The following is a 72,089-nucleotide window of genomic DNA, read 5'->3' as shown; positions in this document are numbered from 1 at the left end:
GGACAGAACGGTTTACTAGGACACTGTAGTGTTAGTTATGTAGGAAACAATAGGCATGAGATTGTTAAACTGACGACACAGTAGCAGCTTCTTTATCTCCAGCAAATGTCTACAACGGTATTTATTTTCATTCTCTCCTTTACAGATGAATACAGATGTTGCAGACAAAACTCCCTGTTTGGCAGAAGCAAGTGCAGAACAGGTATTGTGTAGTTTTGTAAGAGACATTAACATTTATTCTAGGTGTATTTTTTTGATTAATGTATGTTCATTATAGTCAAGTGTGCTTATTATACATCTACAAAGTGGAAAGTTGATATAGAGACTTGATGTAGAGCCAAGCACTGTGTGAACCTGAAAACACACTGCATTGTGAGGACGGAACGGTTTACTAGGACACTGTAGTGTGTTAGTTATGTAGGAAACAATAGGCATGAGATTGTGTTAAACTGAAAACACACTGCATTGTGAGGACGGTACGGTTTACTAGGACACTGTAGTGTTAGTTATGTAGGAAACAATAGGCATGAGATTGTGTTAAACTGAAAACACACTGCATTGTGAGGACAGAACGGTTTACTAGGACACTGTAGTGTTAGTTATGTAGGAAACAATAGGCATGAGATTGTGTTAAACTGAAAACACACTGCATTGTGAGGACAGAACGGTTTACTAGGACACTGTAGTGTGTTAGTTATGTAGGAAACAATAGGCATGAGATTGTGTTAAACTGAAAACACACTGCATTGTGAGGACGGAACGGTTTACTAGGACACTGTAGTGTGTTAGTTATGTAGGAAACAATAGGCATGAGATTGTGTTAAACTGAAAACACTGCATTGTGAGGACAGAACGGTTTACTAGGACACTGTAGTGTTAGTTATGTAGGAAACAATAGGCATGAGATTGTGTTAAACTGAAAACACACTGCATTGTGAGGACGGAACGGTTTACTAGGACACTGTAGTGTTAGTTATGTAGGAAACAATAGGCATGAGATTGTGTTAAACTGAAAACACTGCATTGTGAGGACAGAACGGTTTACTAGGACACTGTAGTGTTAGTTATGTAGGAAACAATAGGCATGAGATTGTGTTAAACTGAAAACACTGCATTGTGAGGACAGAACGGTTTACTAGGACACTGTAGTGTTAGTTATGTAGGAAACAATAGGCATGAGATTGTGTTAAACTGAAAACACTGCATTGTGAGGACGGAACGGTTTACTAGGACACTGTAGTGTTAGTTATGTAGGAAACAATAGGCATGAGATTGTGTTAAACTGAAAACACTGCATTGTGAGGACAGAACGGTTTACTAGGACACTGTAGTGTTAGTTATGTAGGAAACAATAGGCATGAGATTGTGTTAAACTGAAAACACTGCATTGTGAGGACAGAACGGTTTACTAGGACACTGTAGTGTTAGTTATGTAGGAAACAATAGGCATGAGATTGTGTTAAACTGAAAACACTGCATTGTGAGGACAGAACGGTTTACTAGGACACTGTAGTGTTAGTTATGTAGGAAACAATAGGCATGAGATTGTTAAACTGACGACACAGTAGCAGCTTCTTTATCTCCAGCAAATGTCTACAACGGTATTTATTTTCATTCTCCTTTACAGATGAATACAGATGTTGCAGACAAAACTCCCTGTTTGGCAGAAGCAAGTGCAGAACAGGTATTGTGTAGTTTTGTAAGAGAACTGTCAACACAGGAGCAGCTACAATTGCTGTCAATACCTCTGTGCCCCACAGTTTGGCAAGCACTATGCTTTTGGTTTGTGAAAATTCAAGTGTGTTAATTTTAAATCTGCAAAATAGAAAATAAATAATAGTAAATAAGTATATAAATTATTTGTATATACTTTTGTTTAAAAAAAAAGTAGAAGCTAAATTACGGTCTATCCCACTCCTCTTCCTTCCTACTAAATAGTGTCACAAACATGACTTGGTCCATGCAACTGTGTCATGCCTGGACAAATGCACAGTATGCCTGGGATCTGGGATGTCTGCTCTTAAGTGGATTGGTTTCAAATGTAAAGGTGAGTAAATACATGCATACTTGCATACACTATATTGCCAAACGTTTTGGGACGTTTGCCTATACATGTACATAAACTTAAATTACATCCCATTCCTGATCCGTAGGGTTTAATATGGAGTTAACCCTTTGCATCTATAATTTTTTATCCAGACATCAATAGCTGTATTAGTATCAGTGAAACTGACCTTTATTCATAAAAAGATGCCAATGAACCAAGTATTTAAAAATGTACAGTAAACTATACAACTTTGTCTCTACATTAATTCGGAGATTAGCTGTGTAATTATTACATTATAAAATATATAAACTAAAACCTATAAAAACGATGAGATATAAAGACATCACAGACTCCATAACGCAATGAATAAAAAGTATAAAATCATTGGTTACCCATAAGCCAATCACATATCGTTTGGTTATGACGCGCCAGCTCAGCCGCATCTAACTTCCTCTGTAAACCAGAGCATGTGAGCGAAGCAGAGCGGTGTAACGCTCAGCTCAATATTCCGCTCTATGCGCGTATGCTCCACTCAGTCGCTCGCGTCCCAAGCGAACGCTCCACTGATGAATCGCTCACACTCACCGGTAAAACAAATCCCGCTCAGACATAAATGTTTCTGTAGGTTACTTGCCTTCTGTTTGTACTTTGTAATGAATATCTGGAATAAATGTATAAATTACAGTAGCTAGGATTGTAAATAGAAGTTATTTACTGGTGATTCTGAATAAAAGTCTGTTCTTTTTATTCATTTAAATGCATTAAATTAACTTAATTAAAAAACATGTCTAGCCCTTTGGCAAACTTGCCTATTAAATGCAATAACTGAAAAGGTATATTTGATTTTCGTTATTTTATTTCCGTGAACATAACTGCAGTTGCAAAACAGGCATATTAAAACGCGCACGCACGCACACACACACACACACACACACACAAACAAGATGAAATGCATGTAGAACTTCACAAAACACATCTGGACTATCATGCTCATAAAAGCACACACAGGTGAAATGCACTTAACAACATCTTATCAAAGCACACCTGGATGATTTACTGGCATTAGTAAAAGAAACGCGCGTTCTAAAGTTTAAATAGACCAAAACTGCGGGTAATTGCGGTCTATTTAAAAACGTCTCAATCTTTACATCACTTTAGAATTTACTTTTAGAAACATTAGCTTGGACAAAGTATTAGGTTTCAGGCTCATGCGGTGTGCCCGGGACAGTAATCCAGCGGCGGAAAACACGCGCTCAGCACTGGAAGAACCACTGGATTGATCCAGCATTGGTTTTCCAAAATCCTAGGACATCTTCATGTGGACCTTTTCTCATTGAGCCCAGGTACTCCTCCATCTCACCTCTGGCACTGTCAGCTACACTCGAGTTGCTCTCATATGAGCCGAAAATGAGGGCCTTCTTGGGAGCGCTTCTAGCCTCAGTCACTGTCCACCGCAGTCTCCACACCACTGCATTCTGCCTCTTTTACCAACATTTCACGAATCTCTACGAGTTGATTGCTCACTGTACCATCTCTAATGATCCATTCAGTTTTAAAACGTGGATCCAATACAGCCGCCAACACAAGGTGCTTGTCAGAGTAAAATCTGTTAAAACGAGTAGAGACATTATCTGACAGTGTCTCCACAAATGCACGAATGTTGACGGAGCGGTTGTCAGGGACACTGGACAAAAGCTGTTTGATTTCCATTACAGCTGGAAGAATCATGCCAAGGTTTCCGAGCTCTTTTTGCATAGCAGTTGTAAGCTCTGCCAGAGGCAATAGCACCTCAGTCAGGGCTTGGAGATGAAGTACGTCATTCATGGTCAGCTTACTGTGCTCGGGAATTTTAAGTTTATCAGCCTCCTCAGTGTTTAAGGTGCTTTTTCTAATACTCTTTACAAGTTTTGCCGTTCGTGTGATCATTTTGTCTACATCAGCATGACCGTTTATTGCATCCTTTATGGCGAGTTGCAGTAAATGGATGGGGCATCGCATATGCAGATTAGATTCAGTGATGTATGTGGCGCTCATGTTTTCTATGATCTGCGCAAAATCTGTCTGGAATGGTGAAAGTGGACCTTCCTCTGTGCCACTGCTATCTTCCTCAAGGACCTCTTCCTCACCCTCCTCTTCAGTTGAGCTTTCATCAAACCCTGGGAGGTCGAAAGCCTTTACCATGTTACTTGCGCTGTCAGTCACCACCCTGACAACTCGTCGTTGTAAATTCCAGTGTTGCAAAATACTTTCATATTTATGAAAAATATTCTCAGCGGTGTGGTGTCCTTTAAGATGTTCACAGGACAGCAGCACAGTGTGACTGTTAAACATTTCATCAATGAAACTTGCCACAACACCCAGAAAGCTGTGTCCTCTTCTGTTTGTCCAAATGTCTAAAGTAAGCACAAAGCCATCTCCTAACTGCAACAGCTCTCTAAGTCTGCCTTCCATCTCGCTAAGAGCATTTGGCATCAGAGTGTCACGTACTGTACTGTAGCACGGTGTGGTATAGCCGGGCTGGGCAACGCTGACAAAATGGCGCATACCCTCACGTTCACCTTTTGTGAGAGGTTCATAATCCACGTAAACTATCTTAAAAAATGCGTCATCTAATTCTTTCTTCCGTGCATTAGACACAGAGAACTGGGGAGTCTGGGGACGCAGGAGAGGAAAAAAATTCTTTATCTCCCTTTGATTGGTAGCAGTTTTTTCTGTAAAAACTAATTTGTGTACATTATAATAGCATTCAGTACATTTTCTGTTGCCTACATCTAAATTATAGGCCTACCTAATTATTCGGGTCAGTTTTTTTTGTTTTATTTAAATTTAACAAGTGGTTCAATTAGGGCTGCACGATTATGGCCAAAATGATAATCACGATTATTTTTAACAATATTGAGATCACGATTAATTATCACGATTATTTGTTGATTTTAACCAAAACAAATGTTATTGTCACATAGGCTAATTATAACTGCTTTCACATCCATATTGTGCTACATTCCTGCTAATGTACAAGTATGTGCATCAAAATAAAACAGGTCCTCTTATTCACCAAAATTCAGTGCATCTCCTTAAAGAATAAATAAAAATAAATAAAACAATAAAGAAAATGTAGCAAAACTTCAACAAGGCACTATTTTACATTGTGTAAATATATTTTAGGAAGCAAAATATAAACTTGCATTGTACCTGCATAATGGGTGTGAATAAAACTCAAAATATACAATCAATAAAAAAACAAATATTCCATAACAGAATGTAACCAAATGAGAACATTTCAAGGCAGAACTATGGAAGTTCAATTAATGGATAAAATTCAGAGTCATTGTTGTTTGACGCTTAAGAATCTGAAAACCTGGTTGTGGTACAGTGTCAGTGATTGGTTGTGAAATCATACTGCATGAATTGAATCTTATTTAATCTTCCACATGAAAGTTTATGTGCTCGAATTATTTCTATGTATAAAACTATAGTTCAAAACAAGACGTTTGTAGTACTGATTATTGGAGTCCATTAATCGAACTTCCATGCCTCTTATATAGTAATTATATATTACTATGTAGTACCAATTTACTAATGCTCACACTCGGTCTCTCCCGCACGCAGATACTCGGTCTCTCCCGCGCGCAGACACACTCGGTATCTCTCGCGCGCTGTCGCACGCTCGCACACTGTCGAGTGCGCTCTTGGACACACGGGCTGTGTCCGAAATCTCCACTCAAACCACTACTCCCTAACCCCTATGTAGGGGGTAGGGAGTAGAGCACTATATAGTGAGCTCACCAAGCATAGTAGAAACACCACTTTCGGACACTACTCGATCGTCTCTCGGCGCCGTTTATTACGTCATTACTGTCGCACTATTTAAACGTGCTATCATCTGTCAGCTGGTGCAATGCATGATGGTATGTAGGGCTTGGGTTAGTGACCATCAGTTGTACACTACTTTTCAAAATGCATTCTGGGATACATTGAGTGGACTATATAGGGTATAATAATCATCACTTTACATTCGGACAGCACTACAAAATGGTGAGCTCACTATATAGTCCACTATATAGTGAGTAGTGGGAGATTTCAGACACAGCAACGGTCTCTCGTGCTCTGTCACTCGCGCGCAGACACACGTCTCTCTCGTGCACTGTGGCTCATGGAGGCACGTGATCAGACAGTGGTTTAGGGAGCGCTAGATTGGCTTTGCAAAAAAAAAAAAAAAAAAACTTTGATACGGAGCGTTCTGAGAACGGATTGACGCATTTTAAATATCGCTCGATCACGCGAATTTGATCGTGGGAAGCCAAAATCGTTATCGTGATTAAAATTAGATTAATCGTGCAGCCCTAGGTTCAATAACTGCTGTCTAATTTCAACTTAAAAATAGGCTACATCAACTACAATTATGTAGGCTAATTCATATTGTGTGTTGGCTATAGGTTATTTTTAGTTGCACTGATATGATGATTGCATAACAAATTAACAATTCGTTCCAACCTGACGTCAGCATGTTTTAATAATTAATTTCCTCATTTTATTTAAATCATACAAAATTAACAATATAATATTTCGATCCATGGTTTAGTAAATCGTGACCACGTTGTAATAATTTGTTTCCTTGTTTTAATAAAACGAGAGTAGCCTACGAATTAGTTCAACATGGCCACGATTTACTAAACCAGGGAACGATTTAAGAATTTGTGGAAACGAATTTAATTCGTGGCCACCCTAAATGAAAGAACGAATTCTTAATTCATGGGACATGGGTAATTTGTATATTACAATATATTTTTGTCTTCATGTCATGAGAGGGGCTCAGTACAACAGCCTACCTTACCCATTTATCTATTAATTTATTTTCGAATGGTATAGGCTATAGCTCACCTTTTGCTGCACTACCATGTTTGCGTAGCACATCCTCGTGCTTTCTGGCAATGTGACGCTTTAGATTCCAATATGAATCTTTGCTAACTCTCACAGTCTCTCCACACTCCCTTTCAATTTCTTCTCCCTGCTCGTTCTTAACTGTGATTTTTACTGGGCATTTATGCATAAGGCTCGCAACTTCCTTAAAACAATGTTTGAACTCCATAACCAACCCATTATTGCTTTAGCTAATTCACCGATTCTCGAACTAGCAAATCACAATAGGGCATTCTGGGTTGAGCGAGCGGCGCTGAGCGGACGGAGCGAGCGGAGCAGAATCTTCAGAAAGGCGCTCTCCGCTCAGGAGGAAGTATTACCGCTCCGCTCACATGCTCTGCTGTAAACATATATAATGCGAAAACGAAACCACCGAGCGAAACACCGGAGTGAACATGGCTGTGAACGACTTTTTCAGACTTTGTAAAGTAAATCTATGCATCCACGGTACAATTAGTGCCTCTAATATTTAACAGTAGAGAGAAATAAGAAAATATTTGCAGCCAACTGTCAAAGTTAGGATTAGTTCTGTTAAACACAGCTCTTTGTTCATCTTGAGTCTGTCGGAAATGCTGCAACTTAATTGCAAGATTACAGCATGACATGGAAATATTTAAGAACTGGAAAAGAAAGGAGACACTGAACTGTCAAAAGGGTGCCAGTTCGAGCTCGACAGGGCCACAACATCACCTCCATTCAAAATGTTTAACAAACACTCTTCTTGTTCGGGCTTCAGTTTGCAAATGCCAGGAATCATGGGCATAGGAACCGGGGGGGACGTGTCCCCCCCCCAAAATTGGAGACAGTCGCATTTGTCCCACCCAAAAATTATACCGCGGAGAAAAATATTTGATTTGAAATCTTTAACTCGCATGCTTGTCATGTGCCTGTTTGCAGTCAGTTGCCTACTGGAAATTATGTCACATAAAATTTGATGAAAGTGATGCTTTGAAAACATATTTCTGACAATAAATGAAAGCTATTTGAAATGGTGTCTATTTTGTCTCGGCTGAGCTGAGATGAGAACAATATTCTTGTTCAGAATATTGTTCAGAAAGCCGTATTCTTGTTCAGCTGCTTCATCTCGTTGTCAGTCGACCATGATCGCGCTTCCCTCGCGCACGCGCATCTAGGTGACACGGATAAATGTACACAGCAATATATAATGAATATAGATCATAGATCTGGGAGATCCGTAGTTGCGCGGGATGTGGAAGCGCGCAAAAGTTCCAGAAATGTACAAAAAGTGCCCTGGCCTTGAATGACAAGGTAAGGAAAATAAGACTAAATCAAAATTAAATAACCAAGACTAGTTTGACCATGTGATTTTTCTCAGGAGATGTTTTGAGCATTTTACTTCAGACACCGGATTATCAGCAAACTGCAAACTGCCAATAGAACTGCTAGCTGGCTACTCAAAATAAACTAGCAATCTATTCAGTCAGCATATTTGTATTTGATCTGTGTGAGTTACAGAAATATAAGACTTGCTAGACCTACCTTTTTTATATATATATATTTCTTTGCACAAAAGTCTCCAGAAAGTGCCATTTAATGGTTTATTTATTTTTTTAAATCCCAATTTAACCCCTGATTAGGCCTGCAATTAAAGAATTGATTTGATATTTATCAGTTAGCCTAATTACTGCCATTCAAAATGTGTTTTCCTTTATCTTTACAAATGTATCTTTTTAGTAGAATAAAGTATGTTGGTGAATGTTTTGCAGTGTAGTAAATTTATGACACATTTCTGTTCAAAACATTAACGGATCTGTCAGGTTTCCGTTATGTGTCCCCCCCCAATGTTAAACTCATTCCTACGCCCCTGCCAGGAATATTCTCCACAACAGAGCGAATTGCATCCCGTGTCTCCATATCCACGGTCGTTTTCAATTTCACTAACCTATCTTAAACTCGGCGCTTAGCGTCTACATCACGGCTCTCAGCCCGCCCTCTGTTCGTTGATTGGCCGACTGTATTCAGTCGGGAGGAAAACTGAGAGATAGGTCGCTATCTCAGACTGAGTACAGAAGCGAACTGAAATTGAGCGGAAGTACGAAGTCTGACGTAGTCAGGCTAGGAGACTGGAGCTTTTGCTTAGAATTTTGAATACCAATCATGCTCAATATTAATCAGGAACTTTACGTGCATTCCCTTTAAATTAATTTTGTCTCACTTTTTAAAATGAATGAAATTGTTTAATGAAGATTATTTAGTGAATAATGATTTATTTTAAAAATGCATTTTTATGATTCTAATACTGAAAAATAGCTAAATGTGTTTTAGTGTAGATATATTAATTTATATTAACTGACTGTTGTCTTTCAGTTTGTTCTGGTGTGTGGCACAAGGGTTGTCTCAAGCAAGCATTTCCTGAGGTATGTCAGATTTACTTTTGTAGGTACCATTACATTTGTTATTTAAAAAAAAATACTGTTAGTTTAACATGTATTCTATTTTTAGGATAAACATGATTTCAGCTCAGAGGATGATAGTGAATCAGATGAGGACATGCATGAAGATAAGGATTATTTACCAGACAGCAACTCTGATAGTTCCGAATCTGATTCGGATGCAAGGTCTCTGGAGGTCTCTACTCTGTCCCAGGGTCCCCTCTCAGGGAATATTGAAACATTTGATACTAGAAAAAAAAACCCAGATGAAACAACAGATGACAAAGCAGGTGTTAAAGGTATAAACTACTGTTACGTTTGTCAAAAGCCTCAGTCTAAACTTGCCAGACATCTAGAGACACACAAGACAGAAGCAGAAGTGATGGAGGCTCTCAGTTTTCCAAAACGTTCAGTAAAAAGACGACGACTTCTGGAGAAATTACGTAATCGTGGTAACTTTCAACACAATGTAGTTGTTCTCAAAACAGGAACCGGGCAAATCAAATTAAAAAGAACTTCTAAGCAGTCTAAATTTATTCACTGTGTCTATTGTAAAGGAATGTTTTCCCGCAAAGAATTGTGGCGGCACTCTCGCAGATGCCACTTCATGCCAGAACAGGCTTCCGGTGGGTTTGCAAAGCCCAAAGTCTTGGGCTTGGCCTCAACTGCTCAGTCTGTGTTCTCTGAAAGTATTTCTCAAGGGGTTTGGAAGCTTCTTGACCCAATGAGACTGGATGATATAACAACAGTTGTTCGTAATGACTTCAGCATTTTGCAGCTGGCACAATCTCTGTACAACAAGCATGGATCTGATACTACAAAATATGAGTATATTCGTCAGAAGTTAAGGGAACTTGCACGTGTGTTGTTGGTTTTGCGTGGTGATTCGTTATACACCATTGAAGATGCTGTTAAGCCTGGAAATTTTCACAAAGTTGTCAAAGCTGTGAAAAAAGTGTCTGGTTTTGATGAAGAAAACAACTCTTACACAGCACCAAGTCTTGCTCTAAAAATAGGGCATTCTCTACAGAAAATAGCTGACATAATTCACTGTAGGGCTTTGATGACAGAAAATGAGGGCTTGATCAAATCAACTGAAGCTTTCAAGTCACTGTACTCCACAAAATGGTGTGAGCTTGTATCACACTCTGCCCTGAACACACTTAGTGAGAATAAATTCAACAAACCATCGACCTTGCCTTTTACCCAGGATGTGCAACTTCTTCATACTCACCTCGAACAGTCTGCAAATGCTGCCTTTGACAAACTGAAGAAAGAAGCATCTCCCCAAAGTTACGCTGACCTTGCAAAAGCCACTCTTGTTCAGACTATAGTTTTTAATCGAAGGCGTGCAGGGGAGGTGTCAAAAATGCACTTGAAGAACTTCATTGCTAGAGACAAAAGCGTACTCCATGTTGATGTGTCCTTGGGATTAACTAAGTTTGAAAAGAAACTTTGTGAGCACTTCACTCGGGTAGAAATCCGGGGCAAACGTGGACGAAAGGTGGCTGTCCTCCTTACACCACAAATGGTGAAATCGCTGAATCTATTAGTCAGCAGAAGAATGGAATGTGGTGTACAGGATGCCAATATCTTTCTCTTTGCTAGACCAAAATGTTCAAGTTATTACAGAGGTCAAGACAGCTTGAGACTTCATGCAGAAAAGTGTGGAGCCAAAAAACCTGAATATCTACGCTCAACCCAGCTTAGGAAACATGTTGCAACCCTTTCGCAAATTTTAAACCTCAAAGACAACGAGTTGGATCAGGTGGCTGACTTTCTCGGGCATGATATACGTGTCCACCGTGATCACTACAGACTGCCTGAGGCAACAATTCAGCTTGCGAAAATCTCGAAGCTACTTTTAGCAATGGACAAAGGTTGTCTTGGAAACATCCAGGGAAAGTCACTCGATGAGATTCAAATTGAAGGTATTTTATATATCTATTGCATAGGTGTTATTCCAATACCAATCTCAACATTTCCATACAAGAGTATTACACTTAATTAACGTTATGATTTCAGATCAGATCCAGTTGACCGATACTGAAGATGATGCAGATGATGAACCTGATGGCACCAGTTCATTTGGCAGACAAAATGAAATGTCATCAATACAAGAAGCCTGCCAGAATGGAGGTAATTATTTTAATGGTATAAAGAAAAATGATACATTATAAGGTAGTGGTGTTTGGACTGAGAAGTACACTCACCTAAAGGATTATTAGGAACACCTGTTCAATTTCTCAATGCAATTATCTAATCAACCAATCACATGGCAGTTGCTTCAATGCATTTAGGAGTGTGGTCCTGGTCAAGACAATCTCCTGAACTCCAAACTGAATGTCAGAATGGGAAAGAAAGGTGATTTAAGCAATTTTGAGCGTGGCATGGTTGTTGGTGCCAGACGGGCCGGTCTGAGTATTTCACAATCTGCTCAGTTACTGGGATTTTCACGCACAACCATTTCTAGGGTTTACAAAGAATGGTATGAAAAGGGAAAAACATCCAGTATGCGGCAGTCCTGTGGGCGAAAATGCCTTGTTGATGCTAGAGGTCAGAGGAGAATGGGCCGACTGATTCAAGCTGATAGAAGAGCAACTTTGACTGAAATAACCACTCGTTACAACCGAGGTATGCAGCAAAGCATTTGTGAAGCCACAACACACACAACCTTGAGGTGGATGGGCTACAACAGCAGAAGACCCCACCGGGTACCACTCATCTCCACTACAAATAGGAAAAAGTGGCTACAATTAGCAAGAGCTCACCAAAGTTGGACAGTTGAAGACTGGAAAAATGTTGCCTGGTCTGATGAGTCTCGATTTCTGTAGAGACATTCAGATGGTAGTGTCAGAATTTGGCGTAAACAGAATGAGAACATGGATCCATCATGCCTTGTTACCACTGTGCAGGGTGGTGGTGGTGGTGTAATGGTGTGGGGAATGTTTTCTTGGCACACTTTAGGCCCCTTAGTGCCAATTGGGCATCGTTTAAATGCCACGGCCTACCTGAGCATTGTTTCTGACCATGTCCATCCCTTTATGGCCACCATGTACCCATCCTCTGATGGCTACTTCCAGCAGGATAATGCACCATGTCACAAAGCTCGAATCATTTCAAATTGGTTTCTTGAACATGACAATGAGTTCACTTTACTAAAATGGCCCCCACAGTCACCAGATCTCAACCCAATAGAGCATCTTTGGGATGTGGCGGAACGGGAGCTTCGTGCCCTGGATGTGCATCCCACAAATCTCCATCAACTGCAAGATGCTATCCTATCAATATGGGCCAACATTTCTAAAGAATGCTTTCAGCACCTTGTTGAATCAATGCCACGTAGAATTAAGGCGAAAGGGGGTCAAACACAGTATTAGTATGGTGTTCCTAATAATCCTTTAGGTGAGTGTATGCCAAGGTACTGTACCCAAGACTGCCTGTAGGAGCTGGCAGTATGATCACTATAGTTGTGTAGTACTATAGAATGTGAAAGCAACTTTGACTTGGGTCCGTATTCATTTAGGAAGTAAAGTAACTTGCATGTGTTGTGACTTGTTTCATTTTTTTATGATTTCTTACTGGGCTACCGTAAAATTGGGGTGTAACAGTTAAAATTACTCACGGTTTGGCTTTGTCAGTTTTAGGGGCATGGTTTCGGCATGGTTTGATATGTTCAGGGGGAAAAAGGACTACTGTCAAGTAAAAACAAAGAAAATAAGAAAAAATAATCAAACCACAAGCAACAGCATATTTCAATAAATTAAAATAAGCAAGGGATAATCCACGGCTAGCTGTGGATTTAACCATTTTAATGCACAACGTGGAGGCATTTTGGCTGTTACGCCAAACCCATGATTCGGTTCGAATCACGAAAGTTGCTGCTAGCTCATGGACACCTCCTACTAACGCTCTGCATCTCTGCAAGTTTCGGAGGGGAATGATTCAGATTTCTCTTGGCACAGCTACTAAAAGACCGAAAAGTTGCTCACGTCACATCTACATCGTCAAGCTCAGTTTGAGTCTGTGCAGTACACTCAGCGATCAGGAAAGGAGTACTTCTAATGGGCTTCACTTTTCTCTGTTGAATCCACTGTGTCCATTTCTTTTACTGTCTATGGCATCATGTCAATTAACAATCTTTAAACTTTCAGACTTGGCTCTGTTGAGGCAAAAACAATTCATGTTGATTCTAGTCTATTTTTGTTCATAAAATGTCATAGAAATGCATGTATTATCAAAATTACATGCATTTTGTAATATTTTGTGAACTAAATTGTAAATGTTTGTAGCTTGTAACTGATTTTTTAAAATTAAACATTTCACATTGCAATGTTTTCTTGTTTTTATCTTTCTTGTTTTTAGTGACTGAAAGTGTTGAACATCGGGGGAAGAAAAGAATATGGTCAAAAGCAGAAGTTGCTGCTGTGATGCGGCATTTTAAAATCCACATAGCCAAAGGTCATTTGGCGACAAAATCTGAGTGTCTTCAATGCAAATCTGCTGAAGAGCATGTGCTACAAAACCGGTCAGTACAAAACATTAGGGATTTTGTGAGAAACAGAGGTATAACAGCCAAAAGGAGAAGTCAGTATGAAAGTGCATGAGTGCTGTTCATGAAATGCAGCCATAAGCTTTTACATTTTGTAACACTGTTTTAGCTTATTTTATTATTTTTAAATGTTGTCTCCTTGCTGTCTTCTGGGTTATTTACCCTTCACTTCTTTGTTGATGTGACTGGTTTCCAATGAGATGTTCCAGTTTCTGTTATCAATGTAGCTGATTTCTCATTTGTTGTTGGTTTTACCACCAATTTGTTTTTGTTTTTTTGTCATTTTCCACCAATGCAATAACTGTGAACTGGACTTTGCATCGTTGCAGCACACACCATTACACAAATTGTTCCTGCTAACTAATGATTCTTTTCCTCTCATATACATTTTTTTTTCTTGTTTATTATTTATCGCTGTGCCGTTTACAAAATATGGTATTGTTGATCTCTTGCACTGTCGATCGATGCTGTGATGTAATCTCGTTGACAATCAATTGTTATTATTATTATTAGTTTCAAAGGGATAGTTCACCCAAAAATGAAAATTCTGTCATAATTTACTCACTCTCAAGGTGTTCCAAACCTGTATGAGTTTCTTTCTTCTGCTGAACACAAAAGAAGAGTGAAGAGTGTTGGTAGTCAAACAGTCGACGGTAGCCATTAACTTCCAGATTAATATTTGTTTTCCTACTATGGAAGTCAATGGCTATCGTCGACTGTCTAGTTTCCAACATTCTTCAATCTTCCTTTGTGTTCAGCAGAAGAAAGAAACTCATACAGGTTTGGAACAACTTGAGAGTGAGTAAATTATGACAGAATTTTCATTTTTGGGTGAACTATCCCTTTGAAACTCCTTGCTGTCTTCTGGGTTATTTACCCTTAACTTCTTTGTTGATGTGACTGGTTTCCAATGAGATGTTCCAGTTTCTGTTATCAATGTAGCTGATTTCTCATTTGTTGTTGTTGTTGTTGTTTTTACCACCAATTTGTTGTTTGTTGTCATTTTCCACCAATGCAATAACTGTGAACTGGACTTTGCATCGTTGCAGCACACACCTTTATACAAATTCTTCCTGGTAACTAATGATTCTTTTCCTCTCATATAGGTTTTTTTTTTCTTGTTTATTATTTATCGCTGTGCCCTGTTTACAAAATATGGTATTGTTGATCTCTTGCACTGTCGATTGATGCTGTGATGTAATCTCGTTGACAATCAATTGTTATTATTATTATTAGTTTCAAAGGGATAGTTCACCCAAAAATGAAAATTCTGTCATAATTTACTCACTCTCAAGGTGTTCCAAACCTGTATGAGTTTCTTTCTTCTGCTGAACACAAAAGAAGAGTGAAGAGTGTTGGTAGTCAAACAGCCGACGGTAGCCATTAACTTCCAGATTAATATTTGTTTTCCTACTATGGAAGTTAATGGCTATCGTCGACTGTCTAGTTTCCAACATTCTTCAATCTTCCTTTGTGTTCAGCAGAAGAAAGAAACTCATACAGGTTTGGAACAACTTGAGAGTGAGTAAATTATGACAGAATTTTCATTTTTGGGTGAACTATCCCTTCAATTGTAGTATCTGCATTGTTGGCAAGATAAGTGTATTGCTGTTCACATTGTTTTAATGCACTTCAGAATATTAAATACAAGATATTAACATGGTTACTTTTTTTTTTTTTTTTTTTGCTCAACTGCTTAGTTGCCACCCCTCAGAGGCCTCTTTAATGAAGGGCAGGTATTGTTTCTCTATTACCAGCGAAGATGTTTCATTGAAATCTTACGGTACTAAGTTATTGAAAACCTGCAAAGAAGATCTGAAGGCAGTCACATGCTTCTGACACCAGCCCTAATCCAATTAATACTGTAGCACTACAACAGGGATAGTTAAGGAATAGTTCAAAAATGTAAATTGTCATTTACTCTCCCTTATGTCATTCCAAACCCGTAAGACTTTCATTCATCTTCAGAACACAAATGAAGCTATTTTTATTTAAATCTGTGAGATTTCTGTCCCTCCAATGAAAGTCTGTTCAACCAAAACTCTTGATGCTTCAAAACATTTATGAAATGGTAAAACAAATCCATATGAATGGAGTACAAACATTGATCAGTGAACATAAATAAAGTTCAACTGTACCTGCTTGATGCACAGGAATGAACCTCTTTAAATTAAGGTGAAGGTCATGAGTAATGGATGTGCCGAAAGGTAAATTGCTAATACAGAAAATAAGCCTGTGATAATATTTGTGTTTGCAAAGTGTCAGAAAAAGAAGCTGTACCTGGTCATCTCCTCATTCTGACATTATATGGCTTCACTTTCAGTCAAACATGGAATGATCACTACATCAATTCCAGTGTAATCAACAAAGATTCCCACACAGCAAGTGCAGTGGCAGCTGATTAAAGGCATTCATTATGACACTACACTTGGTGATATTGATATGGGTGCATTATCTTACTTGTGTTTCTTCTGTTACTACTATCAGTGAAAGTAACCCAGATGCTAGCTGGCAGTGCGTGACCCAAAACCTAGTCAGCATAGTGAAAACAACCCAACAAAAAGGACTGAACCCAGAATATATATATATAAACCCAAACAATTTTAACATGTATCATATAAATAACCTTAAAGCTACAAACAAACCTTTCTGGCTTTGTGTTTGTGTAGTGATTGTTAACTTTCATGTCAAAGACACGTCATAGTCCCAGTAAACCCATCTGTCTTTGCAGTGCAGTGTGTAGTCATGTTTCTTTGTGTATGTTAATGAACTGTGATGTCATTGTGACATCACATAGTCCTTGTAATCCATTTGTCCTCATAATCCTGTTTTTTGTCCTCTAGGACACATGTCCTTGTAAGTCAGCCAAAAATCAGGGTGTCATGTAACTTGTTTTATAAGGTGTAAATTAATAATAGAGTTTGAGTTTAGAAGCCATGATTTTTAAAAGCATTTCCATTTTTATTTGAAAGCTCTAGCATAAAAGGAAGTCATAGACCCCCTAAACCACCTTTTTTTCTGGTTCAAAGAAACTGTCCTTATAAGTCATGCTAACCTGTATGTGTGTGTGTGTGTGTGTGTGTGTGTGTGGAATAAAAGCCTAAAATCAATCTGTCGATTCAACAATCCCTTCAATTTGAGTCTCTCAATGATGCGATCAATGCGGTTAGAGTTAAAAAGTTAATGAGTGAATAATGACTTAAATTTCTCAGTTCCTCACACATGTCTGCAGGAGACTTGAATATACCGTATAGTGCAGTCATTTGGTCACTTTTATGCTGTTTTTTGTTTTGTTTTTTACATTTTAGGATATAGCCATATGACTACAAAATGTACAATTATTGATAATCTTTATTGCATCTATAACTATACTGCTGTCACATCTGTTCTAGGTTTTGTTTATGTTCATCTATTCGGGTCTTGGTGTGCTCGCGGGAACGTTGTGAGATTTGGCACACAGATAGAGGACCGTCTAAACATTAACCACAGCCAATTTGGAGTCTCTAACTCAATCCCTGTAGCGCCACCACCTGTCCAAAGTTTCACTTACGCTTATGCTAATGACTTTTAAACTTCCTCCAATTCCTTTTTGAAAATTTAATTTCTGAAAAACACCGAACTCCTTCTAAGCCGTTGCTCCATTTTCATGAAAATTTAACCAGATCATCTTCAGGCCATGCCGACAAAATGTTATGAAATTCAAGTTGGTTTTTGAATAATGCGTGAATGAATTCAACAAAGTGCATGCCAAAACGGACATGAGGCTTTATCTCCACAATGCTTTAGCGTGTTCTGACCAAACTTGGTGTGTGTTATGACAACCATGACTTAAGGATACCTGCACAGGTTCAGCGCAGTGCCACCTAGTGGTCAGGAGATATGAAAAAAATACCTTTTTGCTTAAAACTTCTAAAAAGTTTGGCTAAAATCACAAAAAAATAAATCACTGGTCTCTTTAGATTCAGTGCAGCATGCGGAGTCAAACAATACACAATTTTCCCATATCGGCTATATAGAATTTGATTGTAAAATGCAATATTTTACGAACACATTGGTGTATCGTTATGAAACTTGGCAGAAACTGGGGGCAAATTATAACGAAATTTAAAAAAATGCTAACAGCTTTTGATTAGTTTTGCCTTCTGTAATGAAACTGTTCTTAATAGTTCTTCGGGTCATGCGGAGAACATAGATGCCAACTTTGCCATTTTTGGCCGAACTTCCCGTCCGCCATTTTGCTTCCCTTTACAAACCTACTTTTTCCAAACTCCTCCTAGACCATTGCTCAGATATTCACCAAAATCGAATCGTATCATCTTCAGACCATGGCGGCAAAAAGCTGTAGATTTCGTGTCAATAGACGAAACTGCTTTGTATATCGCATCAACAACATTGATGACATGATGCCTTGACATCTCGACACCAAACCTGGCATGTGTCATTGTCACCTCACTCTGACCACAACACATCAATTTGGTCACAGCGCAACCTATTGGTCGAAAGTGATAAACCATTAAGTCATATTACTACTGATTGTTTTTAAGATTTTTTCAGCCATTTTGCCTAAATCCTCTTAATATGCCTTTAATTGCTCATTGTTGCAGTTGATGCTCACAGCCATGGTGGCCTGACTTATTGTGCCTTCATTGTGCTTTAGCTTTTACAGTTACTGTACATATCAGCTAATGTACCGTGGATAATAACAGAAGACTTGTTTTTCCTCGTTACTCCTCCTCAATGCTGTGGGATGGTGGATGTCTTGTTGTAAACATCCACAAGACAGATTTGCTCCACAGTGAAATAGAAGTAAACGTTGAATGCACACACACCTGCGCTTCTCCATATGGAAATCACAGGTAAAACATCAGTCGCATCAATTATAAATGCTGCCACCTGCTAACCTGGACTCTCATCAGTTGCTGTGTGTGTGTGTGAGTGAGAGAGTGTGTGTGTGAGAGAGAGTGTGTGCAGTCAGGAGAAAGAGCGGCTTGCATAATCCAGCCTTTGGCACAGTGACACATCATATCTAATGAGAGAAAGAAAAGGGCTACATGAGATGCAACACTAGGGCTAAATTAAGAGAGACAAGACTGTTCCTGCCTACAGGCACACACACACACACACACACAGCACATGTGCATCACGGGCGTCAGCACCTCGCAGAACACAGACTGTGTGATAAACGCCTCTTCCACTCAAACTGTTACATGAAGCGATTTCATTGATAAAATAAATAAATAACCTGAAACACAAGCAGTTTGTGCCGTTCAGTGACAGCTCAGTAACTAGCCTACTGTATATTCAGTGCTCAAATGACGTCGCCCCTTGTCAGGGCCGGCCCTGACCAATTTGCTGCCCTAGGCAAGATTTTACCTGGTGCCCCATGCATTACAGCCCATTTCACCCCATCATTGTGTTGGTGATTATTTAGTCATATATATACACTCACCGGCCACTTTATTAGGTACACCTGTCCAACTGCTCGTTAACACTTAATTTCTAAGCAGCCAATCACATGGCGGCAACTCAGTGCATTTAGGCATGTAGACATGGTCAAGACAATCTCCTGCAGTTCAAACCGAGCATCAGTATGGGGAAGAAAGTTGATTTGAGTGACTTTGAACGTGGCATGATTGTTGGTGCCAGAAGGGCTGGTCTGAGTATTTCAGAAACTGCTAATCTACTGGGATTTTCACGCACAACCATCTCTAGGGTTTACAGAGAATGGTCCGAAAAAGAAAAAACATCCAGTGAGCGGCAGTTCTGTGGGCGGAAATGCCTTGTTGATGCCAGAGGTCAGAGGAGAATGGCCAGACTGGTTCGAGCTGATAGAAGGGCAACAGTGACTGAAATAACCACTCGTTACAACCGAGGTATGCAGCAAAGCATTTGTGAAGCCACAACACGCACAACCTTGAGGCGGATGGGCTACAACAGCAGAAGACTCCACCGGGTACCACTCATCTCCACTACAAATAGGAAAAAGAGGCTACAATTTGCAAGAGCTCACCAAAATTGAACAGTTGAAGACTGGAAAAATGTTGCCTGGTCTGATGAGTCTCGATTTCTGTTGAGACATTCAGATGTTAGAGTCAGAATTTGGCGTAAACAGAATGAGAACATGGATCCATCATGCCTTGTTACCACTGTGCAGGCTGGTGGTGGTGGTGTAATGGTGTGGGGGATGTTTTCCTGGCACACTTTAGGCCCCTTAGTGCCAATTGGGCATCGTTTAAATGCCACGGCCTACCTGAGCATTGTTTCTGACCATGTCCATCCCTTTATGGCCACCATGTACCCATCCTCTGATGGCTACTTCCACCATGTCACAAAGCTCTAATCATTTCAAATTGGTTTCTTGAACATGACAATGAGTTCACTGTACTAAAATGGCCTCCACAGTCACCAGATCTCAACCCAATAGAGCATCTTTGGGATGTGGTGGAACGGGAGATTCGCATCATGGATGTGCAGCCGACAAATCTGCGGCAACTGTGTGATGCCATCATGTCAATATGGACCAAACTCCCTGAGGAATGCTTCCAGCACCTTGTTGAATCTATGCCACGAAGAATTGAGGCAGTTCTGAAGGCAAAAGGGGATCCAACCCGTTACTAGCATGGGGTACCTAATAAAGTGGCCGGTGAGTGTATATATATATATATATATATATATACAGCAAGAGCATTACATCTAGCATTCAAGTCAAGTCCCCTTTATTTTTATATAGAGCTTTTTAGCCTACAATACAGATTATTTCAAGGCAGCTTTACAGTGATAACAGGAAAATAATGCAACAAAGTTTGCTTCTCCTGTACAGCAGATCTAGAAGAAAATAGTGTCATAATCCAGCTTAAGTATGTTCAGTGATGGTTTATTTTGTTTTAAAAAAAATATTAATTTATCTAATTTATATATAGCCGCTCTGGATAAAACAGTGATGTCATCATCCAAATGTCATTCATGCACAAACTATTCATTGAGCACTAGCAAAAGTGTTTGTTTGGGAGTTGATGGCAGCAATCTTCCACTAAATCATGGCACGGTCGGTTCATGTTTTCAACATTAATGAAACTGAAATGTCTTCTTTAATGTGAATTTTACATAAAACATAATAAACCTAGCCTATAAATATCGTTGATAATTTTGGCAAATAAATTTTTAAAAATGCCATATATCCCCCTCAAAACTGCACAACTGTATAGTAAAACATTAAATAATAAAAGTGATAGTAAATGCGTCTAAAAAAGACTGACATGATTGTTACAAATCGCATTGTCTGGGGGCTCTGAAGAACTCAGAACTACTGTTAGCATAAAGTTATAAGGTAAAAATAACTGCCTTTAAATTATAGTATCTTACTACTATGCAATTAGATAAACTGTTCATTCATTACATCACTTTACCTCTGTCTTTATCCCCTTGTAGCCTCTTCTCTTTGGCATTGTATCTATCGCAGGCTATAATGCTAATTTAAATGTGTCATGAAAATTCGGCCATCCGTCTGGTAACTTTCACCGTGTCTCGAGCTGGCGCGAGCTGCCAGGCCCGGGCAGTGCTTGAGTGTGTTAAGCACCCCTATTGAGTGGTGGCGCCCTTAGCATTTGCCTATACCGCCTATGCCACGGGCCGGCCCTGCCCCTTGTAACGCCCGCCTGGAGGGTGAAACTGGGCTTTCCTCCGTCGCCGCCAGTCATGTTGACCAGGTCTGTTCTCAGCACTATTCCAGAAGACGACGATGACGACGCGATATACAGATGAACGCAGAATATAAACGCAGCGCGCCGTTCCTCAAGTGTTTCTTCACAGAAAACCATTATAAAGAAAACAACATTTAGCGCGTTACATTCATATTCTGGACTCTGCTCGGCTGTATAATGCATCATTAATAAGGTGTTGAATTTGATTTATTAATATCACGGTTTCAGTGCATTAAGGCTCTTCTAGTGTTTTCACGTGATGTTTGTAGTGATTGAAATACTTGCATTGAAATGAACATTTGGCCGATACAGATAACCGATAATGCTTTATATTTGAAAGCGTACCGATATTAACCGATAACCGATTTTTGAGAGCCTGATCGATTACAAAAACAATAGTCTCATCATTAAAAGACCACAATTATATATAATGATAATTTGATGTAGCCAGTTCTGACAGATCTGCATGTTACACTTAACTGTATTTTCCTTTTATACGCAATTTAAACCCATCATGTTGATCAGTGCGCATCTGAAGAGTCTCAGCTGTAGCAAAGAAAACACTATTTATCGGCTTTAAAATATCGGCCAAATCTTCTTATTGGACCGATAGCGATAACATTAAAAATGAACATGTATTGGGCGATAGAGATATGGTGGCATCTCAAGAAATACTGCAGCAGGGGCTGTGTATGGATCACAAATGCTCAAAACTAGTATTAAATTGTTTAATTTAATTATTATTATATCAGCCATTGAGCACGCTGATATCGGTACTGGCCTTTGGAGAACATAGCACAAATCGACCACTACTACTAGTACACACACAGAGATGAGGTTTGTTTTATTCCAGTCTGTTCTGAAGTCAGCTAGAATGAACTCCTAAGTTTAAATCCTCATTAGCATTCGTAGCGATCCGATCAGAATTTGTGGCCTTGGATGAATGAAATATTTAGAAGTGCTTCAGTCGGTTGGATTGAGCGCTGGCTCTCCTTCAGCCGGGCCTCAAGAGGGAGGGTTTCAAGAGGTCTACAGCCCTGAATTATTCAAGTCTTTACCAAGGTGCAAGACACACACACACACACACACACACACACACACAACATGAATGATAAAACTAAAGCTAAAATCAAGTGAATCTTTTCTTTATACGTCACTGATTTTGTTAATCTGTTACTCTAAAAGTGTACTAAGTAACTGCTTCACCCACCGAGGACGACGGAGCGTTAAACACACTCTCTCAGAGCGTCACACGGCTGTTCTTCTTGCTCTGGGATCAGGAGAGAGTCATGAACGCTTGGGGCCGCGAGACAAAGGTCTCTCCCAGCAACAGTGAGCCTAGACAGCACACAGCACACACACCGCCGAAGCACAGAGCCGAGACAGCACACACACAGCACACACACAGCCGAAGCAAACTCTGGTGTGTGTGACCGGTGTTTGGCTGAAGAACGCTCCTGATGGAGGACAATGATACTGGAGGGACTAACATGGCAAACAATTAAACTAAACACCTTATGTATTCTTGGGGGAAAATTTATATACTGCATATTTTTTAAAAACTGCGTATTGATGTTTGAAAACTCAACTAATAAATAATACAGTAGTCAACATTTGAAGTGGATCAAAAAAGTTCATCGAAGTTGTATATTATATACACTCACCTAAAGGATTATTAGAAACACCATACTAATACTGTGTTTGACCCCCTTTCGCCTTCAGAACTGCCTTAATTCTACGTGGCATTGATTCAACAAGGTGCTGAAAGCATTCTTTAGAAATGTTGGCCCATATTGATAGGATAGCATCTTGCAGTTGATGGAGATTTGTGGGATGCACATCCAGGGCACGAAGCTCCCGTTCCACCACATCCCAAAGATGCTCTATTGGGTTGAGATCTGGTGACTGTGGGGGCCATTTTAGTACAGTGAACTCATTGTCGTGTTCAAGAAACCAATTTGAAATGATTCGAGCTTTGTGACATGGTGCATTATCCTGCTGGAAGTAGCCATCAGAGGATGGGTACATGGTGGCCATAAAGGGATGGACATGGTCAGAAACAATGCTCAGGTAGGCCGTGGCATTTAAACGATGCCCAATTGGCACTAAGGGGCCTAAAGTGTGCCAAGAAAACATCCCCCACACCATTACACCACCACCACCAGCCTGCACAGTGGTAACAAGGCATGATGGATCCATGTTCTCATTCTGTTTACGCCAAATTCTGACTCTAACATCTGAATGTCTCAACAGAAATCGAGACTCATCAGATCAGGCAACATTTTTCCAGTCTTCAACTGTCCAATTTTGGTGAGCTCTTGCAAATTGTAGCCTCTTTTTCCTATTTGTAGTGGAGATGAGTGGTACCCGGTGGAGTCTTCTGCTGTTGTAGCCCATTGTCTTGACCAGGACCAAACCCCAAATGCATTGAAGCAACTGTCATGTGATTGGTTGATTAGATAATTGTATTAATGAGAAATTGAACAGGTGTTCCTAATAATCCTTTAGGTGAGTGTATATAAATAAATATACAGAGGTGTAAAGTCCAGGTTCAGAAAGTAAAAGTCCTCCTCAGTATTTTGTTCCAATCACCTGGATTTGCTAATTAGCAGAGTTTCTCAGAACTATAGAACTAATGAGTGAAAGTCGGTTGAGTCCATGGGTGGAATACACATACGGCAGGACTTTTACTTTCTGACCCCTGGACAGTACACCTTCGTGTATATATATATATATATATATATATATATATATATATATATATATATATATAGGATTTATAGTGGTTTTTGGGTGCTGACAGTTCAACATTTATCGTTAGCATGATGAAGCACAACACATTCAAGTGTGCTAAAAAAGCTTAGACATTTACAGGGGATAAAGTCTCTAAATTCATCTTAACAGATCTAAGTACCTCATACTCAGCCTCAGTAATGGTCAGTTGCTCTTCGCTGACCGGACGGCCTGAAGAGGAGGCGGCTCGAGTGCAGTCGATGTGATGAAGCGGACTGATGACGAACAGAGGGACGTACACTACCAGGAGCGAGCGCTCACAGTCATGCGGAGACGTGCGTCGACATGCACTCGACACCAGTTACTTCCTCAGCATCACAGCTAGGAAACACTCGTTCAACGGCATGGGTTCGTGTGTTAATCCAGACGCGCGTCAGTGTGTGTGTGTAGCAGAGCAAACTGAGACCGACTTCAGATTCAACAGCAGTGTGTTTGAGCTTTAATATTGACAGACACTACATCACAATCTGATGTACAGCCATACTTCTGTTCATTCATCCAAACTTCGGTGACATTCCCATTTATACTGCAAGTTTCATCTGTGACTGGATTCTGTGATTCAATCTTTATTTTCAACATCGCGGAAATCAAAGGGTCCTAGTGAAGTACTGTAGGTGGGATGAGATGAGATTTATTTACCAAAGTAGATTTGCTGCTTCAGGAACAACATGTGAAACTAAACCTCACAGACCGTTCAGGTTTCTCTAAAAAGAAATGTGGGATTTAAAGTGCCCCTGTAGTCAATCATTTTATCCCTTAAAACTCATCTTTCATCACCAACATATTTCAAAGTTTTTTCCTTGAAAAAAATCATCATGCCTTAAAATATCTTGACTGTAACTCGACACCCTTGCCTAATTTAGTATGTGTGGTACTATGAATATGCAAATGAGCCCCGCCTCCACCCACTCACTCAGCTCAGCTCAACTTACTGAGTATATAACTTACTATATTGCTAAAAGTACCTGATTTTTCTTATTAACAGAAAAATATACTGGTATAACCTGGCTTTACTTGAGACTCCTGCTAGTTCGCTGTTGATGATATGCGAAAGCCCGCCCCCCGCGTGACCTGATTGGTTACAAGGTCGTTTGTGACGTCAGAAACACCAGCGATTTCAAACCGTGTTTTTGAGACTGTCTTTGGTTCACTGCAGTTTTAAGCAGAAAATACTCAGCAATGCTGTCGACTTATGAACTTACACATGGTGTGTCTTAAAGCGTATTAAAAACACCACATAGACACATAAACAACATTAAACGCTGGATTTTCACCACAGGGGGATTTTAAGGCCAGCAAAGTACTGTACACAAAAATATTTGTCTCACACACTGCAGGCGCGCTGTACAAACTGTGACAATGACAAACCGTAGTACTAAAAATGGATATAGTCATCTATAGATATCCACTGCACCAGACGCGTGGCTGCTATTAGCAGGAGTGTTTGCTATCGCCGGCCTTGCACAACCATAGCAGAAGACCTGAGAGATAAAACTGATGACAGACAAAACTCAGCGTCCCTCATTTCATCACGTTACAGACGGTCAGAAATCAAGACATGTTTAGAAACAAACTTCTCCCGTTGTTGGGTCTAGTCCACGGAAATATGAACACATTTCTGTTTAAATTTAAATTTGTGTGATACTTAGCTCAAAAAGTATATGAGGAATCAAAAAAAGAAGGAAAAACTAATCCAAAAACATACTTGCATCAATAAAATTGATAACTATCTTTTATCAGTTTGAAATATAATGTATAATGTGTATAGAAACACTGGTGGAAATAAGTTTTAGTAGACAAACCAGTAAACTAGGCTAATTCTGGCAAGAAGAAGCCAAATGTATCTAGTTACTCCAGCCGGTTTCTGACTCGAAAGACTGAATCGATGAAAAGCTGCTCAGATTCCTGGCTCATCTCTGGCTCATCTCTGGCTCATCTCCGCCCTCATCTCCCGCCTCATCTCCGCCCCATCTCCGCCCTCATCTCCGCCCTCATCTCCCCCCTCATCTCCGCCCTCATCTCCCGCCTCATCTCCGCCTCATCTCCGCCTCATCTCCGCCCTCATCTCCGCCTCATCTCCGCCCTCATCTCCGCCCTCATCTCCCGCCTCATCTCCGCCCCATCTCCGCCCCATCTCCGCCTCATCTCCCCCCTCATCTCCCCCCTCATCTCCGCCCTCATCTCCCGCCTCATCTCCCCCCTCATCTCCGCCCTCATCTCCCGCCTCATCTCCGCCCTCATCTCCCCCCTCATCTCCCGCCTCATCTCCGCCTCATCTCCGCCTCATCTCCGCCCTCATCTCCGCCTCATCTCCGCCTCATCTCCGCCCTCATCTCCGCCTCATCTCCCCCCTCATCTCCGCCCTCATCTCCCGCCTCATCTCCGCCCTCATCTCCCCCCTCATCTCCGCCCTCATCTCCGCCCTCATCTCCCCCTCATCTCCGCCTCATCTCCGCCCCATCTCCGCCCCATCTCCGCCCCATCTCCGCCCTCATCTCCCCCCTCATCTCCGCCCTCATCTCCCGCCTCATCTCCCCCCTCATCTCCCGCCTCATCTCCCGCCTCATCTCCCCCTCATCTCCGCCCTCATCTCCACCCTCATCTCCCCCTCATCTCCGCCCTCATCTCCGCCCTCATCTCCGCCCTCATCTCCGCCCTCATCTCCGCCATCACCTCCGCCCTCATCTCCGGCCTCATCTCCGCCCTCATCTCCCGCCTCATCTCCGCCCTCATCTCCGCCCTCATCTCCGCCCTCATCTCCGCCTCATCTCCGCCTCATCTCCGCCCTCATCTCCGTCCTCATCTCCGCCCTCATCTCCGCCATCATCTCCGCCCTCATCTCCGCCCTCATCTCCGCCCTCATCTCCGCCCTCATCTCCACCCTCATCTCCACCATCACCTCCGCCCTCATCTCCGGCCTCATCTCCGCCTCATCTCCGCCCCATCTCCGCCCTCATCTCCGGTATTGTGGGTAACCGGGGAGTATCGCTGAGAATCACACCAGCTCGAGCCAGAACCGGAGGCAAAGTGATCCGGCTGATCTTCACTTCTCCACTGAGCCACCAGGAGGAAGAAAAGACACTAAACCAGAAGTAAATGCCAAGCACCGAAAGGTCAAGCCAGATCTTTATCTCTTCCAGGATGCAGATAATGAGAGCTTTCTCTCCGTCGTTCATCTGGAGCGGACAGATCTCGCACTGTAAGCTCGAACCAACTCCAGCACTTCACAAACACTTCTCAAACTCATTTCTCAAACCTTTCTGTCCTCCACTCAACCAGTAAACAAAACCTGGTGTTGAGCAGAACGGTGCCCTTTTATAAAAAATAAAAAGTTTTTCATTTCTGGGTCAAATATCCTCTTTAGTAAAGCTAGTTAAAAGTTTCCAGTGTGAGCTCACGGGATTTCTGGCACTAAAGCGTGATTATAAAGTGTGTTATAAACAGCTCTGTGGACCGGATAGGTGGAGGTAGGTTTAGCCATAGGCTTAAATATGCAAATATTAAATATATTGTTATAAATATTAAATGATATGAATTTAAATATTCAAGTGGAAGGCGGTAGGAACGAACTCAACTCAATTGTGTGGAGTGTGTGTGCGCGCAGAAAGCCGTGTCTCAGACAGTGTGTGAATGCTGAAGCGAGCTCTTTACGTCTTCCTGCGCTTCAACAGACAAATTCACACAAATCTGTCACAAAATGCCGGTCTTGGCAAGTATCCCAGTAAACACTCAGTTATGTCTTAAGTGAACATAAACAGTTGAGAAATAAAACACATTTATCAGGATATTGGATCCGTGCGGCTCTTAAAGGGACAGCCGCCTAATATTCCTGCTACTGTTTCTGTTTTATTGTTACAAAGTACAAAGAGAAAAAAAAAAACTTTAATTAGGATTTATCCATATTTAATGTATACAGGGAAGACCGCAGTGCTATTTTACATCTGATTATTCATGTTCTCTACCTGGAAATTACTGTTAGACTCCCCTGAGTTTATTTTATTTGTCTGTATTGTATTTGTGCTATTGCTTGTAACCGGATTATTTCTTCTAATTTTATAACTAACAGTTTACTTGTCTTTAACAATATTTGAAAATTATATGAGTTTTTGGTGTCATAACCTTATTTGCTAAAGTCGTGGGTCAGAAACAACGAAGACAATAGTGTTTCCCACAGCGATCCGGCAAACTACAGTAAAGCCTGTGTGTGTGTGTGTGTGTGTGTGTGAAAGGGCTAGTACAGTAACTAGGCCTATTGTATTTATTGATTACGGTTTTGAGGGGGGCCAGAGAACATTTAGGCAGAGCAAGTTAATGTTGCGCGTGTGTTGTGGAGGTTATGGAGCCGGACATCAATCTGCAGTGATCAGCCCGCTAATGACGGCTGAATTATGTCTCTGTCATCAGTTCGTGTTCAGGCATGCCGTGTCGAGCTCTTCAACACACGACCGCGCCGAGATAACAAGCTCACAACTACTGACAAAATGCATTCAAAAATGTGCCCTACTGTACGTGCACCCATACTAAAAAAAACTATTATTTAAAGTATTTCATTCATATGCAACCTGGCAAACATTAACAGGGAGAATCCTATGATAACATGTCTGGGTTATTCCCCATTAAGATCACCATTTTATTGTAATTTTTGAAAGTAATCCTGTGAGGACATACTCATGTTTTGTTGATATACACTAAACACTTATTAAATCCAAAACAATAAGTTTTATGAATGTACAGTTTAATTGTATGAGCATTGCACTGCAGTAGAGTAGTGTTAGTTCACCCAATTATCCTGAGATTTACTCACTCGACCCGTCCTATAGGTGTGTTTGACTTTCTTCTTTTAGCCAAACACAGTCAGAGTTGTATTAAACACTAACCTGCTCTTCCAAGCTCTATAATGGCAGTGAATGGAGGATACTGATAACAGTAATCCGTCCGGCTCCGGGGTTTAATAAAGGCCTTCTGAAGCGAAGCCATGCGTCTGTGAAAGATCAATATATCCATATTTACAGCTTTATCAACTAACATAACTAGCTTCCGAAGGCGGCCATATGCGTTGATTTATGGTGAAAGAGGGACCTTTGACCGACCCATGGACAAACACAGAAGCACAGAGAAGAGAGCAAAACAAAACATGGTCATGAATTGTTATATGCAAAATATTGTAAAAAAAAAAAAAAATTCAAATATGAGGCAAATATGGCAGACACTCCTTGACAGCTGTTGTGAGATTCACCCAGAGAATGTCAGACAAGCTGAAATGTGTCTATTATACCTGAAACCTCAGAGCTCATGAGCCCATTCAGAGATACACACACACACACACACGGCTCTTTTATTTAGCAAGGCAAATAAAAAAATAAAAAGTCCAAATCATTGTAACTGGAAAAGAGGAGTGGACAAACTCACAAACCAGCACAAACTGTCCAATCAAACCATTTACTGTACAAAAGCATTTCCATAAGCACTTCATTATGTGTCAAGCTTTGTGTTTCCAGAGGAGCAACACTGTCAATACTGTATCAGATGACTCAAATACACTGGAATAATGTTAGGGAAGAGTGGAAGTGAACGTGACATGTGGAGGCCAAGTAAACCAATACTCTGCATTTAACACATTAACGCACATAAAGTTAACCCACACACATTAAGAAGTAGTGAGTAATGAACACACACACACACACACACACACACAGTGGGGCGCGATTTGGGGTTCATGATCTAAAGCACCAGATTGTTCTGCTGCTATTGAGGATCTTACTCTTCAGGTTACCAGTCAGACTCTAACCATTAGGCCACGATGTGGATGAGGAGGATAAGAGGTTTGGTGTCTATGGATGAGATGAGCAAAAGCAGATGTTCAGGAGCACAGGAAGTTACACACAAACAAACACTTTAATCCGCTGGAGCGAAAACACAAGTCAGGAGGATTCAGTTCCAGTGCATTCATCCCCGACTCATGATCCAGTGAGAACAGCACTGTCCAAACACTGGCCAACCTTCTGCTGTTCACACTGGATAAAGCAATTAACCGATTCGATTTGAGACCCGCTCAACAGACAGCAGAGAACGAGGCGGAGAGAGAAACTCAGGCATTAAAACACTTGAGCACACAGGTGTAAGCGTACAGCTTCTTTAATGAATACACACACACACACACTGCAGAGTAAGCAAGGAGAAAAAGGCCAACAGAGCAATTCTGGAAGCTTTATCGCTACACACACACACATCATGCCCACTTCTCATAGATCACAAACATCACGTATTCTCTGGAACTTCAGGAGATCTCTCACACAGATGATCCTATCCTGAGGGTTGTGACAAACACGCTCAGACTCAAATAAACCTCATGCATTTCAAAAACATGCGCCAAACAGAACACTGGAACACAGCCTCACATTAGCGTTTGCGCTACTGGTTTGGAGAGTGCAAACCCTCAAACCCCGACAGAAGCACGCGTCTCCGCAGAAAACGCGTCATGCTGGATGTGCGTCTACACTGAACTGTTATCATCGATAAGTCTTTGTGTTGGTGAAACAGCATCAGGCCTGTGATAGTTTGAGGAGCAGTGAAGGCAGAAGGTGCTCGTCGTGTGGAACAGCTGCAGCTCCGCATCTGAATGCATGACAGAACGCGGCGGAACATGACGCGTTCGAACAGAACGCAGTGGAACATGACGCGTTCGAACAGAACGCAGTGGAACATGACGCGTTCGAACAGAACGCAGTGGAACATGACGCGTTCGAACAGAACGCAGCGCGAGACAGAGAGTAAACACAGTCTTACCTTTGGAATTGCTGAATGCGGTGTACCAGGATAACGATATAAACCCACACAACCCGAAGAGTATGACTGTTAGGAAGGTGCCATTTCTGAGCCTCATCTCCGGGTCCGCGCCGGGATCATGTCCGAACCGAACCAAACCGTGCGTGCGTGCGTGCGTTAATGACAGCGCGCGCACATGAGGGATGAGAATGTGAGAGCCTGTGTACAGACAGATGCCGTTTATAGGCTACAGGAGGGTGTGTGTGTGTTTGTAAGAGAGAGAGAGAGAGAGAGAGAGAGAGAGAGAGAGAGAGAGAGTGTGTGTGTATGTTCGTGCTCGTGCACGCGGTGCAGCTGCTCCTCCTCGCGGTCGAAGTAGAAACACGCGCGCGCGGTTTATTTGTGCATCAGTGCATTTTTTTTTTTTTACTAGTGGGTGCAGGACAATATGGTTCATTTATGTAAGTGAGGAAAGCAAAATAAGTAAACTGTGAAACTCTTCATACAGTGACTACCAGTAAAATTGATTTAAAAAAAATTGGGACCAAAAATTGTGTTTTGCTGAAGTGTGTTTTCTGTAGTTGCTAATGCTCTTTTTACACACAGACTGAACAACATGAAGCATTGCTTGGTCACTGGTTGAGCTAAACTGGTATTCTCTAATTGTGTAGTTAAATTGAACAGCTGACAGATATTCAACATAATTCATGTGTGAGAGTCTAACAGAAGGACGGACAAAACCAGTCAAATATCCACTGATCTGAGAACTCGGAGTTCTGCTCATGTTTATCACTAAACTATAGCGAATAAACTGATACTGTGAGAAATGTTGAAGGTGTCTGAATAATTTTTTGGTTTGACTTTATATAAAAACCTGTCTCATAATGTAAATAATGCGCCTGTAAACGTGATTTTAGTGTGAGAAAAATGATTAACTTCTAATTATTAATAATTTTCTGTGTTAAGTTAGGCTATGCTTAACACTACAAGAAAGACATTGAACATCTCAAGTAATACACACATTTGAACAGAATTAATGTAAGTGAATTTATAAGATTATAAGCTTCACATTTCTGCATTTAAACTCCTCAAACACTGACCCTCATTCACTTTGATTAGAAGTGCCTCACTGAAAGCTCGATGCTTTAAGAAAACAGGGCTTTTGTTGTTATCAGCATTCTGGCACAAATACTGTAGATTGAGCTCCACTTGCACAAAACCCAGAATATTAGTCTATAAATGGACAAATCTATATTGCTTGGATAGGATTCCTATTTGTCCTCAATGCTTTTCAGTTTATAATCATTTTAATGGGCCTATATAAGAGATATTTTAATAGATTTCAAATTTGTATTATGTCAAATAACATTTTGCATTCACTGCAATATTCATTCATTGCATAAAATACATTTTGCATTCACCCAAATTTATTTTAAGATTGGACATTTATTTTCTTACCCCTTGATGTACTTTTTTAAAATATATTTTTCTGCTATATGTAGTGTCGGGTCGAAAGGATTAGTTTATAGTAAATATACAGTGATATATAATCATTCTGTTTAAGACAGATGGATGAATGGATAGAGGTATAGATAGAATGATGGATGTCCTGCCATTCCAAACCATTGGCCCTTTCCAGTCATGGCCTCCTAATAATCCACATCCTTTGAATTAGCTCTATCACTCTCTCTCCTCTCCACCTATAGCTGGTGTGTGTTGAGCGCACTGTCTCCACCTATAGCTGGTGTGTGTTGAGCGCACTGTCTCCACCTATAGCTGGTGTGTGTTGAGCGCACTGTCTCCACCTATAGCTGGTGTGTGTTGAGCGCACTGTCTCCACCTATAGCTGGTGTGTGTTGAGCGCACTGTCTCCACCTATAGCTGGTGTGTGTTGAGCGCACTGTCTCCACCTATAGCTGGTGTGTGTTGAGCACACTGTCTCCACCTATAGCTGGTGTGTGTTGAGCGCACTGTCTCCACCTATAGCTGGTGTGTGTTGAGCGCACTGTCTCCACCTATAGCTGGTGTGTGTTGAGCGCACTGTCTCCACCTATAGCTGGTGTGTGTTGAGCGCACTGTCTCCACCTATAGCTGGTGTGTGTTGAGCGCACTGTCTCCACCTATAGCTGGTGTGTGTTGAGCGCACTGTCTCCACCTATAGCTGGTGTGTGTTGAGCGCACTGTCTCCACCTATAGCTGGTGTGTGTTGAGCGCACTGTCTCCACCTATAGCTGGTGTGTGGCGAGCACACTGTCTCCACCTATAGCTGGTGTGTGTTGAGCACACTGTCTCCACCTATAGCTGGTGTGTGTTGAGCGCACTGTCTCCACCTATAGCTGGTGTGTGTTGAGCGCACTGTCTCCACCTATAGCTGGTGTGTGTTGAGCGCACTGTCTCCACCTATAGCTGGTGTGTGTTGAGCGCACTGTCTCCACCTATAGCTGGTGTGTGTTGAGCGCACTGTCTCCACCTATAGCTGGTGTGTGTTGAGTGCACTGTCTCCACCTATAGCTGGTGTGTGTTTAGCGCACTGTCTCCACCTATAGCTGGTGTGTGTTGAGCGCACTGTCTCCACCTATAGCTGGTGTGTGGCTAGCGCACTGTCTCCACCTATAGCTGGTGTGTGTTGAGCGCACTGTCTCCACCTATAGCTGGTGTGTGTTGAGTGCACTTTCTCCACCTATAGCTGGTGTGTGTTGAGCGCACTGTCTCCACCTATAGCTGGTGTGTGGCTAGCGCACTGTCTCCACCTATAGCTGGTGTGTGTTGAGCGCACTGTCTCCACCTATAGCTGGTGTGTGTTGAGCGCACTGTCTCTACCTATAGCTGGTGTGTGGCGAGCGCACTGTCTCTACCTATAGCTGGTGTGTGGCGAGCGCACTGTCTCCACCTATAGCTGGTGTGTGTTGAGCGCACTGTCTCCACCTATAGCTGGTGTGTGTTGAGCGCACTGTCTCCACCTATAGCTGGTGTGTGTTTAGCGCACTGTCTCCACCTATAGCTGGTGTGTGTTGAGCACACTGTCTCCACCTATAGCTGGTGTGTGTTGAGCACACTGTCTCCACCTATAGCTGGTGTGTGTTGAGCACACTGTCTCGACCTATAGCTGGTGTGTGTTGAGCGCACTGTCTCCACCTATAGCTGGTGTGTGTTGAGCGCACTGTCTCCACCTATAGCTGGTGTGTGTTGAGCGCACTGTCTCCACCTATAGCTGGTGTGTGGCTAGCGCACTGTCTCCACCTATAGCTGGTGTGTGTTGAGCGCACTGTCTCCACCTATAGCTGGTGTGTGGCTAGCGCACTGTCTCCACCTATTGCTGGTGTGTGTTGAGCGCACTGTCTCCACCTATAGCTGGTGTGTGGCGAGCGCACTGTCTCCACCTATAGCTGGTGTGTGTTGAGCGCACTGTCTCCACCTATAGCTGGTGTGTGTTGAGCGCACTGTCTCCACCTATAGCTGGTGTGTGGCGAGCACACTGTCTCCACCTATAGCTGGTGTGTGTTGAGCACACTGTCTCCACCTATAGCTGGTGTGTGTTGAGCGCACTGTCTCCACCTATAGCTGGTGTGTGTTGAGCGCACTGTCTCCACCTATAGCTGGTGTGTGTTGAGCGCACTGTCTCCACCTATAGCTGGTGTGTGTTGAGCGCACTGTCTCCACCTATAGCTGGTGTGTGTTGAGCGCACTGTCTCCACCTATAGCTGGTGTGTGGCTAGCGCACTGTCTCCACCTATAGCTGGTGTGTGTTGAGCGCACTGTCTCCACCTATAGCTGGTGTGTGGCTAGCGCACTGTCTCCACCTATAGCTGGTGTGTGTTGAGCGCACTGTCTCCACCTATAGCTGGTGTGTGGCTAGCGCACTGTCTCCACCTATAGCTGGTGTGTGTTGAGCGCACTGTCTCCACCTATAGCTGGTGTGTGGCGAGCGCACTGTCTCCACCTATAGCTGGTGTGTGTTGAGCGCACTGTCTCCACCTATAGCTGGTGTGTGTTGAGCACACTGTCTCCACCTATAGCTGGTGTGTGTTGAGCACACTGTCTCCACCTATAGCTGGTGTGTGTTGAGCACACTGTCTCCACCTATAGCTGGTGTGTGTTGAGCGCACTGTCTCCACCTATAGCTGGTGTGTGTTGAGCACACTGTCTCCACCTATAGCTGGTGTGTGTTGAGCACACTGTCTCCACCTATAGCTGGTGTGTGTTGAGCACACTGTCTCCACCTATAGCTGGTGTGTGTTGAGCGCACTGTCTCCACCTATAGCTGGTGTGTGTTGAGCGCACTGTCTCCACCTATAGCTGGTGTGTGTTGAGCACACTGTCTCCACCTATAGCTGGTGTGTGTTGAGCGCACTGTCTCCACCTATAGCTGGTGTGTGTTGAGCGCACTGTCTCCACCTATAGCTGGTGTGTGTTGAGCGCACTGTCTCCACCTATAGCTGGTGTGTGTTGAGCGCACTGTCTCCACCTATAGCTGGTGTGTGTTGAGCGCACTGTCTCCACCTATAGCTGGTGTGTGTTGAGCGCACTGTCTCCACCTATAGCTGGTGTGTGTTTAGCGCACTGTCTCCACCTATAGCTGGTGTGTGTTGAGCGCACTGTCTCCACCTATAGCTGGTGTGTGTTGAGCGCACTGTCTCCACCTATAGCTGGTGTGTGTTGAGAGCACTGTCTCCACCTATAGCTGGTGTGTGTTGAGCGCACTGTCTCCACCTATAGCTGGTGTGTGTTGAGCGCACTGTCTCCACCTATAGCTGGTGTGTGTTGAGCACACTGTCTCCACCTATAGCTGGTGTGTGTTGAGCGCACTGTCTCCACCTATAGCTGGTGTGTGTTGAGCGCACTGTCTCCACCTATAGCTGGTGTGTGTTGAGCACACTGTCTCCACCTATAGCTGGTGTGTGTTGAGCGCACTGTCTCCACCTATAGCTGGTGTGTGTTGAGCGCACTGTCTCCACCTATAGCTGGTGTGTGTTGAGCACACTGTCTCCGCCTATAGCTGGTGTGTGTTGAGCGCACTGTCTCCACCTATAGCTGGTGTGTGTTGAGCGCACTGTCTCCACCTATAGCTGGTGTGTGTTTAGCGCACTGTCTCCACCTATAGCTGGTGTGTGTTGAGCGCACTGTCTCCACCTATAGCTGGTGTGTGTTGAGCGCACTGTCTCCACCTATAGCTGGTGTGTGTTGAGCGCACTGTCTCCACCTATAGCTGGTGTGTGTTGAGCGCACTGTCTCCACCTATAGCTGGTGTGTGTTGAGAGCACTGTCTCCACCTATAGCTGGTGTGTGTTGAGCGCACTGTCTCCACCTATAGCTGGTGTGTGTTGAGCGCACTGTCTCCACCTATAGCTGGTGTGTGTTGAGCGCACTGTCTCCACCTATAGCTGGTGTGTGTTGAGCGCACTGTCTCCACCTATAGCTGGTGTGTGTTGAGCACACTGTCTCCACCTATAGCTGGTGTGTGTTGAGCGCACTGTCTCCACCTATAGCTGGTGTGTGTTGAGCGCACTGTCTCCACCTATAGCTGGTGTGTGTTGAGCACACTGTCTCCACCTATAGCTGGTGTGTGTTGAGCGCACTGTCTCCACCTATAGCTGGTGTGTGTTGAGCACACTGTCTCCACCTATAGCTGGTGTGTGTTGAGCGCACTGTCTCCACCTATAGCTGGTGTGTGTTGAGCGCACTGTCTCCACCTATAGCTGGTGTGTGTTGAGCACACTGTCTCCACCTATAGCTGGTGTGTGTTGAGCGCACTGTCTCCACCTATAGCTGGTGTGTGTTGAGCGCACTGTCTCCACCTATAGCTGGTGTGTGTTGAGCGCACTGTCTCCACCTATAGCTGGTGTGTGTTGAGCGCACTGTCTCCACCTATAGCTGGTGTGTGTTGAGCGCACTGTCTCCACCTATAGCTGGTGTGTGTTGAGCGCACTGTCTCCACCTATAGCTGGTGTGTGTTGAGCGCACTGTCTCCACCTATAGCTGGTGTGTGTTGAGCGCACTGTCTCCACCTATAGCTGGTGTGTGTTGAGAGCACTGTCTCCACCTATAGCTGGTGTGTGTTGAGCGCACTGTCTCCACCTATAGCTGGTGTGTGTTGAGCGCACTGTCTCCACCTATAGCTGGTGTGTGTTGAGCACACTGTCTCCACCTATAGCTGGTGTGTGTTGAGCACACTGTCTCCACCTATAGCTGGTGTGTGTTGAGCGCACTGTCTCCACCTATAGCTGGTGTGTGTTGAGCACACTGTCTCCACCTATAGCTGGTGTGTGTTGAGCGCACTGTCTCCACCTATAGCTGGTGTGTGTTGAGCACACTGTCTCCACCTATAGCTGGTGTGTGTTGAGCGCACTGTCTCCACCTATAGCTGGTGTGTGTTGAGCGCACTGTCTCCACCTATAGCTGGTGTGTGTTTAGCGCACTGTCTCCACCTATAGCTGGTGTGTGTTGAGCGCACTGTCTCCACCTATAGCTGGTGTGTGTTGAGCGCACTGTCTCCACCTATAGCTGGTGTGTGTTGAGAGCACTGTCTCCACCTATAGCTGGTGTGTGTTGAGCGCACTGTCTCCACCTATAGCTGGTGTGTGTTGAGCACACTGTCTCCACCTATAGCTGGTGTGTGTTGAGCGCACTGTCTCTCCACCTATAGCTGGTGTGTGTTTAGCGCACTGTCTCTCAACCTATAGCTGGTGTGTGTTTAGCGCACTGTCTCCACCTATAGCTGGTGTGTGTTGAGCGCACTGTCTCCACCTATAGCTGGTGTGTGTTGATCGCACTGTCTCTCCACCTATAGCTGGTGTGTGTTTAGCGCACTGTCTCTCAACCTATAGCTGGTGTGTGTTTAGCCCACTGTCTCCACCTATAGCTGGTGTGTGTTGAGCGCACTGTCTCCACCTATAGCTGGTGTGTGTTGAGAGCACTGTCTCCACCTATAGCTGGTGTGTGTTGAGCGCACTGTCTCCACCTATAGCTGGTGTGTGTTTAGCGCACTGTCTCCACCTATAGCTGGTGTGTGTTGAGCGCACTGTCTCCACCTATAGCTGGTGTGTGTTTAGCGCACTGTCTCCACCTATAGCTGGTGTGTGTTGAGTGCACTGGGGAGGAGAGATCACTTGATATGATTGTAAAGCGTTTTGGGTGTACCGTAGTACATGAAAGCGCTTTATAAATGCCTCATTCATTCATGTATGGACAGATAGATGGATGCACAGATGGATGGATGTACGGACAGATGGATGATGGATAGATAGATGGATGGATGGATGGATTGATGAATGGACAGATGGATAGATAGATGATTGATGAATGGATGGATGGATAGATAGATGGATTGATAAATGGATAGATGGATGGATGGATGTACGGACAGATGGATGATGGATTGATGGATTGATGAATGGATGGATGGATAGATGGATGGATGGATGGATGATGGATTGATGAATGGATGGATTGATGATTGATGAATGGATGGATGGATTGATGAATGGACAGATGGATAGATGGATGGATGGATGGATGGATGGATGGATAGATAGATGGATGTACGGACAGATAGATGGATGGATGGATGGATGGATGGATGGATGGATGGATGGATGGATGGACAGATGGACAGATGGATAGATAGATGGATGTACGGACAGATGGATGATGGATTGATGGATTGATGAATGGATGGATGGATGGATGGATTGATGAATGGACAGATGGATAGATAGATGGATGGATGGACAGATGGATGATGGATTGATGAATGGATGGATGAATGGATTGATGAATGGACAGATGGATAGATAGATGGATGGACAGATTGATGATGGACGAACGGATGAACGAACTCTTGATTTATGTGCTTCAGTTGATAAGTGCACAGATTTATCCACATAAATATATCATTCTTCTTAAAGAGAAGGGAGTTATTGACAGATATAGTTAATTATAGGATGAGTTAATATCGAGTTCTGCTGCACTGTAGATAATTAATCAGATATGTGATGTTTCAGCCAGTCAGTGTTTCATCTGAGACTCTGGAGAGAAAGCAGGCCTCGATCGCCCAGTTTCAGCACTTCTACTGTTGAAGATCTGCCAAACAGTGGAGGTTTGAGTGGACAGATTATTTCTGCAGAGTGCTGTGCCAACACACACACACACACACACACGCACACACACACACACACACACGCACACACACACGCGCACACACACACACACGCACGAACGCACACACACACACACACACACACACGCACGAACGCGCGCACACACACACACACACACAAGTAGTTTCCATGAGAGATGCACCTTCACTGGCTGTCTCTAACTATCATTGTCTCATATTTGCATATTAAAACTGCGGATAGTTTGACTTGGCAGCTGTCAGCTTGTAAAGTGAAACTCTCTGGAGAACCTCTAGTTTCTAAACAGACTGTAATGAGAGGAACCTTCACAGAAGATCTAACGGGAACTGCTATAAACTCAGATTAGCACACAAGGAGAGGTTTGAGTTTTGTACCAAAATCTGCAGAGGGTTTAGTGCTAATAATCTGATGAAACTAAATCACTAACTAACCAATAACATATTGCAGCTGGAATTGTTAACGTGGTTAAGGTAAATTGAATTTACTTAACAACCTATTTACTTTTTCTCCAAATCAACATGACCTGCTCCTAGACAACACCGCCATCTTGCGAGCACTCTGGGTGTGGCAGATCATCAGTCACGTGACACTCCATCATGGACTGCAGGATGACCAGACGTTCCCCTTTTCCCGGGACACTCCCGGTGTTTGGTGTCCTGTACCCGGGAATATCCCGGTTTTACAGCACGTTCAAAACACCGTACACCGCAAAAAGCCCGAACATTAACAGAGTAATGGCGCAGTGATGGTGTCGCCAGCAGAGGGCGCCGAGAGCTCTTACTCTGTGCTCAAGATCAGCACAAATAATAAGCCTATTATGGATAATGGAGATCCATTTCCAAAAGCACAAACATTCAATTTGATTTGAGTTAAAGTTATAATTACTGTATACAGTAGGCCTATATTCACAGTGAAAATAAAAATGAGTAATTAAATGACTAAGGAGGGGAGGAGTGAAAACAGTGCAGGCAAGACGGACAGGTCTCTCTTCTCTCGGTGGATCTGACACTGAGATCAAAGGCGGATATCGCGGGATTCACGCTCGTGCACGGTGTTGCTAATAAACTGGGTGTAATTTATGTTCTGTTGCTTTTATATGAAAATAAATATAATGAACAAGACACCCAAAGTTGTTATTTATCCATTCCAAATACGTGTTTATCAATCATTTTTACTTTAATACAGACATATTTTATATATTTTTTAATATAAAATGACATCACATAACCCATAAAGAGATTACACAGTCAGAAAGTTTGGGAATATTTGCTCATAATGTACACATAACCCTTACTTTTCAGGCTAGACGAGCCACTGCGCATGTGCTGTCCTAAGCGCGAGTCTGGTTCCTATGGGAACCGGAGCTTCTAACAGATGATGCGGTGACGGTGACGCGATGACATGATTGTTTTATATCAAAAGTAAGAGCAGGTTCTGTCTGTCCGTCGGTGTCAGTCAGGTTTGTCGGGTGTTTCTCTGCGTGATGAAATGGATGTGTGTGAAAAGTGTCAGTTCCGTGAGTCTCACACTAAATGCGTGAGAGTTGGCAGCCCTTAATGTACACAATTAGACACAGTAACATTTAAACAGAAGGCAAATCCTAAATATAGGCAGATCTGAGAACAGAAGAACATATACTGGCGTCTCGAAATGGCAGTTTCAGCTTATTCACGGCGTTGTTAAACCTGTGAGGGCGAATGTGAGTGATCTCATTATATCAGCTGCTCGTGTTGCCTTGTAAACACAGGGAATCATGTGACGCGCTGAGTCAGAGTCATGTGACCGAGCCACGCCCTCCTCGCGCCGGAGTGACGACATTCCCCGCGCTCGGACTCTTCAGGAGGCTTCGAGAAGAAAGAAAAGAAAAGGGAGTCTTCGAGAAAGAGAAAAAAAGAAAAGGGAGGTTTCGAGAAATAGAAATAGAAAAAAGGGAGGCTTCTAGAATAAAGAGTGTGTGGGGAATGTTGTGAATAATGTAGGGCGGGAGCACGAGCTCGAGTCATGTCTACACTGAAAGTTACATCTAGCTGCAATTGAGGCCATCTATTCAAAGATAAAGTTGAAACACATGGATGTTTATATTTTATTTATTAATAAGAAACGTTACCAGTCTTTACACACACACACACACACACACACAACTGACTTGTCTCGCTCTGCTTTACAGAGGAATTTGAATTTGTCTCATATTTGATGAAGTTTACATCCTTGATCATTATTTTCCTGTTTGTTTCTGTGAAGCTGCTTTGAAACTTATACATCTCTACAGAAATAAAGGTGGCTTGACATTTATAGTATTGTAGTGTATATAAGTCACCTTTATGGACTACTTGCACTACTTCCGCCTGCTAGAGAGTCCACATCGGCAGCTTCCGGTTAGCCTTCAGCGCTCACACACACATGAGAACGCAGATTATCACTGTTTTGTGGCTGCCAATTGATTAAAACCATGATAATGATATTTGTATTAATAGGGCTTGGGCGTCGTGACGTCATTACTTGGCGTGGCCGCCATGTTGACAGCTTCCCGAATGTAAACATACAGCAAGTCGAACGAGGAGAAGCCGGGATACGTTACCGGGATAAGTTATATAGGGAAACCAGGGACCGGTATGTGGACAAAATCGGCGCTTTTAACGGTTTGGATCCATATGAAATTTCCAACAGAGTCGGCAAACAGTGGGAACACAGTAATCCGGACAAAGGTAACTTTAAGATGCGCTCCACCTAGCTGCTAGTTTAGTAACAGTTAGTGCTAACAGCCATTCACACATGTACTTTTAACTATGTGTTTCAAAACTGTAGTTAGTAACGTTAGCTGTCAACCCTCCCGTTTTTTACGGGTTTCTCACGTATTTGTTAACCACATTAACGTTAGCCCTTCCATCGGACCTGTCAGTCTCTGTACTGTTGTCCTGTTGCTACCCCCTTGTCCTAAGCATCGTTTTGCTTTCTAAATTAAGTTTTGCTTAAAACAGCTACTAACTACACTTTTGAAACACATAGTTAAAAGTACGTTACATGTGTGAATGGTTGTTAGCACTAACTGTTACTAAACTAGCAGCTAGGTGGAGCGCAGTTTACCTTTGTCCGGATTAAGTTACTGTGCTCCCACTGTTTGTTGGATATTTCATATGGATCCAAACCGTTAAAAGTGCCGATTTTGTCCACATACCAGTCCCTGGCTTCCCTATTTAACGTATCCCGGTAAATTCCACATCCTTTTAGGGATTTTAACATCTTTTTTCTTTTCTTTCTCCCAACTCTGCTGCTTCTCCTAGTTCGACTTGCTGTATGTTTACATTCGCGAAGCTGTCAACATGGCCGCCATGTCCCAGAATGCAACGCGGCGCCCAAGCCCTATTATCTTGAGCCTGCTAAAATGTTCATATGAATATATTTCCTATATGCTCGTCTTCATTAACAGTGTTTTTCTCTTTCTGACATTTTACCTCTTGGGTTTACACTTGTGTGCGCTGGTGTTTATTCCAGTCTTTTAAAATAGTTGATGAATGAATGCTTGCGAGGAGCCTGTAACGATGCTAGGCTAGGCTAGGCTAGGCTAGTTAATCAGTAACGCACAGTGTAGAGGGGAACAGTCAACTACTTTGAATATTATAGCATGTTGGGCATAAACATGTAAATAGTGAAAAGATTGACATTGAAAATTGACAGAATGATTAAAATATTTTATCCAAATAAATAAATGTTGGTGGTTTGATGTCATTCCTCTGTTCTCACACACTTCAGTGTTGCACTAGTTTAGACTATAGACTGGTTTAGACGAACACTAACACCCGCTAAACATCAGAATATCACTTCTCCTGTCAATAAAAGTTGCCACATTTTTAATCTTATTGCGGACATTCATTTTAGGTGGCAACTCATTCACCACAGTACATTGAAAGTAAACAAACAAAAAAAAATCTGTATGTAGGATATACAAATCAACAAATATAATATTTTTTATTGATGATATATATATATCGGGGTGTTTCCTCTCCCGAGGAGGCAGTAATGGATGAGAAAATAATTATTAGGCTACAAAATGTGGGTTATTGAGAATGAATGGGGGAAAGTCACGTGACAGGAGGCAATCCATTGCGCTGTGATTGGATATGATTGGTTCGTGCGTATTCGCGAATCGGCCTGAATGAACAACATTATGGTGTTAATTTGAAGACTGATTAAAAAGTAAACAACTCAGATACTTGGGTATCACCGCTTTCACGTCCAAATCAAACTTGAAATGTCCTAAACCTCGAGGACTGGGTTATTAGTGGTCAGTCAGCTTGGGGAACATCTTTAATGTGTCTGTGATCAGTTACCGAGCTTAATATGATCCGAAAGTTCACAAATAAATATATATTTTGTTACTGCCTTTAGTTATTATTTTTGGAATTGATGTAAAAATGCTTAAAAACTAAATTGATGAGATTTATACCTGATTTTAATAAATGGAACATTAATTATATAATTAATGTAAAAATAAAAATTAGAATTGTATTAGAATTTAGATAGATAAACCAATAGAATTTGGTTTCTCTTTTTTGATGTAATGTTTATTTAGTCAGGAAAATGACAACATTAAGTGTAACTGGGACATGAATGTACATTTGATTACATATAGCCTATATAAACATTTTACAAACTGAGGACTTGCCTCCTCATTTCAGAACACCGCTGATCTTCAAATAGGCCTACTTAATACTTGATGAATTCTCAAGCGTAGTGGTTTACTGAATGTGTGTTGATGGAGGCATTCATGATGACACTGCACTTTATTCACTGTAGCAGAAATACATGAGCTCGATGATGGATAGACAGAGTCCATGCTGACAGCACACTGACACAGCAGTCTCACACGTGTGGGGACACTAACATTACATCACAAATATACGCCTATCAATATTTAAATACATGAATATTAACATGTGGAAAAACCGTGTTTAGCTATATTATTATACAGCTGTGGAGAGAGAGTGTGTGTGAGGCATTCCCTGTCTCAAAACGACCGAGATATAAATGTAGCTACCATTTTTAAAAAGTGAATAGCCTACTACGTGAACTGTATGCTTATTAATATCTCATGAGCATGATGCTGTATTGTTTGGCCGTGATGCAGTGTGTGATTCAGAGGGAATTTCCCCGCACATATTGCCGTGTCACTCCTCATCAGCCCACTGTGTTTACTAATGCGACTCGACTCACATGATCAGAGTCAACATGAACTCTGTCCCCGAGACGCGCGAGGCCACGCCTCCAGACTTGCGCTCGCGTCTACGATTGGTTGAGCGCGCGCATCATCTGCATATGACGTCGAAGGATTATATACAGAACTGAGGGCTGAGGAAGGAACGCATTCACACGCACGCTCACGCACTCAGCGCCGACGCTCGCGCTCTAGAAGAGGATTTTCTGCTGCGCAACACGTCTAAAGGTCCGTTTGAACACGATATTCTCGCTAAAATGTCGATGACAGTGAAAGCTTACCTGCTCGGGAAGGACGACTGCAACAAGGAGATCCGTCGCTTCGCCGTGGATCAGGACGTCTCAACAAGTTTTGACTATTTGAACAGAAAAGTGCTCGATGTTTTTGTCGGTCTCGGGACTGCGCCCTTTCAAATGCACTATAAAGGTACGTCAGATTGTTTTAAGGATGTATGGTACGTGTATGTAAACATACAATTATTGTCGTGTGTAAATTTTAACAGCTAAACATTATGTTTTAACTTAACTACACGAAGTCTAAATGAGATTTCATAAAGTGACAATACTGTCAACATATAACTGTCACTTTTAGGAAAATTAATCTCTTCAAAATAAAATATATTAGTTTTCTTTTTTAAATGGTACTATATTGTTAAATATAGTTTTGTGTGTGTGTATTGACACCCTAATACAAAGTTTTGTGAGCATAATAAATGCTATTAAATGACAAGTAATGTGAACGGATTGTTATGGACCGACCGTGAAATGTAAACATGATCATCATAATGGTGAGTGTGTGAACTCCTGCTGTGTGCAGATGAGGACGGTGACCTGATCGCCTTCTCCTCTGATGACGAGCTGATGATGGGGCTGGCTCTGGTGAAGGAGGACACCTTCCGGCTCTTCATCAAGCGTAAGTCACATTCACTTACAAGATACTTCTCATTATTGGAGCATATTATATATCTATTCACATATATTTTAGTGGCGTTTGGTCCACATTTAAATATTGCTCAACTTCAAGAACTTATGACACATCATCATCATTATCTGTTGGTCATGAGTTTAGACACAAGACTGACAGTACTTCATGTTTTTTCAAAAATAAAATGTAAAAAACAACTGATGTTGTCAGAGGTAGTCAGCAAAGCCTCGCCTCGTGTCTATGATGTGCTTATCTCATTTTACGGCTCTATTAAGCTACTCATAAATGCAGTTTAAACACACCATGGCTTCACTACAATTTCCAATACACAGTTACACTCTTCTATTATTAACATTGAAAATATTAAAAACAATGACTAGGTAGTGTAACTAAAAAAAAAAGTAATAAAACCTAAGCCAGATCTGAATGCACAGAGCTATTTTGTGGTCAACACATTTTGAAGTATCACTGAGACCCATTAAACCTTTATGACTGTCCAAAATCACATACTTTCTGAGGAGGAACTTGTTTTTAATAAGAGATAACTTCATAAGGCTGCCCACGACTAAAGATGTGTCTAGTCGTACATTAGCAGTGGCACATTTAATTGAATTACTTCACTTCTGATAGTTTATTGATGTTTTCTGAGTGAGTGTGGCTGTAAAGATGAAGTTGATGACACCGACTCGTCATCAGAAATGCACATTAAGTTAAACATCATCCAGTAAACGCGATACTAATCTAGCTTGCCCACTCTGGATATGCGTTTAACAATAGTGCGCATTATATAGGATAACATTAATGTTTGAGCGAGCGATCATGCAAAGTGACTAGTGTTAAGCTACTTCAAATCACGAGCCGTGTTTTGCGCTCCTACAGTAGACGTGTAATCTGGACACACTGCATTCGTGTTGTCACTGAGCCTGCCGGTGTCAGATGTCACTCTGTTGTATGAATGCTTTGAATCCTGACGTACAACTCTTTACACCCGTATGTCAAAGTCAGTAGATGTTATTGAAGTCGGTGATTTATGAAAGGCTTGGTTAGTTGCACAGGTGTGCACAGGTGTATTCAAGGAAAACACTTTCTTTTTACCTGATGGTTGCACTACCTGGCTGTTTTAGGATTTAATGTTTTTGTTAAAGTCCCCCTGTAGTCAGTCATTTTATCCCTTAAAACTCATCTTTGATCACCAAAATTACATATTTAAACGGTTTTTCCTTTAAAAAATGTCTTCACGCCTTTAAATATCTTGAATGTAACTCGACACCCTTGCCTCATTTAGTATGCGCGGTTCTATGAATATGCAAATGAGCCCCGCCTCCACTCACTCACTCAGCTCAGAGATCCACTCGCTCAACTTACTGAGTTTATAACTTACTATATTGCTAAAAGTACCTGATTTTTCTTATTAACAGAAAAATATACTGGTATAACCTGGCTTTACTTGAGACTCCTGCTAGTTCGCTGTTAATGATATGCGATGATATACATTATTCAAACACACACAACATGTTAAATTATCAAAATACCATGAAAAATAGACAAAAAACAACAATAAGAGAGCATAAGTGATGGATCAGTGGTTTGGATGAGGGTTAGTTACATGTAATTATGCATAATTGACTGTTATTACTACGGTAAGTACATGTAAGATGTGTAACAAGGACACAAGTGTTGCCAACTGTGAGCTCGACCAGTCCGTCACAGCCCTGTCATGTTCCTCCCCTCCTCAGAAAGAAAAGAGCACCGACGTGACTCTTCTCCTCACGGCTTCCCTGGGTTCTCGTTCCCCGGGCCTCACGGAGCGGCCCACTTTACCCCCCCTCACCCGGGCCCGCCGCCCCACCACCCCCCGCTGGTGCACCCCGGGGTGACCTGCGACGGCTGCGAGGGCCCGGTGCCGGGGACCCGCTTCAAGTGCACGGTGTGCCCGGACTACGACCTGTGCTCGTCCTGCCAGGGCCGGGGCCTCCACAAGGAGCACGCGCTGCTGCCCATCCTCCACCCCATGAGCAACATGTTCGAGGTGACGCTCTCTCTGCCCACTGCACTGTCCACCAGAGGAAAACTACAGCGCTGAATAACACATGTGTTGGACACAGCGCGAGCTGATGCGGGATCCTCAAAACACGAGAGCGCTTTATTTACGGCTTCCAGCGTAGCGCTCCTGTCAGACGCTTTAACGGATGCGTGTGCTGTTTAAAGGGATAGTTCACTTTGAAATTAATTTTTGGTGTGTTTTAGCTTACCTCAAGGGCATCCGAGATGTAGGTGTCTTTGTTTCCGCAGTAGTTTTGATATTTTTAGGTCAAACCGTTCTTGTCTGTCAGTCATATAATGCAGGTCTATGGTCACCACCTCAAAGAGCAGCACAGAGAAGTCCAAATTAAACATGATTTAATGACTCGTAAATGTAAGTACACATTGATGGCCTAAGACACGAAACGAGCGGTTTGTGTGAGAAAACGAACAGTATTTATATCGTTTTTACCTCTTGTAAACACAGCCACGTCCAAGTGATCTGAGGGCGCCGGCGCTTCGTTCTGCGCCAGCGCCGGAAAGTGCCGGAAGTGATCTCTTCCAAAAAAATTCAACGTTGTCTGTTGATATATCGAAATCGTCTTCCATTGCGATTTCCTGTATATCTAAATATGTTTAGATCTTCACAGTGAAAGGTAACACTTCCGAAATCTCTGTGTAAACAATGAGTGATGTACACGCGCGAGAGATCACTTCCAGACCGAAGCGCCGGCGCCCTCAGATCACTTGGACGTGGCTGTGGTTACAAGAGGTAAAACCGATATAAATACTGTTCGTTTTCTCACACAAACCGCTCGTTTCGTGTCTTAGGCCATCAATGTGTACTTACATTTACGAGTCATTAAATCATGTTTAATTTGGACTTCTCTGTGCTGCTCTTTGAGGTGGTGACCATAGACCTGCATTATATCACTGACAGACAAGAACGGTTTGACCAAAAAATATCAAAACTACTGCGGAAACAAAGACATCATTGGATGCCCTTGAGGTAAGCTAAAACATAAGAAAAATAAATTTTTAAAGTGAACTATCCCTTTAATGCGTGATATGTTTCAAAACGTACATTTTTCGGTTGTATCGTTACCTGTAAGTGTTACAAATCCACACATTTAGTCTGATCGTCTGCGCTAAACTTCAGACTTCACTGAATGAGCGCCGGCGCATTACAGTTAATATGCAGCGCAAAAATATTCATTTTGCTGAAATATCTGTTGTTGGGCATTAAATTTAGGTTTAAAAATCAACATTTAAGTATTTGTAATTGAAGTATTTTATGATAGTGGTTATGAGAGTGAATGTGTGTGTTCCTGCAGAACATTCCTCTTATCGGCTAACACTGAGTTTGTTTTTATTTATTATCTTCATTATTAATGTAGGGATTTAAACTGTCCTTATAGCTCTTTTGCACATAGCACAGATATAGATACAGTATATTCACTGTTTTCATAGCATTAGGTTGGCACATTAGTTTGAAGGACAGCTTTGGCCAGGACATGGAATAGTGTGTTTTGTCCAAAAAACAAGAAAAAGAAAAACCGGGGCTTTTTAATCCGATTAATCGAAGAAATAATCGTCCAACTAATCGAGTATCAAAATAATCGTTAGTCACAGCTCTATTTTAATGCATACATTTTGTTTTTGAAATAATAATGTGAGCGTTGATTGACCGAGAGCTTTTGTGTGCAGTGGTTTCCTCGTGGGAAGTTATGGCGTAAGATGAGACACTGCATGTGGGCGAATAGCCAGGCTCATGCTAATGCTAATGCTAATGCTCAAGCTCAGGCCCAGCAGAACCCGTCCGGAGACCCGCAGAACCAGGACGCTCCGGCAAACACTGACGGTGAGATGCCTTCTCTGTGTCCGTCCACAGGCGGCGGATGAGCTGGACACGAGACAGGGCAGATCCCAGTGATGTCACTTCCTGTGATCTCAGCATCATTACTCCAGTCTGCAGAGTCACATGATCCTTCAGAAATCACTCTAATATGAGGATCTGATGCTCAAGAAACACTTATGATGTTGAAACCCATACTAGAACCCTAACCTAGAAGCTTGTGTAACATTATAAATGTCTTAACTGTAACTTTTGATCAATTTAATTAATCCTTTATGAATAAAAATATATATTTTTTTTATTTACCCCCCTGTTACTGTTGTAACATTAAACAGTAGTGTTTAATGTTACAAAAGCTTCTATTTCAGAAAAATGCTGGATATTTTTTTATGCAGCTGTGTTCAACACTGATAATAATCATAAATGTTTCTTGAGCATCAGATCCTCATATTAGAGTGATTTCTGAAGGATCATGTGACACTGAAGACTGGAGTAATGATGCTGAAAATTCAGCTTTGATCACAGGAATATTTTAAAATATATTAAAATAGAAAACGGTTATTTTAAATTGTCATAATATTTAACAATATTATTTTACTTAAATTTTTTTTTGTATTTTAATCAAATAAATGCAGCCTTGCAGCCTCGTGAGCAGAAGAGACTCTTTTAAAAACATAAAAAATCTAACCGATCGCAATCTTTTGAACTGCAGTGCATGTATATGTTTATGAATTATGAGCTGAAATATTGCTACTCTGCGGTGGACCAACAGGCCCTCTGTCCTCCTCAGGCGCGGCGTCCTCTTCCCAGGCCAACATGCAGTACCTGAAGAACATCGGGGAGGAAGTGGCGGCGCTGCTGAGTCCTCTCGGTCAGTCCCTGCACTTAGCTTAACACCATCCGGACGCTTCTGTGCTAGGCATGCTGGGTAATGATGCTCTCGTCTGCAGGGATAGATGTGGACATCGACGTCGAGCACGAGGGCAAGCGGGCCACGGTGAACACCTCGACCCCCCCGGCCTCCAGCGGCCCGTCCAGCGCTCGCAGCGACAGCGGGTGTGTGGGGCTCCTGTCCCGGGGCTCGGGGCCCGGCAGCCAGAGCACTGAGGAGAGCCTCAGCGAGGGGGCCAAGGTAACACACACACACACACACACACACACACACACACAGAGCTGGAGGGCCTCCTGTCCCGGGGCTCGGGGCCCGGCAGCCAGAGCACTGAGGAGAGCCTCAGCGAGGGGGCCAAGGTAACACACACACACACACACACACACACACACACAGAGCTGGAGGGCCTCCTGTCCCGGGGCTCGGGGCCCGGCAGCCAGAGCACTGAGGAGAGCCTCAGCGAGGGGGCCAAGGTAACACACACACACACACACACACACACACACACACACACACACACACACACACACACACACACACACTCACACAGACACACACACACACAGAGCTGGAGGGCCTCCTGTCCCGGGGCTCGGGGCCCGGCAGCCAGAGCACTGAGGAGAGCCTCAGCGAGGGGGCCAAGGTAACACACACACACACACACACACACACACACACACACACACACACACACACACACACACACTCACACAGACACACACACACACAGAGCTGGAGGGCCTCCTGTCCCGGGGCTCAGGGCCCGGCAGCCTAACATGAACTAACAATGAGCAATACATTAGTTACAGTATTTATTGTGCTCCTGAAGGGCCAGAAGGAGCCGGGCAGTGACGAGGAGTGGACTCACCTGAGCTCTAAAGAGGTGGACCCGTCCACAGGAGAGCTGCAGTCCCTCAGGGTGGAGGAGGACGGGCCGGGCCAGGCGGCGCCGCTGAACTCCAGCTCCAGAACCACAGCGGGACCCACGGGCCTGCGCGAGGCGGCGCTGTACCCACACCTGCCTCAAGGTGACACTACAACCCATCACACACACCTCTGTCCAGCTCATGAAGGCCAATCAGAGCCGTCTCAGCAGAAACAACCAGTTATAGATGCAATAATTCATATCAGGCAGAAAGCTTCAGCATTTATAACCAAGAATATGCGTTAGATGACAGTGATGGGGAACCACTCTTTGCCCGCTGACTCCGTGATATAATAATGAATAACCGTTCTGTTTTCCATGTAAACTCTCACTGTGGAAACCGTATGAGCTGTACGCCACACACACACACACACACACACGAGATCTGACTCATACACACACACCAGCCATGTGTACGCACGTTAGAGACACTAGAGCTTGGAGACACGGATGGAGATCTGAGGAACTGATGAAGGAGAACCACTGTAATATTCGTCATGAGTCATAATCATAAATACTGTGCACGCTCACAATATTAGTAGTGTATGCGCTGCTGTTGAACACTTCTGTGTTTAATGTTTGCTGAGCGCATGATAACAGCAGAACTCATGATCCGAGGAAATATTTACACGCTAATAATGATCAATAATGCACAATAAGGGTGTGTGAGTCTTCTAGCTGACGAGTGTGTGAGTCTTCTAGCTGACGAGTGTGTGAGTCTTCTAGCTGACGAGTGTGTGAGTCTTCTAGCTGACGAGTGTGTGAGTCTTCTAGCTGACGAGTGTGTGAGTCTTCTAGCTGACGAGTGTGTGAGTCTTCTAGCTGACGAGTGTGTGTGAGTCTTCTAGCTGACGAGTGTGTGAGTCTTCTAGCTGACGAGTGTGTGAGTCTTCTAGCTGACGAGTGTGTGAGTCTTCTAGCTGACGAGTGTGTGAGTCTTCTAGCTGACGAGTGTGTGAGTCTTCTAGCTGACGAGTGTGTGAGTCTTCTAGCTGACGAGTGTGTGAGTCTTCTAGCTGACGGGTGTGTGAGTCTTCTAGCTGACGAGTGTGTGAGTCTTCTAGCTGACGAGTGTGTGAGTCTTCTAGCTGACGAGTGTGTGAGTCTTCTAGCTGACGAGTGTGTGAGTCTTCTAGCTGACGAGTGTGTGTGAGTCTTCTAGCTGACGAGTGTGTGAGTCTTCTAGCTGACGAGTGTGTGAGTCTTCTAGCTGACGAGTGTGTGAGTCTTCTAGCTGACGAGTGTGTGAGTCTTCTAGCTGACGAGTGTGTGAGTCTTCTAGCTGACGAGTGTGTGAGTCTTCTAGCTGACGAGTGTGTGTGAGTCTTCTAGCTGACGAGTGTGTGTGAGTCTTCTAGCTGACGAGTGTGTGAGTCTTCTAGCTGACGAGTGTGTGAGTCTTCTAGCTGACGAGTGTGTGAGTCTTCTAGCTGACGAGTGTGTGAGTCTTCTAGCTGACGAGTGTGTGTGAGTCTTCTAGCTGACGAGTGTGTGAGTCTTCTAGCTGACGGGTGTGTGAGTCTTCTAGCTGACGAGTGTGTGAGTCTTCTAGCTGACGAGTGTGTGTGAGTCTTCTAGCTGACGAGTGTGTGAGTCTTCTAGCTGACGAGTGTGTGTGAGTCTTCTAGCTGACGAGTGTGTGTGAGTCTTCTAGCTGACGAGTGTGTGAGTCTTCTAGCTGACGAGTGTGTGAGTCTTCTAGCTGACGAGTGTGTGAGTCTTCTAGCTGACGAGTGTGTGAGTCTTCTAGCTGACGAGTGTGTGAGTCTTCTAGCTGACGAGTGTGTGAGTCTTCTAGCTGACGAGTGTGTGAGTCTTCTAGCTGACGAGTGTGTGTGAGTCTTCTAGCTGACGAGTGTGTGAGTCTTCTAGCTGACGGGTGTGTGAGTCTTCTAGCTGACGAGTGTGTGAGTCTTCTAGCTGACGAGTGTGTGAGTCTTCTAGCTGACGAGTGTGTGAGTCTTCTAGCTGACGAGTGTGTGTGAGTCTTCTAGCTGACGAGTGTGTGAGTCTTCTAGCTGACGGGTGTGTGAGTCTTCTAGCTGACGAGTGTGTGAGTCTTCTAGCTGACGAGTGTGTGAGTCTTCTAGCTGACGAGTGTGTGTGAGTCTTCTAGCTGACGAGTGTGTGTGAGTCTTCTAGCTGACGAGTGTGTGAGTCTTCTAGCTGACGAGTGTGTGAGTCTTCTAGCTGACGAGTGTGTGAGTCTTCTAGCTGACGAGTGTGTGAGTCTTCTAGCTGACGGGTGTGTGAGTCTTCTAGCTGACGAGTGTGTGAGTCTTCTAGCTGACGAGTGTGTGAGTCTTCTAGCTGACGAGTGTGTGAGTCTTCTAGCTGACGAGTGTGTGAGTCTTCTAGCTGACGAGTGTGTGTCCCCCAGATGCGGACCCCCGGCTGGTGGAGTCACTCTCTCAGATGCTGTCGATGGGCTTCTCTGACGAGGGCGGATGGCTGACGCGACTCCTGCACGCCAAGGGCTTCGACATCGGCTCCGCTCTCGACACCATCCAGTACTGCAAGAGCCCTCGCAAGTAGAGGAGCAGGACACACACCCCGCGCAGGACACACACCCCGCGCAGGACACACACCCCCGCACCACAGTCTTTACATACTTTTATATACGCAAACGTTTGCCGTAAATGTTAAGGTAACACTTTACAATGAGGTTTCAGTTGTTAACATTAGTTTATGCATTAACGAACATAAACTAACCATGAGAAATAGTGCATTAATGTTATCAAACACAACATTTGATTTTAATATTAGTATTAAAAAATACTAGTAAAGTAATAATAAGTGCTGAAATGAACAGTAAGATTAATACCTGCTATTGAAGGATTGTTCATTCTTAGTTCATATTAACTATATAAGTGAAATAATGTTAACTAATGAAACCGTATTGTAAAGGTTTACCAGGATAACGATGACTCAGGTGACTAGCACATACTTCAGTTCATTATTGGCCTTTTATGCAAAATATATATATATATATTCAACGTGTCTGTCATTAGAACACTTCATGCTATTAATGATCATTATCATCATCATATATGCATATTACTTAAAGGCTGTTGTTAAGTAAAGCTCTATATTTGTGTAATCACAGTTTATGGATGTTTTATTTGCATTTCCATAATCAATAAGCTGAGTTTTTAGTTGAAGCAGAAACCTGGGTTGTATCTTAATTTAGTTATGGCTAATATAGTTTGAGTAAACGGATGGAATCAGTGAATGTGCTGTACTTTCTCTTCGCAATAAAAAGATTCTCCAAAATATTTCTTGTAACGGTATTTGGATTTTTTTTTTTTCAATGTGCAAAACTTAAAGGCCCCCTGAAATAAAAATTTAAGTTTAAAAAAAAAAAAATATATAGCTTTTAATATAAACATGTTAGCCTTTAGGTTATGAATAAGCTGCTGTGTTCCAAAACAATAACAAAATTCACATTTAGGAGATATACGCATTCAAAACTTAGTCTCTCACTTCCGCTAAAATGGATCAGAGATTTTTATGACATCACTGCTTCTCATCACATCTTCTGTCCAATCACATGCTCTCTAGAATCTGAAGCTCCGCCCCCTAGTTTTATCTAACAGTTTTCTGTTCTCCAACTGTACGCTGGTTATGAATGAATCCTCTACTGTTGAATCCAGCGCTCGGGTTCGCTTCCATGTGCCGTCAGTCTGTGAGGGAAACTAAACGCTATTGGCTATTCGAAAAGGGGGAGGAGCTGATTTGTGAGAAAATTAAGCCAAGAGATCTTATGAAAAGCCAAGTGTCTCACAGTCATAACAGACAGATATGCATTTGAATGCACTAGATTTGGTATTTGTTCAAAGGTTACATGCAATTTGTAGGATGGTTTGTATTTATTTGTGAAATATTTTCTAGGCTCATTTATTTATATTAGCAAGATACAATGCATGTGTGTTACTCCTCTGCGTTTTCACTCAAGTTGACCTTTGTACTTGCACATTGCTCCGTTTATCGAGTTTGTTTAATTATGGCACAATATTAACTCCATACACCGGGACCCGATTATAGCCCTTACACACAAATGCACTTTTTGCTATAAATAAGGATCCTTGTATAAGATGTAAAATGTAATACCAATGCATCTTTATATTTATTGAAGAGAACATTCAAACATCACACTAACTTCGTTCGTTAAACATCCTTAAAAGAAAATGTTTCAGACAGAACGCATCTTATTCTTCAAAGCGTGTCGTCGAAGTCTTCATCGGTGAGGAACAGGGGGTTGTAAGAAAGCTTTGGCGTGTTGGCCCGTTCACAGACTGTGTGTGTGTGTGAAGGCTTGTGTGTGTGTTCTGTGTGTGTGTGACTGCTGGTTTTACTGGGGAGACGTCGGTCCGCAGGAATGCCCCACACACACGTCTGGTCATCTGCTGTGGGATAAGCCATCAGTGTGTCATCACTGCACTGAGGGACAGGATGAGCTTCATCTTCCTCCTCTTCCTCGTCCGGGTGAGTGGGAGCCGCTCGGAGGAACCTGTCCCACCTGGAGTCCCTCTCAGACACCGGAGGAGTCACGGCCACAGGGGTTTCCACCGTGTGTGTGTGTGTGTAGCTGTGAACAGCCGGACGGGATGCTGGGAGATGTGTGCGACGGCACGGGATCGCATCATCTGACCCGGCACTGATCCTCCTGTCGCGCTGCAAAAGAGAAGTCAGACTCAATGGGTCTCATTCATGAAACACGAGCAGAACGAATTTTTGTATAAATCGTGTGTAAAGTGGTTCTGGCGTAAATTTTCGGATTCATTAAAATGTTCATATTTTCCAAATGTTAGTTGGTAGGAAAGAAATCTACACCTGCTCCAGCCACACGTAAATAGTGCGCTTAACACCCGAACGTTTTGCTCATTAATAACTAAGGCTGCATTTTAATTCACCTTAATCGGGTACATATTTGCACAGCATTTTGAAAAAATATTATATATAGTAATTACATACGGTTTTTCTTATTATGAGAGCCAGTAATAGCATCTGCGATGGTGGTCCTTCTCCAGTTTGAATACTATTTTTCCGAAGTGAACTAATTCGTTTTTTGCCCTCAAGCTTAAAGGTTCTCTAAGCGATCCTGGGTGACGTCACTTCTTGTTGACGTTCGAACTATTTTCAAACAAAACGGAGGCTAGCTAGACCCTCCCTCCTCCTCATCTGCACACTAACCCCCCAAACCACACCCCCAAACCCTTCTTGTCGGTCATTGGCTGGAACAGTTTATTATGTTTCAGGGAGCGGGTCGCTGCAGTTTGTTTTTGTTGCTGTTTGTGGAGCCTGGGCTGTCTACAGAGACCGCGTTTCTTTACAGTGTGTTCAGGGGACAGGCAGCCAGCGAATAGAGAGGAGATGTTTGCTGTATGTGACAAAAAATGTTTTGGCCTAAAAAACGCGTGACATCGCTTAGAGCACCTTTAATGTCGAACCATTTTCTTCACTTCTGGGAATGTTCGATTAACAGATGAAACTCCAGTAACTGCATCTAATATGCTGCCAAGCTTGCTTTTTTTAGGACCCGATACACCACTATGTACGCTTGAAAATAAAATGTGGCGTTTTGAATGAACTTCTGATAATAAAACTTCAATTTCTGCATCGGAGATTTATTTTTTTTCATTCGCATTCATGTCATAATATGATGCCCATATATAGTTGTCAGTCGGATTTAATGGGCGGGATTTATGGTAATTGAGAATTAGCGTGCACACGCGTCCCATTTACGACTGATTGGAATTCATTAACACACACACACATTTCACTATCACATCTGACGTTTACGAAGTATTTGTGAATCAGGAGAAGAGTTTTTCGGGAAGGTCTCTTTACGCGCAAATCACTCGCATATTTACTCGTATATTGACGAATGTTTCATGAATGAGACCCAGTGTCACTATCATCCTAACCAGTGTGTGAGACTAGAGTAAGTGTGTGCCAAAGCTGAGTGTGTGGAAAGTCCTCAGATTAGACCGTTTTAATCAATATTAGATACCATGTTTTAACTGGAAGCGTTGGGACAGACAGGAGTAGACCTGACTAAACTAACCCAGGATAGCGGGATCAAACACACGTTACATATAACAATACTCTGAGGTCTTCTTCGTTCTTCCCGTCAACTCTTTAATGGACACAAAAGGGTTTAAACAAAACCCACAATTACCAGAGTCAAAGTTCATTTGAGCAATTAAAACTGTTCAGATCGAGAAAATATTATACCCCACCCCAGTACTTATTCTTCTTTTTGGTACTTTTCCACACACACATGGAAATACACGAGCTGTGAACCCGTGCAGACACACACATCCGGAGTGTGTATCCGTGCTCACTATACCGGCTGATATTACCCACAACCCACTGCGCTTTGGAGGAGGAACTACGAACACGAGTAAAAAGTGTTAAACTACAAACATGGCGGATGTGCGCGACCGACGGTGAGAGGTTCGGATAAAGGCTTGAGTGACTAATCAAAGTTTAACCTGATTAAAAAACATGTATGTAGTGTTATCCGTGTTATATTTCATCTGCAATAACAGTGTGGACTTTCATAAAGATCCGTTCACTGTTAACCGCATCATTCGGCATTAAGAGGAGTCTCGTCATGGCAGACCAGCGTTCCTCTACATACAGAGGACATGACATGTGGAGGATTCAATCTGTGACCAGATGATTGACAGCTCAGTTTGAGTGACAGGATGCGTGCAGCTATGAGACGGAGAGCAGCCGTTAAAGACGCTGTTGCATGTGATCGTGTGTCCCGAAGCTGGTGTACTCTAGGTGTGTGTGTTACCAGATCCGGCCTCTTAAACCCCGAGCCGCGGGTCCAGGACTGCTCTTCCTCACACACATCATACGGGCCAGAACTCTTCACACTGCACACCTTCTGCCTCTTTCTGTTCACAAAAACTAAATAGCGTTAAACATTGCCATTCTGAAAATACAAGACAAGTTAAACATGTTCCATGATGCTTTTGTGCTAAGATCCTTTGTTTTTATTAATAATTACAACTCTTTCCCCGCCAGCGTTTTTTTTCTTTCTTTTTTTTGTAATTGCCACCGCCAGCGGTTCTGGTCATTTTAACACAACTTTCACGGCCTCCAGAATATTTGTTAGTATATATACACTCACCTAAAGGATTATTAGGAACACCTGTTGAATTTCTCATTAATGCAATTATCTAATCAACCAATCACATGGCAGTTGCTTCAATGCATTTAGGGGTGTGGTCCTGGTCAAGACGATCTCCTGAACTCCAAACTGAATGTCAGAATGGGAAAGAAAGGTGATTTAAGCAATTTTGAGTGTGGCATGGTTGTTGGTGCCAGACGGGCCGGTCTGAGTATTTCACAATCTGCTCAGTTACTGGGATTTTCACACACAACCATTTCTAGGGTTTACAAAGAATGGTGTGAAAAGGGAAAAACATCCAGTGAGCGGCAGTTCTGTGGGCGAAAATGCCTTGTTGATGCCAGAGGTCAGAGGAGAATGGGCCGACTGATTCAAGCTGATAGAAGAGCAACTTTGACTGAAATAACCACTCGTTACAACCGAGGTATGCAGCAAAGCATTTGTGAAGCCACAACACGCACAACCTTGAGGCGGATGGGCTACAACAGCAGAAGACCCCACCGGGTACCACTCATCTCCACTACAAATAGGAAAAAGAGGCTACAATTTGCAAGAGCTCACCAAAATTGGACAGTTGAAGACTGGAGAAATGTTGCCTGGTCTGATGAGTCTCGATTTCTGTTGAGACATTCAGATGGTAGAGTCAGAATTTGGCGTAAACAGAATGAGAACATGGATCCATCATGCCTTGTTACCACTGTGCAGGCTGGTGGTGGTGGTGTAATGGTGGGGGGGATGTTTTCTTGGCACACTTTAGGCCCCTTAGTGCCAATTGGGCATCGTTTAAATGCCACGGCCTACCTGAGCATTGTTTCTGACCATGTCCATCCCTTTATGGCCACCATGTGCCCATCCTCTGATGGCTACTTCCAGCAGGATAATGCACCATGTCACAAAGCTCGAATCATTTCCAATTGGTTTCTTGAACATGACAATGAGTTCACTGTACTAAAATGGCCCCCACAGTCACCAGATCTCAACCCAATAGAGCATCTTTGGGATGTGGTGGAACGGGAGCTTCGTGCCCTGGATGTGCATCCAACAAATCTCCATCAACTGCAAGATGCTATCCTATCAATATGGGCCAACATTTCTAAAGAATGCTTTCAGCACCTTGTTGAATCAATGCCACGTAGAATTAAGGCAGTTCTGAAGGCGAAAGGGGGTCAAACACAGTATTAGTATGGTGTTCCTAATAGTCCTTTAGGTGAGTGTATATCTGAATATTGGATATATCCAAAGAAAGAACAGAGCCTCTGCTTGTAAACAACACAAATCTGTTTTATGAGCATTTTGAGGAAAAAACTGAGAAATCGCATTTTTGTCAAAGTCTTCGTCCAAATGTGATTCAGAGCAATGATGAAAGATCAGTTTCTTCTTCTTCTGCTGTGCTGTGATCAGGAGATACTGCAGTGTGTAATAGCGCCCCCTACAGTACAACAGCTGTAACCTCATCTGCACGACAGAGCTCGTCAGACGCGGGGAAAGAGTTCATAGCCACAGTGGCGGGGAAAGAGTTCATAGCCACAGTATTTGCCCTGATGAACTGAAACGGACCTGTTTCCCTGGCTCCTGAACCTCTGTGTGTGTGTGTATGCCTCCTCCTCCTCCTCCTCCTCCTCTTCATCTGCAGCCTCAGGTGTGTATTTACTCCAGCGGCTCACATGACGACACACTTCCTGTCACAGCCACAGGGATATCACAAACACACCGTTTCTCAGTCAGAGTTTCTCTCTTCATGATGACCTCCATCAGAGCTTTACCTGAGATGTATTCTCCTGATCCGGATCCAGGCCTTCATCCTCCTCCTCATCTTCATCCTGTTCCCTTTACAACAGTGAGTTAGTCAAAGGGTCAGTTACGTGAAGCGCACTTTCCTTCACATATTCATTTATTCAAAAATGCTTTGCATTAAAGAATGTATTTCATAGTCATGATGAGCTTTTCTGTATTAATTTTTTTTTATATATATATATTTTTGGGGTGAAAAAGTGAATGTCAGGGTTGAGCTGTCCTGATATCAAATAATTCAAATCTTGAAAAAAATAATTAATTCAACTTTTAACTGATTAACAGAACTACTTTTACATCTTAATTATTTCTGAAAAACTTTTGTCATGTGATGCAGGAAAAAACTTTTTAAAGTCTCTTAAAATATCAGATAATTTGACCTTTTTATGACAAGGTAAATATAGTGTTTATATTATATATATTTTTTTTAAAAATGATGATCAAGATTTGTACTCGCATGCATTCAAGGTGTAATGATAAATAGCCTGAAAAATATATGTAACAACTTTAGACTGGTTGTAACCAGTGTTGGGGACAGTTATGTAATTACAACAGCCTCTTCACACTGGGCAGTTACAGGAACCCAGTTACAGGAACCCAGTTACAAGAACCCAGTCACAGGAACCCAGTTACAGGAACCCAGTTACTAGAACCCAGTCACAGGAACCCAGTTACAGGAACCCAGTTACAGGAACCCAGTCACAGGAACCCAGTCACAGGAACCCAGTTACAGGAACCCAGTTACAAGAACCCAGTCACAGGAACACAGTTACAAGAACCCAGTCACAGGAACCCAGTTACAGGAACCCAGTTACAAGAACCCAGTCACAAGAACCCAGTCACAGGAACCCAGTTACAGGAACCCAGTTACAAGAACCCAGTTACAAGAACCCAGTCACAGGAACCCAGTAACAGGAACCCAGTTACAAGAACCCAGTCACAGGAACCCAGTCACAGGAACCCAGTAACAGGAACCCAGTTACAAGAACCCAGTCACAGGAACCCAGTTACAGGAACACAGTTACAAGAACCCAGTCACAGGAACCCAGTCACAGGAACCCAGTAACAGGAACCCAGTTACAGGAACACAGTTACAAGAACCCAGTCACAGGAACCCGGTTACAGGAACCCGGTTACAGGAACCCAGTTACAGGAACACAGTTACAAGAACCCAGTCACAGGAACCCAGTAACAGGAACCCAGTTACAGGAACCCAGTTACAAGAACCCAGTTACAGGAACCCAGTCACAGGAACCCAGTCACAGGAACCCAGTTACAGGAACCCAGTTACAGGAACCCAGTCACAGGAACCCAGTTACAGGAACCCAGTTACAAGAACCCAGTTACAGGAACCCAGTTAAAGGAACCCAGTCACAGGAACCCAGTCACAGGAACCCAGTTACAAGAACCCAGTCTCAGGAACCCAGTAACAGGAACCCAGTAACAGGAACCCAGTCACAGGAACCCAGTTACAAGAACCCAGTTACAGGAACCCAGTTACAGGAACCCAGTCACAAGAACCCAGTCACAGGAACCCAGTTACAGGAACCCAGTCACAGGAACCCAGTCACAGGAACCCAGTCACAGGAACCCAGTCACAGGAACCCAGTTACAAGAACCCAGTCACAGGAACCCAGTAACAGGAACCCAGTCACAGGAACCCAGTTACAGGAACCCAGTTACAAGAACCCAGTTACAGGAACCCAGTCACAAGAACCCAGTAACAGGAACACAGTTACAAGAACACAGTCACAGGAACCCAGTTACAAGAACCCAGTTACAGGAACCCAGTCACAAGAACCCAGTAACAGGAACACAGTTACAAGAACACAGTCACAGGAACCCAGTTATAAGAACCCAGTTACAGGAACCCAGTCACAGGAACCCAGTAACAGGAACCCAGTTACAGGAACCCAGTTACAAGAACACAGTCACAGGAACACAGTCACAGGAACCCAGTTACAGGAACCCAGTTACAGGAACCCAGTCACAGGAACCCAGTCACAGGAACCCAGTTACAAGAACACAGTCACAGGAACCCAGTCACAGGAACCCAGTTATAGGAACCCAGTTACAGGAACCCAGTTATAGGAACCCAGTTATAGGAACCCAGTCACAGGAACCCAGTTACAGGAACCCAGTTATAGGAACCCAGTCACAGGAACCCAGTCACAAGAACCCAGTCAAAGGAACCCAGTAACAGGAACCCAGTTACAGGAACCCAGTTACAAGAACACAGTCACAGGAACCCAGTTATAGGAACCCAGTCACAGGAAACCAGTTACAGGAACCCAGTTACAGGAACCCAGTCACAGGAACCCAGTCACAGGAACCCAGTTACAGGAACCCAGTTACAAGAACCCAGTCACAGGAACACAGTTACAAGAACCCAGTCACAGGAACCCAGTTACAGGAACCCAGTTACAAGAACCCAGTCACAAGAACCCAGTCACAGGAACCCAGTTACAGGAACCCAGTTACAAGAACCCAGTTACAAGAACCCAGTCACAGGAACCCAGTAACAGGAACCCAGTTACAAGAACCCAGTCACAGGAACCCAGTCACAGGAACCCAGTAACAGGAACCCAGTTACAAGAACCCAGTCACAGGAACCCAGTTACAGGAACACAGTTACAAGAACCCAGTCACAGGAACCCAGTCACAGGAACCCAGTAACAGGAACACAGTTACAAGAACCCAGTCACAGGAACCCGGTTACAGGAACACAGTTACAAGAACCCAGTCACAGGAACCCAGTAACAGGAACCCAGTTACAGGAACCCAGTTACAAGAACCCAGTTACAGGAACCCAGTCACAGGAACCCAGTCACAGGAACCCAGTTACAGGAACCCAGTTACAGGAACCCAGTCACAGGAACCCAGTTACAGGAACCCAGTTACAAGAACCCAGTTACAGGAACCCAGTTAAAGGAACCCAGTCACAGGAACCCAGTCACAGGAACCCAGTTACAAGAACACAGTCACAGGAACCCAGTTACAAGAACCCAGTCTCAGGAACCCAGTAACAGGAACCCAGTAACAGGAACCCAGTCACAGGAACCCAGTTACAAGAACCCAGTTACAGGAACCCAGTTACAGGAACCCAGTCACAAGAACCCAGTCACAGGAACCCAGTTACAGGAACCCAGTCACAGGAACCCAGTCACAGGAACCCAGTCACAGGAACCCAGTCACAGGAACCCAGTTACAGTTTCAGGAACCCAGTTACAAGAACACAGTCACAGTTACAGGAACCCAGTTACAGGAACCCAGTCACAGTTACAGGAACCCAGTCACAGGAACCCAGTTACAGGAACCCAGTTACAGGAACCCAGTCACAGTTTCAGGAACCCAGTTACAAGAACACAGTCACAGTTACAGGAACCCAGTTACAGAAACCCAGTCACAGTTACAGGAACCCAGTTATAGGAACCCAGTCACAGGAACCCAGTCACAAGAACCCAGTCACAGGAACCCAGTAACAGGAACCCAGTTACAGGAACCCAGTCACAAGAACCCAGTTACAGGAACCCAGTTATAGGAACCCAGTCACAGGAAACCAGTTACAGGAACTCAGTCACAGGAACCCAGAACAGGAACCCAGCCACAGTTTCAGGAACCCAGTTACAAGAACACAGTCACAGTTACAGGAACCCAGTTACAGGAACCCAGTTACAGGAACCCAGTCACAGGAACCCAGTTATAGGAACCCAGTCACAGGAACCCAGTTACAGGAACCCAGTTACAGGAACCCAGTCACAAGAACCCAGTCACAGGAACCCAGTCACAGGAACCCAGTAACAGGAACCCAGTTACAGGAACCCAGTCACAGGAACCCAGTCACAGGAACCCAGTTACAGGAACCCAGTTACAAGAACACAGTCACAGGAACCCAGTTATAGGAACCCAGTCACAGGAAACCAGTTACAGGAACTCAGTCACAGGAACCCAGTTATAGGAACCCAGTCACAGGAAACCAGTTACAGGAACCCAGTAACAGGAACCCAGTCACAGGAACCCAGTCACAGGAACCCAGTAACAGGAACCCAGTTACAAGAACCCAGTCACAGGAACCCAGTAACAGGAACCCAGTTACAGGAACCCAGTTACAAGAACACAGTCACAGGAACCCAGTTATAGGAACCCAGTCACAGGAAACCAGTTACAGGAACCCAGTAACAGGAACCCAGTCACAGGAACCCAGTCACAAGAACCCAGTCACAGGAACCCAGTAACAGGAACCCAGTTACAGGAACCCAGTTACAAGAACACAGTCACAGGAACCCAGTTATAGGAACCCAGTCACAGGAAACCAGTTACAGGAACTCAGTCACAGGAACCCAGTTACAGGAACCCAGTCACAGTTTCAGGAACCCAGTTACAGGAACCCAGTCACAGTTACAGGAACCCAGTCACAGGAACCCAGTTACAGGAACCCAGTCACAGTTTCAGGAACCCAGTTACAAGAACACAGTCACAGTTACAGGAACCCAGTTACAGGAACCCAGTCACAGTTACAGGAACCCAGTTATAGGAACCCAGTCACAGGAACCCAGTCACAGGAACCCAGTAACAGGAACCCAGTAACAGGAACCCAGTCACAAGAACCCAGTTATAGGAACCCAGTTATAGGAACCCAGTCACAGGAAACCAGTTACAGGAACCCAGTCACAGGAAACCAGTTACAGGAACCCAGTCACAGGAACCCAGTTACAGTTTCAGGAACCCAGTTACAGGAACCCAGTTACAAGAACACAGTCACAGGAACCCAGTTATAGGAACCCAGTCACAGGAACCCAGTTACAGGAACCCAGTCACAGTTTCAGGAACCCAGTTACAGGAACCCAGTCACAGTTACAGGAACCCAGTCACAGGAACCCAGTCACAGGAACCCAGTTACAGGAACCCAGTTATAGGAACCCAGTCACAGGAAACCAGTTACAGGAACTCAGTCACAGGAACCCAGTTACAAGAACACAGTCACAGTTACAGGAACCCAGTTACAGGAACCCAGTCACAGTCACAGGAACCCAGTTATAGGAACCCAGTCACAGGAACCCAGTCACAAGAACCCAGTCACAGGAACCCAGTAACAGGAACCCAGTTACAGGAACCCAGTCACAAGAACCCAGTTACAGGAACCCAGTTATAGGAACCCAGTCACAGGAAACCAGTTACAGGAACTCAGTCACAGGAACCCAGTTACAGGAACCCAGTCACAGTTTCAGGAACCCAGTTACAAGAACACAGTCACAGTTACAGGAACCCAGTTACAGGAACCCAGTCACAGGAACCCAGTTATAGGAACCCAGTCACAGGAACCCAGTCACAGGAACCCAGTTACAGGAACCCAGTTACAGGAACCCAGTCACAAGAACCCAGTCACAGGAACCCAGTCACAGGAACCCAGTAACAGGAACCCAGTTACAGGAACCCAGACACAGGAACCCAGTCACAGGAACCCAGTTACAGGAACCCAGTTACAAGAACACAGTCACAGGAACCCAGTTATAGGAACCCAGTCACAGGAACTCAGTCACAGGAACCCAGTTATAGGAACCCAGTCACAGGAAACCAGTTACAGGAACCCAGTAACAGGAACCCAGTCACAGGAACCCAGTCACAGGAACCCAGTCACAGGAACCCAGTCACAGGAACCCAGTAACAGGAACCCAGTTACAAGAACCCAGTCACAGGAACCCAGTTACAGGAACCCAGTTACAAGAACACAGTCACAGGAACCCAGTTATAGGAACCCAGTCACAGGAAACCAGTTACAGGAACCCAGTAACAGGAACCCAGTCACAGGAACCCAGTCACAAGAACCCAGTCACAGGAACCCAGTAACAGGAACCCAGTTACAGGAACCCAGTTACAAGAACACAGTCACAGGAACCCAGTTATAGGAACCCAGTCACAGGAAACCAGTTACAGGAACTCAGTCACAGGAACCCAGTCACAGTTTCAGGAACCCAGTTACAGGAACCCAGTCACAGGAACCCAGTTACAGGAACCCAGTCACAGTTTCAGGAACCCAGTTACAAGAACACAGTCACAGTTACAGGAACCCAGTCACAGTTACAGGAACCCAGTTATAGGAACCCAGTCACAGGAACCCAGTCACAGGAACCCAGTAACAGGAACCCAGTTATAGGAACCCAGTTATAGGAACCCAGTCACAGGAAACCAGTTACAGGAACCCAGTCACAGGAACCCAGTTACAGGAACCCAGTCACAGGAACCCAGTTACAGGAACCCAGTCACAGTTTCAGGAACCCAGTTACAAGAACACAGTCACAGTTACAGGAACCCAGTTACAGGAACCCAGTCACAGGAACCCAGTCACAGGAACACAGTCACAGGAACCCAGTCACAGGAACCCAGTTATAGGAACCCAGTCACAGGAACCCAGTCACAAGAACCCAGTCACAGGAACCCAGTAACAGGAACCCAGTTACAGGAACCCAGTCACAAGAACCCAGTCACAGGAACCCAGTTATAGGAAACCAGTCACAGGAAACCAGTTACAGGAACCCAGTCACAGGAAACCAGTTACAGGAACTCAGTCACAGGAACCCAGTTACAGGAACCCAGTCACAGTTTCAGGAACCCAGTTACAAGAACACAGTCACAGTTACAGGAACCCAGTTATAGGAACCCAGTCACAGGAAACCAGTTACAGGAACTCAGTCACAGGAACCCAGTTATAGGAACCCAGTCACAGTTTCAGGAACCCAGTTACAAGAACACAGTCACAGTTACAGGAACCCAGTTACAGGAACCCAGTCACAGGAACCCAGTCACAGGAACCCAGTCACAGGAACCCAGTAACAGGAACCCAGTAACAGGAACCCAGTTACAGGAACCCAGTCACAAGAACCCAGTCACAGGAACCCAGTTATAGGAACCCAGTCACAGGAAACCAGTTACAGGAACCCAGTCACAGTTTCAGGAACCCAGTTACAAGACCACAGTCACAGTTACAGGAACCCAGTTACAGGAACCCAGTCACAGTTACAGGAACCCAGTCACAGGAACCCAGTTACAGGAACCCAGTCAGAGTTACAGGAACCCAGTCACAGGAACCCAGTTACAGGAACCAGGGCTTTTCCCAGAGAACTAAATGTTCCCCTATGGCCGTCTAATACGGTATTAGACAGAACTGTTATGCATAGAAAGTAGACAGTAATGAAGAGTTATGAGCGTATGCCGTGTGGTTGATGTCCAGTGTTGCTGAGCAGAAATACATGTTTCTCTCGGTCTCCTCAAACCTGTGTTGGGGTTTCTCCTCAGCGTAAAGGCTAAGAGGCTCATCTATCACTGTTTTACATGTCGTAGAGTAAATATAAAGATTAAATATATAGGCTATAATGCTATAATCTGTGTTTACACAGCTTTTTACACGTCTGATGTCTTTAGGCGAGGCAAGAGGCACACCATGATTTGGTCAGCTCGTCGTGCACCTCGGGGAAGCAGGGTGCTGGTCTCTGACGAGGGTCTGCTGACGGCCCGGCAGAACCCACCCGTGGAGACAGCTTCTGCTGGGCTCCTGAGGCGGGACCACTCGATGTCCAGGCCTTTGACAGCTTTAGTGAGGACGCGAATAAGTTCGGTGTGGGCTCGCTCGGTTCAGGCATCCTTCGGCCCCGCACTCTGCATGAAGTACATCCAGAGCACGGACAACAACACCGACGTGGTAGAAATATGCTCTTTCTTTTAGCTGCTAGAGTGTCGCGACGACGAACACACAGAAGTGAGCAGAAAGGATATAAGGCTTCTCTCGCCGGATGCCGCAGGTTAACGCGATTCAGGGGAAGGCGGCGCCGGGTTCAAGGAGCCGTGTCCGCGGATGAGGTCGCTCGTTCCGCTAGAGGCTCGTCGCCGGCGAAGGCTCGGAGATCAGCGAAGGTGTTCGCTGGAGGAGATTTAATCTGATTCTTTGGCGAAATGGTCCACTTATATAGGCATAAGCCACGCCCATTCTGGCGGGTTCTGACGCGTACTGGGCGCGAAGCGACCCGATTGGTTCGCGCGTCTCAGCCGCCTCGCCATAGGTTCGTGCAGTTGCTGCAGCACAGCCAATGAGTGAGCTAGACGCTCTGTGCTCGCTGTGCTGCTGCACTGCGTTTTACAATAATGACTTCAGTATTCTCGAGAAAAGGAGTTTCCCCCTGCTAGCTTTAGCTACGCAATACGAAGTGGACGTTCTCGAAAGGGAACTCAGATATTTTGTTGTGAATGTAAAATAATGAGTAACTTGACTAGTTACTTGAAAAAGTAATCTGATTACATAATGATTCCTCCCATCAGAGGTTACATCTTCAGACAGTTATGTGTGTGTTTCTCACCGCTGTGACCTGAGTGTGTGTGTGTGTGTGTGTGTGTGTGTGTTTCTCACCGCTGTGACCCGAGTGTGTGTGAGTGTTTCTCACCACTGTGACCCGAGTGTGTGTGTGTGTGTGTGTTTCTCACCACTGTGACCCGAGTGTGTGTGTGTGTGTGTGTGTGTGTTTCTCACCACTGTGACCCGAGTGTGTGTGTGTGTGTGTGTGTGTTTCTCACCACTGTGACCCGAGTGTGTGTGTGTGTGTGTGTGTTTCTCACCACTGTGACCCGAGTGTGTGTGTGTGTGTTTCTCACAGCTGTGACCCGAGTGTGTGTGTGTGTGTTTCTCACCGCTGTGACCCAAGTGAGTGTGTGTGTTTCTCACCACTGTGACCCGAGTGTGTGTGTGTGTTTCTCACCGCTGTGACCCGAGTGTGTGTGTGTGTGTTTCTCACAGCTGTGACCCGAGTGTGTGTGTGTGTGTGTTTCTCACAGCTGTGACCCAAGTGTGTGTGTGTGTGTTTCTCACCGCTGTGACCCAAGTGTGTGTGTGTGTGTTTCTCACCGCTGTGACCCGAGTGTGTGTGTGTGTTTCTCACAGCTGTGACCCGAGTGTGTGTGTGTGTGTTTCTCACAGCTGTGACCCGAGTGTGTGTGTGTGTTTCTCACCGCTGTGACCCAAGTGTGTGTATGTGTGTTTTTCACCGCTGTGACCCGAGTGTGTGTGTGTTTCTCACCACTGTGACCCGAGTGTGTGTGTGTGTGTTTCTCACCACTGTGACCCGAGTGTGTGTGTGTGTGTGTGTTTCTCCCCACTGTGACCTGAGTGTGTGTGTGTGTGTGTGTGTGTGTTTCTCACCGCTGTGACCCGAGTGTGTGTGTGTGTGTGTGAGTGTTTCTCACAGCTGTGACCTGAGTGTGTGTGTGTGTGTTTCTCACCGCTGTGACCCGAGTGTGTGTGTTCCTCACAGCTGTGACCCGAGTGTGTGTGTGTGTGTTTCTCACCGCTGTGACCCAAGTGTGTGTGTGTGTTTCTCACCGCTGTGACCCGAGTGTGTGTGTGTGTTTTTCACCGCTGTGACCCAAGTGTGTGTATGTGTGTTTTTCACCGCTGTGACCCGAGTGTGTGTGTGTTTCTCACCACTGTGACCCGAGTGTGTGTGTGTGTGTGTGTTTCTCACCACTGTGACCCGAGTGTGTGTGTGTGTGTGTGTGTGTGTGTTTCTCACCACTGTGACCCGAGTGTGTGTGTGTGTGTGTGTGTGTTTCTCACCGCTGTGACCCGAGTGTGTGTGTGTGTGTGTGAATGTTTCTCACCGCTGTGACCCGAGTGTGTGTGTGTCCTCCAGTCGTCCTCGCAGAGCATTGAGCTTCTGAACGTGCCGTCTACAGTCCACTGCTGCCCCCCGACCAAACTCCTGCAACACACACACACACACACACACACAGAGCGAACGGTGACACACACTTTACAGTCCACTGCTGCCCCCCGACCAAACTCCTGCAACACACACACAGAGCGAACGCTGACACATTACAGTCCACTGCTGCCCCCCGACCAAACTCCTGCAACACACACAGCGCGAACGCTGACACACACTTTACAGTCCACTGCTGCCCCCCGACCAAACTGCTGCAACACACACACACACACACCCGGACTCACAGCACCAGGTCACGCTGTGCTCGTGTTCTTTACCTTCATCAGCGACTGCTTCTCTCCACACACTTTACACGCCCAGCTCTTGCTCTTCTTCACCTGGAGGAGGAGAAGTCTAAACTCTATCACTGAGATTCAGAATGATTTTTAGCAGTGACATCAGTATCACAAATCGATTTCAATATAGATTCATAGATCAATATAGATGTCACTCTTTAAAACTTGAGAGCCCTGCAGAAACCTCTCAGATTTCATCAAAAACATCCTCATTTGTGTTCTGAAGATGAACGAAGGTCTCACGGGTTTGGAACGACATGAGGGAGAGTATATAGTGACAGAATTTACATTTTTGGGTGAACTAGTCCGGATTAAATTATTGCCATTTATTTGTACATTTAATAAGCAACACTCCAATATATATATACACAAACAAATATTTTAATTGCACGAGGACGGTTAAGAATTCGATTCTATAATTTGGTTTCTACACCAATTCGTTGTCGCAAATATGCACATTTAAACGGTGCCTGTCATAAAAACTTATAATGACAAGTTTATTTACCGTTTAAGTAAAAATATACGTGTACATGTAATATATAGAGCATATTATTTAGCAAAACGTTCCCCTCTAGAGTTATTATTCAAGTTAATAAATGAATGTCGCAATAAAACATCATTTTAGAGCTCAGGGTTTGTTAATATCAAAAGTAACAGCGCTTGTTGTCAGTATGTTTAGTGAAGCTTTAATCACACTGATCTGAACACACGGATCGATCTAGAAATCAAGGACTGATATCGGTGTCGATCAATCCACTCGGTTAACGTTAATCCTGTGCTAAAGGGGACAGGGAAATAAACGCTACCTGCTGTACTTGGAAGGTTTGGCAGGAGAAACATCTCAGAACATGAAACTCTTGAACCATGTTGGCTATTTTCTACAGTCCGGAGAATAAAAGTACATTTATTTCACTCGTATAAAAGACAGAGCTCATATTTGTGTTTCCCGCCCGCGGTTTGTTTACTTCTTCTTCTTCGGGTTACTCTTGAGCAGGAAGTGACGTCAGAGGAGCACACCGCCCCCTAGAGGACCGAGTGTGTGTGCGTGTGTGTGAAGAGAAAGATTACTCTAGGGGTCATTTCTTTGGGTTGTTTTCGTAACATGTAAATTAGAGAAAGGCCTGGCTTTTGCCACAGACACAGTACGTTTTGCGTATCCAACAAAATTAAGGAAATTCATTATAAAATCCTTCATAAAATCGATCAACTCATCCATTTCTAAATATTCTGATATTGATGAAACTTTCTCTTTTTGTGGTTCTGTTGAAGAAACAGCGGCCCTTTTATTCTGCGATTGTAGTAACCAATAGATTTTGGGCTGATTTTAGTACTTGTGTTTTTAGCCCTACTGATGTGACCATACTTTATAGAAGTTATCTTTCATCAGGAAAACCCAAAGCTGCTGTGCCTTGAATATGTTAATCTCTTTATCTTGTATGCAAAATTCTTCATTCACAAGCAATACTGGCTTAAGTCTCATTTACACTTTCCTCTTTTTCTTGCTGAATTTTACATCTATTTCATCCCTTAGACTTATAAATCACAAAAAAGTGCACAATTCTTGATGCATTATGACGATGTATTCAAAGATATGATTTAACCTTATTATTGTGCTTTTCTTTTCAGAGTAAATTTTGATGTACGCAAATCCAGGATATTTATTATTGTTGTTGTTGTTCATCGAAAGAGATGCAGGGGTGCCGCCAAAAAATTATGTAGGCTAAAAAATATATATATTTGAATTTACATAAATACATTCTTCTTCTTTTTAAACATATGAACGTATTAATAAAATTGTAAATTCATTTTAGATAAATATATATATATATATAAAATTAACCATAAAAATCCGTCTCACAAGACCGAAGCAAGACACACACACAACTTGACGCAACCCATAGCAACGCGTTATAGCAACAACACCTCAGACTGACAGAAACGTAAAAAATAAACGTGAATTTAGGCCACTTTAGTTTT

General features: G+C 43.5%; 3 protein-coding genes across 3 annotated transcripts in view; 2 read left to right on the top strand and 1 right to left on the bottom strand.

Moving 5' to 3' along the window:
- Nucleotides 1-13,967, top strand: part of LOC130076444 (uncharacterized) — a 33,535-nt gene extending 19,568 nt beyond the window's left edge. Inside the window, exons 7-12 of the mRNA XM_056241520.1 lie at nucleotides 1,628-1,684; nucleotides 1,939-2,047; nucleotides 9,296-9,345; nucleotides 9,431-11,291; nucleotides 11,386-11,499; nucleotides 13,726-13,967. Coding sequence (XP_056097495.1) covers nucleotides 1,628-1,684; nucleotides 1,939-2,047; nucleotides 9,296-9,345; nucleotides 9,431-11,291; nucleotides 11,386-11,499; nucleotides 13,726-13,967 — 2,433 coding nt within the window. The remainder of the gene's footprint in view (nucleotides 1-1,627; nucleotides 1,685-1,938; nucleotides 2,048-9,295; nucleotides 9,346-9,430; nucleotides 11,292-11,385; nucleotides 11,500-13,725) is intronic.
- Nucleotides 13,968-44,648: 30,681 nt separating this feature from the next.
- On the top strand, nucleotides 44,649-53,712 carry sqstm1 (sequestosome 1). The gene is made up of 8 exons (XM_056241523.1): nucleotides 44,649-44,943; nucleotides 45,334-45,429; nucleotides 47,178-47,470; nucleotides 49,171-49,324; nucleotides 50,109-50,189; nucleotides 50,269-50,450; nucleotides 51,037-51,235; nucleotides 53,513-53,712. Exons 1-8 carry the CDS (start codon nucleotides 44,775-44,777, stop codon nucleotides 53,665-53,667), a joined length of 1,329 nt encoding a protein of 442 aa, XP_056097498.1. The 5' UTR covers nucleotides 44,649-44,774; the 3' UTR covers nucleotides 53,668-53,712.
- Nucleotides 53,713-55,347: 1,635 nt separating this feature from the next.
- Nucleotides 55,348-71,091, bottom strand: mrnip (MRN complex interacting protein). The gene is made up of 8 exons (XM_056241519.1): nucleotides 70,919-71,091; nucleotides 70,095-70,154; nucleotides 69,713-69,813; nucleotides 60,043-60,106; nucleotides 59,837-59,958; nucleotides 57,941-58,043; nucleotides 55,488-55,806; nucleotides 55,348-55,367 (listed from the first exon to the last, which is right to left on the bottom strand). Exons 1-8 carry the CDS (start codon nucleotides 70,976-70,978, stop codon nucleotides 55,348-55,350), a joined length of 849 nt encoding a protein of 282 aa, XP_056097494.1. The 5' UTR covers nucleotides 70,979-71,091.
- Nucleotides 71,092-72,089: the final 998 nt, after the last annotated feature.

This window comes from Rhinichthys klamathensis, unplaced genomic scaffold (genome assembly GCF_029890125.1).
Source record: "Rhinichthys klamathensis goyatoka isolate OS25496 unplaced genomic scaffold, OSU_Roscu_1.1 h1tg000652l_1, whole genome shotgun sequence".
Taxonomy (NCBI): Eukaryota; Metazoa; Chordata; class Actinopteri; order Cypriniformes; family Leuciscidae; genus Rhinichthys; species Rhinichthys klamathensis.
The sequence above is the reverse complement of the archived record's forward strand: the minus strand, read 5'-3'. Positions and strand labels throughout refer to the sequence as shown.

What these genes read in the sequence shown, in the direction of transcription:
- sqstm1 (XM_056241523.1), top strand. Translation starts at nt 44,775, where the DNA reads ATGTCGATGACAGTGAAAGCTTACCTGCTCGGGAAGGACGACTGCAAC. An exon ending in GGCGCTGCTGAGTCCTCTCG is followed by an intron (nt 50,190 to 50,268) that starts GTCAGTCCCTGC and finishes TCTCGTCTGCAG; the next exon opens with GGATAGATGTGGACATCGAC. An exon ending in GTACCCACACCTGCCTCAAG is followed by an intron (nt 51,236 to 53,512) that starts GTGACACTACAA and finishes TGTGTCCCCCAG; the next exon opens with ATGCGGACCCCCGGCTGGTG.
- mrnip (XM_056241519.1), bottom strand. Translation starts at nt 70,978, where the DNA reads ATGGTTCAAGAGTTTCATGTTCTGAGATGTTTCTCCTGCCAAACCTTC. An exon ending in AAACCTTCCAAGTACAGCAG is followed by an intron (nt 70,155 to 70,918) that starts GTAGCGTTTATT and finishes CTCCTCCTCCAG; the next exon opens with GTGAAGAAGAGCAAGAGCTG. An exon ending in TTCAGGAGCCAGGGAAACAG is followed by an intron (nt 58,044 to 59,836) that starts GTCCGTTTCAGT and finishes TTTTGTGAACAG; the next exon opens with AAAGAGGCAGAAGGTGTGCA.